Source organism: Quercus lobata, chromosome 1 (assembly GCF_001633185.2).
Source record: "Quercus lobata isolate SW786 chromosome 1, ValleyOak3.0 Primary Assembly, whole genome shotgun sequence".
NCBI classification, from domain to species: domain Eukaryota; kingdom Viridiplantae; phylum Streptophyta; class Magnoliopsida; order Fagales; family Fagaceae; genus Quercus; species Quercus lobata.
This window is the reverse complement of record NC_044904.1, coordinates 53,482,394-53,553,409: the sequence shown is the minus strand read 5'-3', so window position 1 is coordinate 53,553,409 and position 71,016 is coordinate 53,482,394. Positions and strand designations below refer to the sequence as shown.

Below are 71,016 nucleotides of genomic sequence, written 5' to 3'. Positions count from 1 at the left end.
ACATTAGTTTTTAAGTTAGGCGTAAATGCACTTTTGGTTCCTACATTTTGAGTTCATTTCTATTTTGGTTCTTACATTTCTATTTTACACTTTTAGTCCCTAAAATGAAAAATGAGTTCCATTTTGGTCCTTACCGTTAGCCCACTAATGAAAATTACTTATGTGGCAACCTAAGTGTACTATTGGTACATTAAACTCTAACATTACTATTAATTTAATATTAACCGCAAAATATAAGGACCATTTATACCTTTTTAAGTTATACCAACATTATGAAAATTTTCTAACCAAGAAGCCATGGAAGTTGAACACTCCACGCCATCCAAAAGTAGTAGTGAAGAAGAAGATGAGCTACACTGCAGTGTTAAGAAATTTAAAGAAAGTAATGGAGCTAGTAGCTTTTTGCAGCGTAGGAAACTTGTGAGTTATAAGGATAGTCTTGTGGGAGACATTCCTAGAGCTTACGAACAAGCCTTCAGGTTTGACAAAAATTGGGAGGAAGAAGATTATGAGTCGAACACTGAACTGGAACCGCTGTTGGAAGATATGGCTGAAGTTAAATTATATAAAGAAACTAAAGCTCGTATTAGGGCACCATGGTCCAAGGCATTGATTGTGAAAGTGTTTGGTAGATCAGTTGGTTTTAACTACCTCACTTTCAAAATCAATGCGTTATGGAAATTGAAGGAGAAGATGGACTGTGTTAATTTGGGGTGAGATTTCTTTCTCATCAGATTCAGTTGTAGTGAGGATTTTGATTTTGTGCTCCGAGGAGGCCCGTGGTTCATTGGGGGGCATTACCTCGCAATTATGCCATGCGAGCCGTATTTCAAAGCCTTTGAAGCCAAACTTTCATTTGTTGCAGTGTGGGTTAGACTCCCTAAACTGCCAATGGAATTTTATGAGGCTTCAATTCTAAAGGAGATAGGGAGCGTGATCGGGCCTGTGCTTCACATAGACTCTTTTACTGCTTCGGAAACCAGAGGTGGGTATGCGAGGTTGTGTGTTCAGATTAATCTGGACAAACCTCTCATTACTTCAATTCGGATAGGCAGATTGGTGCAACGGGTTATGTATGAAGGTGTATCGTTACTTTGTTTCAACTGTGGACGGCTCGGCCATAAGAAGGAAAGCTGTTGTTATCAGGTAAAGCAAGTAACCACAGAGAAAGAGGTGCAACCAGCGCCAAGGACCGACAAAACTAGAGAAGAAATCCAGTTCGATGTGAACTACAGTCCGTGGTTGGTTGTCACAAGGAAAAAAAATCTGTGAGTAGAATGGGACATTCTAATAGGCAAACTAAACCAAACCAGACAAGTCATGTCAAAGCTAAGGGTATTTCAGACCTTTCTCAAGAGCATTATCTTGAGGAAACAAGAAAAGATCTTGACAAATCACATCATAGTGACTCGGCTGACTCAAACTTTGAAGCCTCACGTCCTATTGTAGCCCAAATTCAGAAAAAGGACCTTGAGATGGTAAACGATTGTATGGTGGAAGATTGGAAGGAAACTTCGAGCAGTGGATCCCAACAGATGACGTGACAGGGTGAAGGAAATAAATTAAAAAATTTGCACAAGACTAAAGCTAAAGGAAGCAACGGTTTAGGGGTTAAAGCTCAAAAAAATTTAAAGGGCTCTAGGAACTTAAAACGCCTAATATTCAATTTTGGGAGCAAGGGTGATCTTTCACAGCCATTAGAAGGTCAGAGAGGAAGTGAACAAGTTAAGAATGGAAGGGATGTGAAGCGCTCGAACCCTAGTGCCAAGAACCGACTGGGCTATTTGGTACAGGAGAAAAGTGGTGGTGATTCCAGACGAGGTTATAGCACAAATTCATGCAACACCAACAGAGACTCTGGGTTGGTTCAAGGAAGAGCTGGGACAAGCATGGAAGCAACTATTCCCCATAACTCCAATGAGCATCAAAACTGGGGATCTGTTGTTGGACCACAATGTGTGGAATCGCACGCCCAACCTGTGGTGGAAATTCCTCACGGACACTCCAACGATTTCCTGGGAAGCAGTAGAGGAGTTGAGCAGGCAGAGACGGCCATCGGTCATGCCCTATTGGGACGAATCCAGATGGTTAATCCAGGAAAGGAAAGTGGTGGATTTTCGGGGAATGGCTATGACTCATATGGGGAATCACACAACACTGAAGTTGATCCAAATCATGGCTCCAGTGCAGAGGTACGATGTTCTCCTGTGTTGCAAGGAGGATATCCCAAGCATTCTGAAGTATATGATAATATGGAAGCCAAAATGGAGAGCTTCCAAAAGCCTTTTGAGGAGGGTGGGATGGAGTATGGTGAAGTCGACGATAACAAGTGCTAACCCACCTGAAATTGAGATATCTTTAAGCCAATTTGTCAATATGAATATTTTATTATGGAATTGTAGAGGTGCTTTGAATGCTGATTTCGTAAGAATAATTTTTGAAATGGCAATTAATCATCGCCCTTCAATTATGGTTGTTACGGAGACGAGGGTTGGAGGAGACAGAGCAAGAAAAATTATTGAAGGACTGCCTTTTGATGGGTACATCACTACAGATACCGTTGGATACGCTGGGGGTTTGTGGATGCTTTGGAAGACACAGGAAGTTGAAGTGTCTCACCTCTCAAGCACAGAACAAGAAATTCATGCCTCTACTAAGGTGCACTCTTCTAACCTAACCTGGCTTATTTCTGCAATTTATGCTAGTCCTAGGTTATCTAAAAGACGAATTTTATGGAATAATCTAAAAAATGTAGCTCAACTCCATAATTTACCTTGGCTGATGTTGGGGGACTTTAATGAAGTTTTGTGTGGAGAAGATAAGTTTAGGGGAAATCAAGTGAACCTGAATAGAGCTCTTGAATTTAAAGAGTGTCTGGATGAATGTAATATGCTAGATTTGGGTTTTACGGGTCCCAAATACACATGGATGAATTGCAGGCCCATCACAAGTCTTATTTTGGAAAGAATCGATTGGTGTTTTGCAAATCCGGGGTGGAGACTCCTTTACTCAGAAGCTGTAGTTACCCATTTGCCTAGAACATTTTCGGACCACTGTCCGGTACTTTTGGAATTATGTAAATCTAGTGCCAATAATTTTACTAAACTGTTTCGTTTCCAAACGATGTGGCTTCTTCACCTGGATTTTTATAGAGTAGTGCAGCAAGCCTGGGTTGAGATTGAGAATAGAACACTACAAAGGGTAGTGGCAGATTTTGTTGATAGAGTTAAAAAATGGAATGTGGAAGTATTCGGCAACATTTTTGCAAAGAAGAGAAGGGTGTTAGTTAGACTGAATGGTGCACAGAAAGCCATTGCAGAGAACCCTAATGATTTTCTGTTAGATTTGGAAAATCAGCTTTTGTCAGAATATTCCCTTATTTTAATGCAAAAGGAAGAATTTTGGGCCCTTAAGTCCAAACGAAATGCAGCCTCTTTTGGGGACCGAAACACGTCCTTTTTCCATGTCTCCACTGTGGTGAGGTGACATAGAAACAAAACAAGGTGTATCAAGGATGCAGTTGGGAATTGGTTAACTGAAGATAATGAGGTAAAGGAGCATATAAGGAGTGGTTTTATAAATTTGTACACCACGGAGCTGAGGTGGTCCACTAAATCCTCGAATGTCTCTAATTTCTCTTGCTACTACTTCTCAGATGAGGTTAGAGCTAGGATTGATTGTGATGTTACGGTGGAGGAAATTAGAGCAAGTATTTGGGTTCTCAAACCGTTCAAAGCTCCAGGTCCTGATGGTCTACATGCGGGATTCTACCAACATTTTTGGATGGAGGTTAAAAATTCCGTTTGTGAGGAGATTAAAGAAATTTTTGTGCATGGTGTTGTACCGAGTTATCTAAATGAGACATTGATAGCCTTGATTCTGAAATGCCAAAATCCAGAATCATTGAGCAACTATAGGCCCATCAGCTTGTGTAACTCAATTTATAAAGTTATTTCGAAGATCATTGTGGCCCGAATCAGACCCCATCTCAGCAGCTTGATATCTCCTGTGCAGACTACTTTTGTACCTGGCCGAAGAGGAACTCATAATGTTATCATTGCCCAAGAACTCTTTCGTACCTTGGACAAAAAAAAGAAGGGAAGAGTCGGTTACATGGCTATCAAGTTGGACTTAGAAAAAGCATATGATAGGCTTGAATGGAGTTTTGTGCATAAAGTTTTAGAAGCTTTCCGTTTCCCTCTGAAACTCACTAAGATCATAATGAGCTGTATTGCGACTACTAGCATTTCCGTTTTGGTTAATGGGGATGCTATACAATCATTTGAGCCTTCAAGGGGTATTAGACAGGGAGACCCCTTATCCCCGTATATTTTTATACTGTGCATGGAGTATTTGGGTCACCTTATTAAGCAAAAGTGTGTTGATGGAGTTTGGACCCCTTTGAAGGCTTCCAAGAATAATGTAGGAATCTCCCACCTTCTTTTTGCAGATGATATCTTATTGTTTGGAAAGGTTGATCCCGCTGCCTATGAAGCAATATTGGAAGTGCTTGGGAAATTTTATGCTGAATCAGGCCAAAAAATCAGTTTGGAAAAGTCCCATGTTTATTTTTCTCCAAATGTTAGCGAAAGTTTAAATGAGGAAGTCTGTGATAAATTGGGCATTAGGGTAATGCATGATATTGGCAAGTATCTTGGATTCCCATTAAGACATAGAGGGGCTGCTCGTAATCCATATAAATTCATAGTGGAAAAGGTCATGAGTAAGCTTACAAGGCAAAGTATTTATCCTTTGCAGGACGAACGATTTTAATTAAATCTGTGATGTCCGCCATTCCTAACTATGTGATGCAAGGGGTGGCTCTACCAGTCCATGTTTGTGATAAATTGGATAAAATTAACCGGGACTTTTTATGGGGTTCCACAAGTGAGAAAAGGAGGATGCACATGGTTGGGTGGAGCAAAGTTATAAAGTCCAAGGAAGATGGGGGTTTAGGAATACAAGCGGCTAGGGCGAAAAATACTGCGCTGCTCTCTAAACTAAATTGGAGAATGTACCATGAACAAGATGCTTTATGGACCAAGGTGTTGCTTAAAAAGTATTGTTCCATTTCGAGAGCAAGGTCAAGGGATCCAGAAAAACTCCCTTCTTCTCCAAATTGAAAAGCCATAAACCTGGGGTTTTCTATCTTCAAAAAAGGTACCTAATGGGGTATTGGAAATGGTCATGGAGTGATAGTTTGGTTGGATAGCTGGATTAATGGTGAGTCTCTTCGTGGCATGATAGAGGGACCCTTAAAGCAAGAGGATGTTGAGTTGACTGTGGCTGCCTTATGCCGTGATTATGATTGGAGATGGGAAATCCTATCTACTAGATTCAATTAAGAATAAAGTTAAAGCTATCCCACTACAACTCTTTGGAAGTAGGGAAGACTCTATCATGTGGAAATATTCCAAAGATGGTGAATTCTCCACTAATTCAGCCTACCAATTAGCCAACCAACCTGATTCAGCAAAAAATCCTTTTATAGAGTAGTGGATTTGGAAATTGGATATGCTACCAAAGATAATAAGTTTTCTCTGGCTTTGTGTACATGGTAGCATACCTGTGAAGAGTGTTCTGGCAGCTAAGGGTATTAATTGTGATAAGGTGTGTCCTATGTGCAAGCAGCATGAGGAAACTATTGTACATCTGCTACGAGATTGTGAGGTTGTGCGTGATTTGTGGTGTAAGTTGGGAGTTCCTTATTCTCATATAAACTCCTTTAATGACAATTTTGCTAATTGGCTTAGAATTAATAGTTTGAGTATTGTTAGACACAACACACATATACCTTGGTGCACGGTGTTTTTATATGCGGTTTGGTGTTTGTGGAAAAATAGGAATATTGTGATGTTTGAAAATGGTATATCAAATCCTAAGCTAGACAAAGCCTGCCTTGGTCAAGCTAGGGAATTTCACTTTTGTGTGAGTAAGATTAACCAAGTAACCTCCAAAATACCCTTCCCTGTTAGTTGGAATAAACCATCATTTGGCTGGCACAAATTAAACACTGATGGTGCTTCCATTGGAAATCCGGGTAAGGCAGGAGGTGGAGGAGTTATTAGGGACTGCCATGGTGATTGGGTCAAGGGGTACTCAAGATCAATTGGGTATACCACTAGTGTACTAGCTGAATGGTGGGCATTGCGGGATGGGCTGATCTTGGCCATTCAATTAGGCATAAATTAGCTAGAGGTGGAACTTGATGCCAAGGTGATTGTGGAGTTGCTCAATGGTGCTGAATGTCCTAACCGGAGTTACTCTCCTTTGTTGAATGATTGTAGGTCCCTTATAGCAAGATTTGTGCAGGTCCGGGTGAGGCACAGTTTTAAAGAGGTGAATCAATGTGTCAACTTTTTGGCTAAAAGGGGCTGTGTTATGTTAAAAAATTTTGCTGAGTTTGATATTCCCCCCTTTGCTGATATGTATATTTTGTTAGACTCTGATAAAAATGGGTTGTACTATTATAGGCATGTTGTCAGTACTCTTGCCTCTGTGAGCAGTTTGTAATGTTTGTTTCTGGGTGTTAATATAATATCTATCCTATTAACCCAAAAAAAAAAAAAAGTTATACCAACATTTTTTTAGAAAAGAAACGAAAGAAGTTTAACTGTGTGTCCAAAGGGTTATAAGAGCATTTGCAGCAGTGTAGCTAAATAGTTATATTGCTATTTTAGCTACACCAAATCATAAAAAAGAGGCTGCAGCAAAGGAGCTATATCTAAAATTTTTTAGCTTTTTGCTACAGTGCACATCTATCTATAGATGTGCACTGTAGCTCAAAGCTAAAATGAAATATAATTTTTTATTCTGTGTTCACACTTCTTTTTTTATTTTTTATTCTTTCCTTCATTCTCCTTTCTTCGTCTCTCTCTTCTCATTGCCTCTCCATCTCTTCTTTCTTCCTCCACAAACCCACATACCCTTCTTTCTCCCTCAGAGACCCATTGCCGATCTGCCTGAGCCCAGCCACCACAGACCCGTTGCCGTCAACCCACGTTCGACCACCAACCTGACCCATTTCGGCCTCTTTTCTCTATTTTTGGCGTTTCGGTTTTGTGTTTCGGGCTGTGCTTGTGTTTCCGCTTTGTGTTTCGGCTTTGAGTTTCGGGCTTGCTTGTGTTTCGAATTTGTGTTTCTAGCTGGGTTTTTGTTTCGAGCATGGGTTTCGGTGTGTGGTTTCGACATTTGGGTAGCTGGATTTGGGATTGGTGGGTTTCGGCGTTTGGCTGTGGCTGATTTTGTGGTGTGCTGTGGGTTTGTTTTGTAGTGCTGTGTTGGTGCCTTGGTGGTGGTTGTGCTGCATTTTTTTTTTTTTTCTGCTGTAAACTGGTGGCCGGTGGTGGTGATGGTGATTGTTGTGGCTGTGGTTGTGGTTATAACTGATGGTAGAAATGGTTGTGATGGTTGCTGTGGATTTTTTTTGGGTAATGAATTATATTATTTTATTGTGGTAATTATATTATTTTATTGTGATGTTTATATTATTTTATTATATTAAAAATTAAAATAAATTTACTGCTAAAGCATGTATATAAGTAAAATAAATAAAGTAATTTTCAGTGAACCTAAATTTTTTAGCTCCACTATGCTAGCTTTTCCCATTTCCTCACAAGTCACAATTCACGCATCCCCATGAAAGACTTCCCAGTTCTCTCCATGGACGAGCTCAATGTCTGAGCAGACAGACCCATGATATCAAAGCCTTGATAGAGAATGCGACGGGTTTAGAGTTTATCTTTTTGTGGGCAGAGGAATTCGGCTGCTCACTCGCTCGCTAAGTGGGGTTCTCAATCTTTTTCCGGCTTCTTTAAGTCCAATGAATCTTCCTCAAAGTTTTTCTAGCCTAGTGCTCTCAGAGAGGCCTTAAGTTATTTTTGTTTGGTGTTTTGTCTTTTGTTTTGCTTTCTGCTTAGGGCAGCTAGTCTGTGTAGCTGTTTCTTGTTTGTTAGGTTACGTTTCAGCAACAAAAAAAAGGACCCATGATGCCGAGATAGAAGTTATGGGCGGTGGAAAATCTCAATCTGTCGAGGTTTGAGTTGTGATTTTGTTTTTGTTTTTGAATAAAGACTGGTGAAAGCTATAAAATCATATGCGTGTGTTATTGTGAATCTTCTGATGAGACTTTGTGTGGCTTTTGTTGCTGTTGTTGTTGTTGTTGTTCTTTGTGAGAGTTGGTAGGTTTGAAAGAAATGAGATTGCCAAAATGTTTGTTAGAACTTTTCATTTATTTTATAATCCCAACATTCTGTCTGATTAGTAAAAAAATTAAACGTATATTGATAAGTATTTATTTTATAATCCCAACATCCCCACCCCCCACAAAAAAAAAAAAATTTCATAAACGTTACTTGGAACTCCTCAAACTTTTCATAAACTTTATTTATTTATTTTTATTGTTTTTGTGAGATTTGGTAATGGTAGGAGTTGATTTTTTTTTTTTTTTTAAGGTAAACTGGTTGGGTTTAAGAGAAATAAGAGAACGGAAATTCTATCTGATTTGTATATTGCTAAATATTTAGTTTATAATCCCAACATTCCATAACTCTTCTGATAGAAAAAAAAATTTCATAAAAATGTTACTTAGAACTTCTCACACTTTTCATAAACCTTTTGATTTCCTCACAGGATTTGTAAAGAATTTGCTTGAAGAAATCAAGAGGAGGAGGAGAGGCAATGGCGGTGCGAACGAGCAATAGGCTGCAGAGGCGGCCAAAGATGTACAGAAGGACGTATATGTACTATACAAGTAACATCAGGAAGCAAAAGAGCAGGAGCAAGAGCAAGACCAGCAGGACTACCGTATCAGAGATTGTCAAAATGCTGTGAGTCCACACTACTCCCAATAATGAGGAGGATTACACTGAGAGTTCTTCTGGAACAGAGAATGAAGAAGAAGAAGAAGATTTAATGAGACCCTCCATGACTATGAGTCACGATGATGATGAGTTATCATCTCCCAATCGTAGTAGGAAGATTAATATGGAGGAGACTAAACCAACAATACCTAAAGCAATGGCAAGAGAAGAAAAACGGTTGCGTGTAGTGTCTGATGATGATGATGAGCAGCAAGGTACTTCTACTACTTCAGTAAAGAAGAAGGCTGGTCAAGATGATAACATGGTTAATAATAATAATGGGAATGATGTTGACAATAATGACATTGACTCAGATGATGATAAAGGTGAAGTTGAAGGTGAAGATAAGGGAGAGGATGCAGTCCAAGGTGATGATGAACAAGAGGGAAGGAGGAGAGATGATCTCCGAAATTGTGCAGATTTAAAAAAACTGTCTATGGAATGAGAAGGTACTTTAGTAGAGAAGGCCGATCAATATCATGACATGGATAATATTGGGAATGATGTTGACGATAATATTGACGCAGATGTAGATGATGGTCAAAATGAAGACAATGATAAAGTTGAAGGTAAAGACGATGGAGAGGAAGCAGTCCAAGGTGATGTTGAACAAGAGGGAAGGAGGAGATACAATCTCCGAAATGGGGTTTGAAGGTACTTCAGTAGAGAAGGCTGGTCAAGATCATGACAAGGTTAATATTGGGAATGACGTTGTCGATAATATTGATGCCGTCTCAGATGATAATCAAAATGAAGGTGAAGGTGAAGGTGAAGGTGAAGGAGAGGTTGCAGTCCGAGGTGATGATGAACAAGAGGGAAGGAGGAGATATGATCTCCAAAATCGTGCAAATGTTCAAAAACTGTCTATGGAATTAGAAGATGAGGGTGAAGATGATGAGGATGATGGTGAAGGAGAGGACAATGGCGATGATGAAGAAGAGAGAAAAGAAGAACAAGAGGGAAGGAGGAGATATGATTTGCGAAATCGTGCAGATATACGAAGACTGTCTATGCAGGAAGAAGGTAAGCCATGTCCAAGACCAATAAGATCTCCTCGAAGAGTATTACACCAAGGAATGGGAATTAATTATAAGGTTGGTAGGGGTGTAAGGAAGGGTAGTGGATCAAGAGTTCATAAGCGTCCAGCTGAAGATTCTTCTGATGATTCTCTTCTTGTGGATGAGCTGGACCAAGGCCCTGCAGTAATTCCCAGCGGTGGGGGAGGTGGTGTGAGCAGATCTGGACTTCCTTGGCTTCTTGTGGGACTAGAAGAGATGCGTGGGACAAGTACAGTATGGGGATTGAATGATGTTGCTGCATATTTATCAGGTTTGGATCATCAGAATCAAGGTGATGCTTTTACTGCTGGCCTGAGCTCTAAGGTAGGGGCAGACATTCAACCTTTACAGGTTGATGATCAGAGTGTTAGTTTTAATGATATTGGTGGGCTTTCTAAATATATTGATGCTTTGAAGGAAATGGTTTTCTTTCCCTTATTATATCCAGATTTCTTTGCAAGTTATCACATCACCCCACCAAGAGGAGTATTGTTATGTGGTCCTCCTGGCACTGGGAAAACATTAATTGCCAGAGCATTAGCCTGTGCTGCCTCAAAGGCTGGCCAGAAAGTGAGTTTTTACATGCGTAAGGGAGCTGATGTTCTAAGCAAATGGGTTGGTGAGGCCGAAAGACAATTGAAACTACTTTTTGAGGAAGCACAAAGGAATCAGCCCTCCATCATTTTTTTTGATGAAATAGATGGACTTGCTCCTGTGAGGTCTAGCAAACAAGAGCAAATTCATAATTCTATTGTGTCTACGTTGCTTGCTTTAATGGATGGTCTTGATTCTCGTGGACAAGTTGTTTTAATTGGAGCAACCAACAGGATTGATGCCATTGATGGAGCCTTGCGATGCCCTGGTCGATTTGATCGTGAATTTAACTTTCCTGTGCCTGGTTGTGAGGCACGTGCCGAAATATTGGACATTCACACTCGAAAATGGAAACATCCTCTTTCCGAGGAATTAAAATTGGAACTTGCAGCTTCTTGTGTAAGCTACTGTGGAGCTCATTTAAAAGCTCTGTGCACTGAAGCTGCCATCTGTGCTTTTCGTGAAAAATATCCTCAGGTTTACACAAGTGATGACAAATTTATGATTGATGTTGATTCAGTAGAGGTTGAGAAGTATCACCTTATTGAGGCCATGTCAACAATTACCCCAGCTGCTCACCGTGGTGCTGTTGTGCACTCTAGGCCACTATCTTCAGTAGTTGCGCCCTGTCTACAAAGACATCTTCAGAAAGTCATGAATACTATATCAGATATATTTCTTCCAATTGCAATGTCATCAGAGTTGACCAAGCTTTCTATGCCCTCCTATAGTTTTGCTGCTGTCTATAGGCCGCGACTTCTGATTTATGGTGGTGAAGGTACTGGGCTGGATAATATTGGGCCAGCAATTTTACATGAAATGGAGAAATTTCCTGTTCATTCCCTAGGACTTCCATCTCTTCTTTCGATCCTAGTGCAAAGACACCAGAGGAGGCACTAGTACATATATTTGGTGAAGCAAGGAGAACTACTCCATCAATACTCTATTTGCCTCAGTTCAACCTTTGGTGGGATAATGTGAGTGATGATTTTTGCATAACTGATGTGGATTTCATGCTAAATATACCATTTTTGCATGCTTAATTCATATTTATTTTTTTAATGTGCTTCAAAAATCCTTGATCTACTACTCTGTGTTGCTTCTCTGCTGTCTAATTTTGATGGGCTTGACATTGCGCACTTGCAGGCACACGAGCAGCTCAGGGCTGTCCTGCAGACTTTGCTGGAAGAACTGCCTTCTGACTTGCCTATATTGTTACTTGGAACATCCTCGGTTCCACTTGCTAAAATTGAAGATGTGCCTTCTTCAGTATTTTCTCACCGTTCAGTGTATGCATTCCTCTCTCTCTCTCTCTCTCTCTCTCTCTCTCTCTCTGTTTTTGGAAAGCTATTTTCAAATAGTAATCTGGTACTTATTTAAATGTTGGTAATTTTCATGTTAAAAAATCATGTATTTCAATTCTTTCAATAGTCTTATATTGGAGACTCTGACTCTGAAAACTTTATTTCTTCTCTTTTGATGCATATTTTTCAAATGCTTACTAGATGTGCACTATGGTTTTTACTCAACTTAGCGTTTTTGGCTAATGTTAATAGTTTCTAAACCCGATACATTGAACCTAAAATTTGTGAAGTACGTCTTCTTATGAAACTTTATTTTCTTGAGAACTTTTATTCATAAGTCAATTATATCATATCAGAAGTTCTTTTCATGCCTATAGTTAATTTTGTACTCTAATGTTTGTTATTGTTGTTTTCTTGTTTGGGATCAGCTACCAAGTCAGCAAACCAGCCACCGAAGACAAATCATTGTTTTTTGACCGCGTAATTAAAGCTGCTTTGTCAGAGGGCATGACAAAAAAATCGCCCAGGTCAGCCTCCCAGCTCCCTGAACTTCCCAAGGCACCAAAATTGCTAAGTGGTCCAAAGGTATCTGAGTTAAAAGCCAAGATAGAAGCTGAGCAGCATGCCCTTCGCCGATTGCGGATGTGCCTTAGAGATGTTTGCAACCGGATTTTATATGATAAACGGTTTAGTGCCTTCCATTATCCGGTCTTGGATGAGGATGAGGATGCTCCAAACAACCGTTCAATCATTCAGAACCCTGTGGACATGTCTACTCTACTTCAGCGTGTGGATTCTTAGCAGCATAGTACGTGTTCAACATTCTTGCAAGAAGTAGATCTCATTGTATCCAATGCCAAGGCTTACAACGGAAATGATCATAACGGCGCTAGGATTGTTAGTAGAGCTTACGAACTTCAAGATGCAGTAAGTTTATATGTTCATTCCTTTTTGAGTTCTGGGTGCTCGCTTATATGTCATAAACTTATTCCCTATTTTTGTTTCTACCTCAGGTGCATGGGATGCTTTCACAAATGGACCCTGCATTGGTTGCCTACTGTGACAAGATTGCTGCCCAAGGTGGTCCTATGCATTTGCCAGATGATATGGCAGGTTATACTTTTACTTTGCCATCATCTAACCCTGTTGTGCAGCTGGGAAGTACTGTTAGCAGAGCAAGTGCACTACTTCATAATGTCCACCAACTAGAGGTTAATCTGGATCAAAGTTATGATGGGGCAATCATGAAACGACCAAAGAAGAATGCTGATATTGCTACACTAGCTACAGCTTCAACAGCAGAAGATAAGTCTAAGGCATCATCAAGATTCACAACTGCAGGCAAAGTCATCTAAGGAACCCGATCAGACAGATGACACAAATAATCCTGAAAGGCCAGAAACCTCGTCTGCTGATGGTAATCAGCATGAAACTTCTACAGAAGATGTCATAATGTCTGATGGTGATAATATTTCAAACCAAGTGGAATCTGTCAAGCTGCTTTTTGTGGAGAATACAGCTAGCTACAACATTCCACAGCTTGAAAGGCTTTACACACGAATAATGAAGGGTGTTTTGGAAACCAAAGCCAAAGTAAAAGATGATCTTAAGCCTTCAATTTTGAAGTATTTGTTGAAATTTGCCGAGGATGAGGCAAATTTCTGATGCGCTTACATACAGTATCAATTGACGTTTCCTCTATATGTATGTGAAGTTGGGATAGTTGTAGAGAGACAATACATGCGTTCATTGCTAATTTTAACATTGTATGGGTGACCACTTGAGTAAAGAAGCTAATATATATTTGGCAAAAATTCAAAACTGAACTTGTAACTTTTAGCTTTTATCATTTCACTCCTTTAACTTTCTGTTTTGTCATTTCAGTTTTCTAAGTTTCAATTTTTGTTAATGTAGTGTTCTATTAGACATCTGTTAAGTGGTGCCGTTAAGTGTTTTTTTTTTTTTTTTTTTTTAATTTTCGTAATTAAAAGAAAATAAAAATATGTTATTAAAAAAAAAAAAAAAAAAAGAAGAATGAAAACATTGAACGTTTCGATCCACATCAGTCAAGCTGGTATTCAGGTCGGCAATGCTTCCTGGGAACTTTACTGCCTTGAGCATGGCATTCAAGCCGACTCTCAACTCAAAAGATGGTTCTGAGTTGTGTGTAGCCACTACCCACATGGTAGAGGTAATTCCTGAGAACTTTACTGATGTGGATTTGTTTAGCACCCATGGACCATGGTAAGATAGGTCACTATACGATGAAATGGTCCTAAATACGCCTATCTTTTCCTCTACTGATTTATCCTTGGGTTTTCCTTTAACTTCTTATACATGAGTTTAACAACTAGATTGTTTAATCATACCTGTCTCTGGGTATCGTTTTCTTGTCCCATGGACATTGGAGCTTGTGTTACACGGTTTCTGGTCAACTTTTTCATAGTATTACACTTCTTTAGCCTGATATTTTCGCATTTAGCTTCAGGCCCGCTCAAGAATATTTTCGCATTATTTTTTTTCTATTTCAGCTTGATGGCCAGATGCCGATGCCTTCAACACCTTCTTCAATGAAACTGGTGCCGGGAAGCACGTTCCTCGTTCCCCTTCAACGTTTTTTTTTTTTTTTTTTAATAACAGATTTTATTTTCTTTTAATTAATTACGAAAAAAAAAAAACTTAACGGCACCCCTTAACAGATGTCTAATAGAATACTACATTAACAAAAATTGAAACTTATAAGACTGAAATGACAAAACTGAAAATTAAAGGACTAAACGAGGGACAATTTTGAATTTTTGCCTATATATTTTCATATTTACATATCTTTATATTGCCTTGATATTTCATTTATTTTACAATACTAAGGAATATTGAATAAAGTGGAAAACCAGTGGGTGCAAAATTTTCCTTCTATTTTACAGTACAAACCTACTTTTTCTATTTTACACTACTAATTTACAAAACACCCGCATCAAATTATCTATATTACATCCTCTTTTACTTTTTTTTTTTTTAAGAATATTAAATATTTTTAACACATACATGGAGGGAGGGAAAGGTTTTTAAAGAAACCCTCTTTTACTTAAATAATACTTTTTCACTTTTTTTTTTTTTTTTAAATATTATTTCACTTATCCATAGCCCAAATGATATGTTGTAAGCGATGGAAAATAAAAATGATATTCGTAGTCCCGCGTGACTTCTTGTCTGCTACGCTCCAAGCTTCTACTCCAGTCTAAGGCGGCACTCGTATCTCTCTCTCTCTCTCTCTCTCTCTCTCTCTCTCTCTCTTACTGTTTTACAACACTTTTCAACTTTTTTTTATTATTATTATTTTAAATTCTGTTCACTTCACTAGCCGAATGTTTTATAACTTTATCTATATATAATATGTAATGGTGTTTTTTATTTTTATAATAATCATATATTTTAATATATTAAAGTGCTGTTTATTATACATTTTGTATTTTTTTTTTTTTTGATAGGTAAGAAAAAATATATTCAAAAAAAACTGCTAGATGCAAATTAACACTAGCATATCAAAAGTACAAAAAAGATGGAAAAGCAAAAACATAAAAATACGTTAATTACAAAGAAAGAGAGCTAAGGAATAGAGGAAGAGAGTCACTAGATGTGAGTCTCCAAGCCCTAGCCCAATCAAACAGGGAACCAGAAAAGAGAGCAAGCATTTGGTCCTCAGATCTATCCAAATCCTCAAACGTCTGCCGATTGCGTTCCTTCCAAATACACCACATCAAACACAACGGAACTAAGTTCCAAATGTAAGATGAATGCTTCCCCAACCAATTCCACCAACTAAATAGAAAATCAGACACCGTACATGAGGGAACCCATGAAATCCCAAAAATCCTAAAGACAAAGCACCACAGCCGATAAGCCTTTCCACAATGTAACAACAAATGATCCACTGTCTCACCACAGCAACGACACATAATGCACCAGTCAACAAAATCAAAACCTCTAAGCCGCAAGTTATCACCCATGAGGATCCTATCCCATGCGGCTGTCCAAACAAAGAAAGAGACACGCCGGGGTGCCTTAATCTTCCAAATACCTTTCCATGGAAAAACAACGAAAGAAGAGCCATGTAACTTATGATAATATGAGCGGATAGTAAAATCCCCGTTTTTTGTCAACTTCCATCTCAACCGATCACCATCAGTCCCTGAAGGTAAATTGGCTGCCAAGAATCGAAAGAAATCAACCACCACATCTGCCTCCCAATCATTATGACCTCGATTGAAACGAACATCCCAAGTTCTCCCATCTCCTTGTTGAAACCCTATTTTGCAACCCGTATTTAACCTCACATGAAGGGTAAAAGGGTAATTTCACATTGGAAATATGCATCTTGATTCTGGTCATTAGATCCTTAATCTCATTTCACCAAAATAATCTTGATGTTGTAACGATCAAATCGACTGGTCATGAGTCCTAATCGGACCATTAGATTGAAAGTTATCATCAAATCAAATTTTAATGGCTGAGATGCACTATTACAAATTGAGTCTGACTATATGTGATTATGAACAATTGATTTCAATTAGTTATAAATATAATCAATTTGAGATCGATGATGTGTCATAATTTGATTGGTTAGGACTACATTTTATGGTAGAGTTGCATACACCTAATTAACTAGATAGTTAAACATTAATTATTCAATGAGTAATTTGTGCAATTATCTTTTAATTAGAGTAAATTTAGAGCCAATTAAGTCTGAAATGAGAGTGATTGGAGCCATTTAATGTTAATTGGGAGCTAATTTGGGGACCTATTAATGTTAATTGTGCTGAAACTATTTTCTAACAAATGACTTTCGCTTACCATTTTATTGATATCTCTCAGAATATTTTGAATCTGTGAACGAGGTTATTTTCCCCAGAAACTAGACATCCAGGGCTTTAATTTGAGCACAAGAATGAGACAATTCCAATCAGAATTGAGGCAGATATGATTTTTCAAAGTTGGCTCTATAGGCTGTGACAGCAGCTACGAGAAAACCGAATTTTGGCTTGCTCCTCACTTCCACCAATCTTTCCATTTAATGCACCAGATTTCCCTAAAGGCTAAAATGAGGTCTAGGTTCATGATTCCTTGTCAACTCTCATTAAATGGTCTTCCATTCATATTTCCTCCACCACTACTATATAAACCCCCCTCTCCTTCATTCCAAAGGACAACAAAAAATCTCCCTCTCTTCTCTTCTCTTGAGTTTTAGTGAAGTTGAGTAGTCTTGTCATATCTTGGTCTTCCTGAGACTCAAGGTATTGAGTGAGACTCACTCTCCCTCTCCTAGTTCTTCTTTTCCTCCACCCTCAAGACCTCCATCAAGAATCTCCTCCTCCATTACATGGATCTTGCATGAAGGTATAATCCCCTTCCCAAACTGTTTGCTTATATTGTCATGATGAGAATTTAAGATTAAAGCATGATAATTCTCTTGAATATGTTTGAATGTTCTTAATTGTTCTTATGTGTTCTTCACATGTTCTTAATTGTTCATCACATGTTCATGCATATCACTAGATTTAATCTTAAATCCACATCAAAAATATGAAAAACATGTTTGTTTAGTAATTCTTTCCAATCCTTGAATCTAGATTTATCACTATTCACACACATTCACTAGAGTTCATTTTTTCAATCCAAATGCCATGCTTAATAAATTGAATTAGGGTTTATCACATGCACACACATTAAATTCAACATACAAATTGATTGACATATTGGATGATGTGATATGAATGTTGGCCACCATAGTCTAGAAGACCGGTTTCACCGGGCAAGATGGGTGCCTAACACCTTCCCAGCTTGTAACATAGCCTCCGAGCTTAGATCAAGGGTTAGTAGATCAAATACTTATCCATGTAATTTTTTATTTTTAGATTGTAATTAGGAAATAAAGCCATGTACTTTACCTTAGATTGTATCTAGGACTAAAGCCATGTAATTTTCCTATGATCAATGTAAATTCAATTTCAAATTAATAAAATGAGGAATTTTTCATTCATGGTTTTCTTATTTTTCCAATAATTAAATAAGTGGCGACTCCATTGTAAAACCCTTAATCTAAAGGGGAAAATATAACTAGTCGAACCTCCATTTTGAGAGGCAATAACACGACTCCACCCATTCACGTGGGTTTGGCCCAACATTCCAAATAAAAACGTGCCGGGGGCGCGGTCTCTCACACCCCTGCTCCTTGACATATCAAAGATGATTCTACGGAAGCCTCTCTGTTTGCAGCAAAATTGTACAAGACTGGAAAAGCCAATTGGAGAGAAAGATCTTCACACCACCTGTCTGTTCAAAATTTCACTCTGTCCCCCACCCCAACCTTATACTAGACATTTTTATTGAAAACTTCTTAGCCCTTCCGGATACTTCTCCACAAATCACAACCATGTGCACCCCTTCCCAACTTAGAGGTCCACCCCCCCCCCCCCCCCCCCCCCCCATTCTTCCCCAAATTTCAAAGCTACCACCCTTCTCCAAAGTCTATTCTCCTCAATCCCAAAACGCCAAAGCCACTTTCCTAGCAAGGCTTTATTAAAAGTGGTCAATTTCCTAATACCTAGGCCACCATTAGCAATAGGCATACACACCTTATCCCATCCCAATAAATGAGTTTTAGGGTCTCCCCACAGGAAATCCCTTTGGAGCTTCTCAATTTTGTTTGCCACATGTGTAAGGATGGTGAATAAAGATAAAAAAGTATGTGGGAAGGCTGGATAGTGTGCTTTTAAGTAATGTCAGCCGACCTCCTTTCGACAAATACAACTTCTTCCACCCAGCTAGCTTCCATTCGATTTTTTCCAAAATAAGGTTCCAAATAGAGGGGGATTTATGGGGCGCCCCCAACGGCATACCAAGATAAGTCATTGGCAGGGCCCCAACCCTACAACCTAATACCTCTACCAAAGCATGCACATTATTTACCTCCCCTATAGGAACCATTTCACTTTTAGCTACGTTAACCTTTAAACTAGTCACAGCCTGAAAACAAAGTAACAGCAATCAAACATGTAGGACTTGTTCCACCTCTGCATCAAAAAACAAAATAGTATCATCCGCAAACAGCAAATGTGAAACACTTTCCCCTCTGCCCCTCCTACCATCCACCCTAAAACCACTAAGTAAACCTGCCCCCTCCATTCTCTTCACCATTCTACTAAACACCTCCATCATAACTAAAAATAATAAGGGAGACAACGGATCCCCTTGTCTCAAACCTCTAGAGCTACCAAAGAAGTCAACTGGGGTCCCATTTACCAACACAGAAAACTGCACTGTAGAGATACAGGTTCGAATCCAGCTACACCATTTCTCCCTAAAGCCCATTTTCTTCAACAACTTCAGAAGTGCCTCCCAATTCACATTGTCATAAGCTTTCTCAATATCTAACTTACAAATAACTCCTGGAATCTTACTCTTCACTCTGCTATCAACGCACTCATTTGCAATGAGAACTGAAACAAGGATCTGCCTACCTCCCACAAAACTATTTTGAGATTCAGATATCAGTTGATCTAACACCACTTTCAATCTATTTGCCAAAACCTTGGCCAATATTTTATATAAACTCCCCACCAAACTGATAGGTCTGAAATCATGAATGTTAGAGGCATTATTCTTCTTAGGAATCAAAGCTATAAAGGTAGCATTAAGAGATTTCTCAAACTTACAATGTTGATAGAACTCTTCAAAGACTGCTAAAACATCCCTTTCTACTACTCTCCAGCAATGATGGAAAAAGGCCATAGAAAAGCCATCTGGACCTGGATCTTTATCTCCTTCCATATTTCTGACCATTGATAGAATCTCGTCCTTCTCGAATCTCCTCTCCAACCAGTCCCTCTCCAACTCCCCTATTTGATCAAACTCCAGTCCTTCCACAAAAAGTCTCCACTCCTCATACTCCTGATACAAAGTTTTATAGAATTGAATTACCTGAGTAGCCACTGCTGCTCCTTCCTCATAAATCACCCCATCCACTTCTAAGAAATTCAAATGGTTATACCTTCTATAAGAATTGGCCATCTTGTGGAAGAACTTAGTATTATTATCTCCCTCCTTAATGCATAACATCCTCGATTTTTGTCTCCAGGAATCTCCTCTAGAGAAATAAGATGCTCTACCTGCGATCTTGCTTCATTTTTCTCATTTCTCTTTGTCTCAATGAGTCCAAGGACCCCTTCCTTAGCATCCAATAACTCTAAAGCCCCCAATAATTCTTTCTTCCTACGCCCAACATTGCCAAACTCTTGGCGATTCCACTGAATAATGTCTTCTTTCAAAACTTTCAATTTTTTAGCAAACACATAACTAGGTGTACCCGAAAAAGAATGGTGATTCCATCATGAGTCTACTCTATCAACAAACCCGTCTGACTTCAACCACATATTCTCAAACCGGAAGGGACTTTTTCCCCTCGCCATACCCCCTGCCTCTAGGAGAATTGGGAAATGATCTAAAACTGATCGTGGTAGAATCCATTGGGTCACATCCTGAAAGTGTTGCTTCCAATCATGTGACACTAGAGCCCTATCAATCCTAGACATGGATGGTTGGTTGGTACCACTAGACCAAGTATAACTCCCTCCCTCCAACGACAAATCTATCAAGTTTAAATCTTCAATAAATTCAGAAAATTTTTCCATAGCCGGAGTAAGCCTAGATGCACCCCTCCGTTCACTAGGAAAACGAACAATATTAAAATCCCCAAAACAACACCAATGAATATTCCAATACTGCTGAATACCCACCAACTCATCCTACAAATCACCCCTCAAATTGTTATCATATGGGCCATACACCCCTGAGCATGCCTAAATAAAACCATCCTCCACACCTTTCCACTGAACCGACACCGAAAACGAGCCCACCAGTACTTCCAATTTTTCTAAAACCCTCCTATCCCACATAATCAAGACCCCACCAGCTGTCTGATCAGCATCTAAAGCCACCCAATCCACATACAAACAGCCCCAAATACTGCAAACCAGCTGCCTATCTATGCTAGCAATCTTTGTTTCTTGAAGGCATATAACATCACACTTCCACTCACGTAACAAGTTTCTCACTACCAGACGTTTCTGGAAGTCATTCAAACCTCTAACATTCCATGAAACCATTTTCAGCTTCATAAAGACTATTATGGCCCCACAACTGTCTCTACCACACTTCCACCGCACTATCTTCCATCAGAGTTAACCGTTGAAATTAAATTCCTCAAATCTCTTTTCCCTTTACCCGTGGAGGATGCTACTTTTTGGTTAGCAGCTACTTTCCTCCGCTGCTGGTTAATAACCGCCATCTCCCTTTCTAACCTTTGAAGATAAGCAATACACAGCTTTTCATGACGATTCATAGAAAGCCCAATCACTTTACTAAAACCTGGGATTCTGTTCTTCACCCAATTAGAGACATCCAGCTTACCACCCATATCTAACACCTCAGAATCGTTGTGCACTTCCATCGACAATTCCAACCCCAGAGGGATAATAGTAAGCAATGGATTGCAATCTGCCAAGTTCTCCTCCTCACCCGAAACCACTTCTGAGAAAGCCATTTCCTCCACTGTCAAGCCACCCAAAACAAGTAGGCCACAATCTAAATTCGTTTCCATCAATGCTAAATTGGGCTGACCGAACTCACCCATATCTATCGACCTGGTGCCTTTGTTGTCCGCCCCTTGAATCAAAAGCACACTACTCTCACTTCCAACTTTATCCACACTCTTGACACCAAAATCCACTAACCCTGCAACCGAAAGTCTCTTAAGGATATCTGCCAAGAAAATACCCTTTGAGAGTTGTGAGTTTGCCATGTCGGTCTTACCTGGAACCATCGTGGAGTCATCGGAGTTGAACCCATCGGAGGAGCTGCCATTTAATACCATCTGAGCCCCAGCAGGACCGACAGAGTTAAACCCAGCAATAGAAAAAATGATTAATCTCCATCGACTCCTCCACAGGACCATCGGAACTGGTCCCAACCTCCAACCCATCCACCGCGGGGCTGTCGGAGCTATTCCCATCAAGACAACTACTGTTATACTCCATCAGCTTCACCGCAAGACCATCAGAATTGATCCCAACCCCTATCTCAGTCACCGTGAGCTTGTCGGAGCTGATCCCATCAGAACAGTTGAAACTAATGGGCATTGGAAGCTGTATCTATCTCTCTAACTCCACAACATGGGGCAACAAAGAGTCGGGCTTTCCTGAAGAAGATAAAGTTGATGTCTCCGAGTGGGCCAGGGGTGTCGGGCTAGTCTTAGAAGAATGGTCACCCATTTCGTAAGTACTTGGGCCCGAGAAGCTTGCTTCATTAGACTTATTAGAGCCCAAACCATTTTGGGCCAAAGTGGGATTCAAGCTTTGACTCACAGTGGGTTTGCTTGCTCCGCGTGGAACCCACTTAAAGGATTTTGGTCCACCTCTGTTATAATCCCATGAAACTCTCCTTTTTCCTTTCTCACCCACCTTTATAATCAAACCTTTCCCTGTCCAGCATGTATTCCTTAACTCACTCAACATACCATAATTAGATTCTTTTGAATTTGAATTAAACCTTAACGGAAGCCTCAACTTATTTCCTGCCGAGAATTTCTCTCCTATATTAATATCCCCATTAATGCTCCGGGGTATCACAACTCCTCCATCCGCCGCTAACGGGCAAGGATTGGCCATCGGTATACTACTCAGCACCATCTTTGCATGGTCTAAAACCGACTCCACCATCTTCTCCTCTCCTAATTGTGTCATCTTCCCCTTGTCTGTGGTACCTATTTGCTGTAGCTGCTTCCTATCCTCTACTTCTCCATGATAGCCTTGCACAACTTCAGCAAAAGTTCTAGAGTTTTGAACCTCCAGATTATGCCTCTGCGCCTAAGGAATAAATTTTGGATGACCAGTTCCACCCACTGCATATTGGGAAGGATTCAACATCTTTCTTAGTTCAAGCCCAAAAACCCTCCAACCATTTTTCTCTTTGCCTACAGGGATAATAATCAACCTCCTAGACCTGCCAACTTTAAGTTCAGTCAATAATAAGAATTGACCAAAAGAATTGGTGCTCTGTTGGAGGGTATAAGCAATGTCACCGTCTCTGAATGTAAAAAACTGTTTGGAATTTGCCCCAACAACAATGTGTTCAATTTTATTCATCAGCCGTTGTGCTGCAATCTTGCCCATGAAGACTGATCTCATAAAGTATTTTCCCCTCTCAAAAATCCGTAGCGAGAAATAACGTCCCCCTTCCTTTACAACTAATTGAAAAAACTTGGATTCAATGAAAAAACTACGAAATTTTTGGCAGTTAAAATTTGAGTGGTTGAATGCATATAAATTTATATTTGATAGTGATAGTTTGCATGTTTACACGTTTTTTTTATATTTGAATTGGTTATATAATTAGTTTATAAATTTCAATATTTTAGGTTTCAAAGTGTGAGTAATTTATGGGAAAGTTATATTTTAAGAGAAAAACTATGACCCAATCCTCTGTCCCAAAAGTTGAAAAAGACTAAAGGAAGTGAATTTAAGCAGACTAAAGGAAGCGTACATATTCTCAAATATATGGACATTTGTATATTTGTATATATACTTATATGTATTCATATATAAATATATAAAATGCACTCTGCGGAATGTATCAAGCTGAAAATGTCTTAGCTCCAACTCTCACAGTCTTAATGCTTAGAGTTGGCACAAAACTATGAAATTTGGAAACGTGAGTCAGTTTGGTCATATTAAGATGGATATGGGGAAATCCAAGAGAGATGTGTTCATGGGAGAGAGAAAGATACCCCAGGGGTGCATGCCAAACTCATTATTCTACCATGGATACCCTAGATTACGTTTTTTGCGGTGATATAGTTTCTTTGGGAATACTCCCTAAACACTTTTCTCTGCTTCTTCCTCTCATTTTCTTCCTAATCCTCTACCTTCTTTTATAAATATATATATATATATATATTTTTTTTTTTAAGTTGAGAGATGAAGATGTCACCGGCAAGTTGTCTGCAACTAGTTACACTGTTAGATTCTCCAAGAATAGAATATCAGGGTAAATTCCGATGGTAATATTATTGTGTTTTGTTACAATTTGGAATTGCTGCTCAAGGGCGCTATGCAAAAATGCAAAAAATCACGTTTATGGGGCCTAAAAGCACGTTTTCAAAATTTTACCAAATAATACCAAAAATCATGTTTTGAAAACGCCAATGTGATTTTTGGCCCAAAATGATCTAACGGGCACTAAGAATATCTCCTGTTCAATTGTAATAAAGCACGACCAAAACAGCTAAACATACAACCTCAAATTCAGGCCTCTACATTAACACTGCTCTTGTGAATTTTACATGCATGTAAAAAAGTAGTTCTCAAGAAGTTCATTTGCTTCCTAGTGATCTTATACTCTAATTTTCCAGGGTACTTGAGATTAAAACTGGGACTGCATTCCATCCAGCCAAAGCATCTCAAGTCTTGTTGATTTTGCACTAACCAAAGGAAGTCGCCAAAATCTTGCACCCTTTTTTTTTAATAAAAAAATCCTAATCAATACAATTTTCTGTTGCTTTCCAAAATAAAAGGTGATATTCAAGACAAGAACCTATGTACTGACAAAGTTCTATCATGGATTTGTGTCTCTCATTCCCACAATCACGTCCTAAAATGTCAACAAAGTAACTCGAGCATATTTCATTACCTGGGGAATGCAAGTAAATTTTGGAATAGGTTCACCTAAAAAGAAATTCAGGTGTCTTAAACTAACCAGGGGAAAATATGAAAACATGTGCTTCAGATGTTTTCAAGCCAGAATAAATTCACAGAACTAATTTTATAATTAACCAGAAATACCCTTCACCTAGAACTGCTTGTTTTCTGCTTGGCCTTCTCAATAAGAGGCTTCAACTGTTTCTTTTCAGCAAGAATCTTGAGGAAGTTGAACAAAAAGGGTATGTAATTGTGTTTCCTGCGGATATTTTCTGTTCTCCATTTCTTGAACTTTTCCTCTTCCATTAAAATCTTCTCAGTAGCAGCTTCTATCCCGGCATTCACTTCTGAAAGAGATTTGTTCAGTGCTTCAACATTACTATTGCCGACCAGTCTATCTGGCTGTAAGGCAGCCAGTTGCTGCAAGATACGCTCCCTCCTCTTCTGGAGCTCCTTGAGTTCTGCAGTATACATTTCCTTCCTGTTCTCGATGACTGCCAAGAGATTGAATTTAATCTCACTCTGGGAATACCTTTCAATGCGCTCCTGGATAACTGGTTGCACCATCTGCAGCCAATCCATGTCACCTTGCCCACCAGAGCACTGACCAAGGCTAATGGGTCCATCCTTTAATCCATCAAGCTCATACAGAACTCCATCAACAGGTAAATAGCTTATAAATGGTACACATCATCGTCTTTTCCAGCTGCCTTCTGCTCCTCTGGAACAAAAGGCTCAGGCCTCGCAAAACTATTATGGGCTGTGCGTATAGCTTCACTATTATTGATAGCCAAACCTTTTAGTTCCGGTGGAAAATTCTTTGTGAAATCTTTCAACTTTGACAACTCTGGGCCAATATCAATATCCAGACAATTTAAGAGGATAGACAAGATTGCTTGAGTTGCACAAGCATTATTGATTACCTAATCAGTGATCAAAATAAACTTGAGATCAGGAAAATTGGCAAACTTATTAAGCGCAAAAGTGAATCCCTGGCAAAATGACCTTACTTATCCCAAAAAAAAGGGGGAAACTGACCTGGCTTGCAAAAAACAAATTAGGATTTGGGTCCTTGATTACAACACGGTCATCCTTTTCGCCCGGACGCCATTTGAAAAGAAAAATCAACCCATATACAGGCCTACATTTTAAAGGGGGAAGAGAGAGAGAGAGAGAGAGAGGGTGGGGAGGGAAAAAGGGGGAAGAGAGAGAGAGAGAGAGGGGGGGAGGGGGGACACAAAAACTTCAAGCATAAATATTTCAGCTAACACATGTATGCCTGAAAAGGGCTAAAAAAAAGGGCAATGAGATGTTAGAGAACTAACCTAAGATTGTTCAGAGAATCAAGGTCCAATGAATATAGCTCCTCTACCTGAGAAGAGACATCAAGGCATTATCATCATCAAATACAAGAAAAGATACTGCTAACGCCCCTTTATGGGTGGGTTGGTTTTTTTTTCTTTGGAGTAAAATCTATAAGAAATATTGAATAAATAAAAAACACATATTCTAAAATGAAATATGCTACTGGAATTCAAACCAAGTATTTCATTTCAAATTCTATCTTCAATTTATCCTTGTTATGCTATTGTATAAACCCAAGCAGTGAGTTAATGTCAAGCTTCGAACTTGTTGATCCATACATGGTAATATAAAAAATGATATCACAGTATTTTTACTATTATCTATATTATACTATAAAACCGAAGACTGTGACTTTTTGTTGACTTCCTTAGAGCTTGCCATGTAAGATTTGCACCCTCCACAATTTTACACCTCATTCATTTTTTTCTTTATTTTTTAAACTTTACACCAATACTCTTTATAAAACCCGACTACAAGACCATACACAAGAAACCCAAAAACTGAAAACCTTAGACCCATTAGCGGTTCAGTTTCTTCCTTCTCTACTTCGGTCCCTGTCTTTACACTTCACTTTTGTAGTCAGTACCATCTGAGACTTGACTTTAAGTTGCAAATGGATTGTGTTTGCGTCTGAATTGTGGTTTGTTAAGGCTTGAGTTTAACTTGATCTAATATGTTTTTCATCTTTGAAATTTCAGAGTACATCAAGAAATCCAGAAGGGAATCTGACCAAAGTGGAAATTATCTTGGAGTTCAGAGAGAAAGCTACATAAGGAAGAGGAAGACAGAGAGAAGGAAAGGTAAGGCATGGGGCTTCTTTGGGAAGTTAATGATAAGGTTGAGTGTGCATGTGATGGCTTCTAAAATATTTGTTTTCCTATGAGTTCCAAAACTATTCTGTTGAAAATTTATTTATTTTTAAATCAAAAAAGTTAAAACATAATTTAAAACAATTCTTGATGCTATTAATATTAATAGGTTCGTTAGGTTGGTTTTAAAAAAAAAAACATCAGCCAGTTCGGACCTAGCTCCTCTCTGGTGTGAGATATCGAGTATCCCATTGTGATTTCTCCATGCAATAGACAAAATAGTCAGCTTCAAACCATGTGATGCCTAAAAATTTGATGCCCAATATTACCAATCCAATTAAAGTGTGGGTTTTCTTTTTATCTGGGTCTTTTTGGTTTGGTTGAAGATTTTGTGGTGTCACTTTGTTTTGCAGATCAATGGAAATTGGAAAGATGTGTACTGGAACTTTTGATTTCATTTTCACTAATTGATTGGGAAAGAATTTGATAGTATGTAGTGGTGCATTTGAACCCATGTTATTACCTTTATATGTTTATTTGTTGATATGGAGATGTTATAATGTTATTAATTAGCTTCCTGGTGAAATTTCAAGATTATATAAAATCATCTAGTGAAATTTTACATTGGTTGTGTAGTGATTTGGTAGACTATTGGTGGTGGGATTGGTATTGAAGTTGGACTTGGTCTTAACATTTTGGTATTTAACTTTTGAAGACATTTTTAGGTTTTGCGAATGAGATAGGTTTATATAGTAGAACGGAGATGGATTGAATCACAATGGACTCAAAGATTGTGTATTTGAAAATTTAGGGCATTTTGAGAAGTAGGTTTTATTTTTATTTTTATTTTTATTTATTTATTTTCTTTTTTGGATTTGTTTTGTGGTTGGTTTGTGCATTGAGATTAGTGTTAAGAATTTTCTTTGCAAACTAATTCAAAGGTGACTTAGTGTTTTTGAATATATATTCGGATAAGAATTGTCGATAAATATGAAGACATACGTTAGAGAATTTGATTCATTTGGTAGACTACTGAAGGTGGGATTGGTATTGAACTTGGAATTGGTCTTAACGTTTTGGTATTTAATTTTTGAAAACAAGTCTAGGTTTTACAAATGAGATAGGTTTATATGGAAGAAAGGAGATTAATTGAATCACAATGGTCTCTAAGGTTGTGCATTGAGATTAGAGTTTGGGATTTTATCTCCAAATTTAAATCTATAATTGGGAACAATTTGTGGGTTCAGTGAATTTTTTGGGTATGATTTAAGGTGACTTTGTGTTTTTTAATATGTATTTGGAAAAGAATCTGAATTGTAGGGAAGTTACCATATATAAATATTTTTTGTCAAACTTCCCAGTGCATTGCACAAGTTAGCAACTAAATAAACTCAAAAAAAAAAAAAAAAAATTGATTAAATCATGTTTTACCTTTCCTACATATAATTTATTTTTACTATGTTGATCTTCTCCACAAATGATCTAATATTAACATGAATATTTTTATTTATTGAACTTTTTGATGAACACTTCCATGTATCGCACGGGTTAGTGACTAGTTTAATTTATCTCTTTATCTTTTTCTCTTCAGTTTCTCCTCTCAAAAAAAATAAAAATAAAAATTTGGCCTTTACTCTTCTACCCATGTGGACCACATTTCTTCAACTCTGTTCCACGATACCTATAAATTCTTCTCTCTAATTAACATGATTATCTTTTACTTTTTTTTTATGGAAAAATTAACATGATTATCTAATAAGGTTTTACCTCCTTTGCTTTAATCGCACTAACACTAAAATTTATTCTTTCTAAAACCGTTACCAGTTGCAAATATATATCACACATATCGCATGTGCCAACAGCTAGTTGATGGATGCAAAGAATTGTCTCAACAAGATGTACAACCTTTGCATCCAAAAGAAGAAAACAGAGAAATAAAAGCTCAACCTATCATGAACATTTAAAATAAAAATAAAAAAGTTACCCACAGAATCCCTGATAACCAAAAGCAATGGTGCTGCAGTATAAGAAAACTTCAAATACTGCAGTAAAACTGATTAATACTTATTTTGGGATCATGATTTTACAGCATGCTTAAATGAAGCAACTGAAATCAAAGTTCAACTACATGGTACGTGGATGATGCCTAGTGCAACAAGTAATGGTGTCAGTAGTATTAACAATGAGAGCAAATAATTAAGCAACTGAGATCAAAGTTCAACATTTTGTGCTTATGATGCACCTCATTGAAAGTTTGCTTATGGAACACCGCAATGTACAGCATGTGAGCTTCTGCCACAAAGCATGCCTTGACATACCAGCCTCTATTTTTCCTGAGTGGAAAAAATAAATAAATAACTTGTTGGGACAACGATGGCAGTGTATTGGGCAATGGTAATGAGGAATGGTATCAATATGGTAATGGCGGCAATGCCATGTTGAAAGTTGAGAAACAACTTCAAGTGAGTTTTGAAATGCCTTTTAGGTGGATGTGGCCATCTAAACCCTTCAAATTCTGTGACTATTACCTAAGTCCCTCTCCAATCAAGGAGAAATTTTTAGGAACCCCAAATCACTTAGAATCCAAATTTGGCTTTTGATGCCCTTCCAAATGCTCTATCACCTTTCCTCGGCAAAAGAACAACCAAGATGCACTCTGGATTAGTATCCACTACATGTTTCCTTTCTTAATCCATACCTTGATTATCTAAGACAAATGAGCATCTTCCCCACTGATCACTGAAGCAGCTAAAAATAATTCTCCAGGTAGAGCAGGCTTCCATAAAGGCATATGTGAAAGGACAACGACACAAAGTGATTCATACTCAAGTTTTCATATGGAACACATGAAACCCTATTAGGCAAGAACTTCCATTTCTAAAAGAAAGAAGCTCACGGAAAAGGGGCCTAAGTTGGCATGTATTCAGAATTTATTTGACCATTTGGTTTGGACTGGTCAACACTGCATACTAAAAGCAAGCTGTTGTTTCATGGAACATAGACCCTAATCTTGTAAAATTCCATATGTAAATAACTCATTTTTCATTTTATCATAACACATTTCACTAAATACTTCCAGTTTATACAAATTTGTTCTGCTGCATAGAGGCAGTCCAAATTAATATTCCAGACAATACACCAGCACTGAATTAGTTCTCTTTATGAGTGGCCCTTTGCTTTGGGTCTTACAGATAGTAATTATGTTCCATCTTTCAAAAAATCAATTCATATGTAGATATTTTTTCATGATGTAATTCTTTAGGCTACTTTGTGTCTCTTTTCATGAAGTAGCATCTTTTCAATAAATTATTCTTACCTATCAAAAAAAAAAAAAAAAAAAAACCCTGCACTGAAATATTGCTCAAAAAAGGTAGTAGGTTGGCAAATCTATTTGGACGAGCTTGGGTGAGCTTTCAAAAACATTGGCCACTTTTAGCAACATTAAATTGATTGAGCTTGAACCAAATATATCATATATATCCAAGACACTTACCTGCACGCCTTTAACTTGCATCTGCTGTATAAGTTCTGTAAAAATACCTGCAATGCAAGGTACGAATTTTAGAAACAATGTCCCCGTGAAAACCAAGAAAAAACATATGCACATACATAAAAGCATCATTTGAAATTTTATACAAAAAGAAATTCTAGGAAAGAGCCTTGTCAGAAATTCTATAAAATTCTTATGAATTAACAGAATGTATACAAAAACAAAGGAAATGATGTTGCAGTAAAGTTCAACAAATCCAATTCCTCCAGCAGAAGAATCAGAACTTAAACTGCTTCTTTATGAGGCTAAGGTTCACAAGGGTGATTGGGGGGAGGTGGCTAGGATGAAACCCCCATCAGAAATTCAACAAATGCTCTCTCCTCTTCTAGAGATTTTCTTTTTTTCCTCAAGGACTGGAGAATTGACTATTGTTGACAAAAGCTTTAAGATTCCTAGTTAGTGAATAGACTTTACGATTCTTATATTTTCATAAATCTAATGCATTAAGTGGAACTAGCCGATAAAATGTCCACAGGGGAAGGAGTTCTCACCCCTAAAATGAAACTGCTAAAGAGCAGTACCAAATACCTTGAAGGACTTCATGATAAAACAATCAACAGTGGCAATGAACAATAAATCACCCACCTTGGGCTAAAATCAAATAAGGATGGATTGAAGTTACCTATGATAGATTTCTTTCAATCTTCAAGATTTAGCTTATTTCAATTTCATCAACTAATCTGTTTCATTTAAAAATAATCATTTTTTTTTTAAATTTTTTGGTTGATAATTGGATAGTTGCAATAGAGAGGGTGGACTTGAACCCTAAATGTCTCTATTGAAAACATCAAAAGGTGCTAAAAAGTTTGAGCTACAAGGCTCATCTGTTTCATTTGAAAGAATCTTGCAAAATCTTTAAAACAAAAGGAAAAAAGAACTATTCTCAAAAGCATACCGGGATCAGATTCAATTGTGCACCAAGACATGACTGGAAATCTATAAGCTGCAACAATGAAATAAGGTAATTTTAGAAAGCATACATAAGCATCATGATGAAATAATTTGAACGATTAAAGGAAATCAACTACTTAATTAATTTATAGATAGTAAATAAAAAAAAATAAAAAAATTGGCCCCATTTAAGCCAAAAGCTTAATGTTATGAGTTTTGACCTAACTATTTTATATTAATAACTCACTTTTCTCGTTACTATTCAATGTGGGACAACTTCACTCACGCGTCTATACACAAAACACAGGCGAAAATGGCCAACTGGCCTTAAAAATCAAACTATCTAGTTAGTAGGCTTTCTTTAGAAAGATATTTGTTAAATAGCATCTCGAGTCTTAAAGACTCGATTTTGGGCTTGAAAATCGAGTCTTTAAGGCTCGGTTTGTATGCTTGACCACGTCTGATGTGGCAGAGTTTACATGTGGCGTTGACATGGAAATCGAGTCTCTTAGACTCGATTTCCACGTGTGTTCCAGCCGGAAATCGAGTCTTAAAGACTCGGTTTCCAATTGAGGGATTTTCAAAATTAACGTCTTCGTCTACTGCATTTGTCTCACTTTCACTCACACTCACGCTCACACCCTCTCACTCTCACACAAACCAGAGCGCTCACACTCTCTCACCCTCAGTCTTACATTTTCATTTCCCACACTCACAAAACTCTCTCATTTTCTCTCTATCTCTCACACGGCCTCTGACATTCACACACGCTCACACACACACAGAACCCCGCCGGCTTCGACGAGCAGAGCCCAGCCCAGCCCAGCCCAGCCCAGCGACGACGCCGACGAGGCTGAGCCCAGCCATCGGCTCCTCTCCTCGTCGATCTCTCTCTCCCTCACTAGGAGATCCTTTCTCCTTTTCTCCCTCTCTCTCATTACCACCCCCATACCCATACCCATACCCATACCCATTCCGATTTTGGTTGGTAAGTTATTTATATGATTTTTTGTTTTGATTAATGTGAAATTTTGGGTTTGGATTTGGATACTTAACATCTAGGTTATTTATTTAATTTTCAGTTTTGATTTTTGTGAAATTTGGGTTTGGATTTTGTGGTAGATACTTTATTTAATTTTTATTTTATGATTTTTATGAAATTTGGGTTTGGATTTGGTGAGTGCAGATGACATTCAACTCTCATTGGCTGAAGTCAAACTTGCTTGCTTACCCATTCCGATTTTGCTTGGTAAGTTATTTATTTGATTTTTTGTTTTGATTATTGTGAAATTTTGGGTTTGGATTTGGATACTTAACATTTAGGTTATTTATTTAATTTTCAGTTTTGATTTTTGTGAAATTTGGGTTTGGATTTTGTGGTAGATACTTTATTTAATTTTTATTTTATGATTTTTATGAAATTTGGGTTTGGATTTGGTGAGTGCAGATGACATTCTTGCTTGGATAGTGCATATTGTTGCTGCCATCCTTAAGACTTTCCAAATTTCTGGCTTCAGGTTAGATTGTTATTGCTGATTAGGATTATAGCTTATACGAGAGAATTGTATATCTCATTAGGCTCATTTGCTTGTCTATTAGGAGCTTAGAACTTACAAGTTTATATGAAATAGTTATCTCATATATTTATAGTGCTTGTGTACCATTACAAATTACTAAATTATATGCATATAAAAAAGCACTTAGTAGTTTGCTATTGAAGAAACAAATTACATAGTCTTTTTTCAGTTATGAATTTTGGTTGATTGGTTATGCTTTAGGTTTTTCGGTTAGGAATGGTATTGTGTCAAACTTGGAGAGTCTTTTCTTTAAGGGAGCTGCATGCAGCTACAAACAATTTTAATTATGATAACAAGCTTGGAGAAGGGGGATTTGGCAGTGTTTACTGGGGTCAGCTTATGGTAGTTTGTCACACCCTTTTTTGCTGGTCTTGAATATTGAAGTTGATCAATAGGAAATTAGCAATACACTTGTGACTATATGAAAATGGCAATAAAGCTAAACAGCCATGTGACCTTTGTTTACTTTCTTCCATTCTTGTCAAACATTTAATTATCTTTTATTTTAGAAAGAATACTTAACAAGGAATGTATTTTAAATGTTCAAAATTTTAAATGAAATGCATGCTTGAAAGGTAAATTTCAAATGTGACCCGATAAAATATTGTATAAAAACATCATCTTCCAAATGAGCGGTATGGATATTAAACATTGCAATTAAGACTCATAGCTTGCTCTAGCAATCATTCACTTCTAACTGTATAGTCTAGGAGGTCATGCACTTACATATATTGGAGGCTGAATAGTATGAATTGCGCTGGTGAATTGTAAGTTGTGTTGTTGTTGTTAATGGTGATTGTCTCTGTAGATTCTGGTTAGTTTCCCATGTCTACTTGGTTGAGGCTTATATTCAAACATTGAAGTGAAAGAAAAATCAGATTATTACCAGTATTATTATACTCTTTAAAAAAAAAAAAAAAAGATTGTTTCAAAGAAAAAAAAAGGAAATCAAGTTTATTAAATGGAGTGAATGTGAGGTGGCGCAACCCTATCCTTCCACCCCTGTTATTTTACTTTATTCAATTTTTATATTAGAGGATAAAAAGGAGGATTGTGAAATCCATTCAAAAGTGAGATAGCACCTATTAAAAAAATGAGGAAGAGATGCCCAACATGATTTGAGTATGTACAACAAATCTCAAATGCATTAATGAGAAAGAGAGGCTTGATTTCATTTTGAATGAATGAAAAGGGTAAGAGGGATGTTCGAGTAGTAAAGACGGATATGATAAAACAAAGAGGTAACTGAAGAATCTGGCCTTAGGGTGGAATGGCCAAGAAAGATACCTAGCTGACAATGGAATAACGGATCAACCCCAGTTAGTTGGAATCAAGGTGAGAGACAAGAGTTGAGTGGAGTACTGATCATAACAGACTTTGTAATAATACCAATAGATCAGACTTGTAACCCAAGTATGTATTAATTGATCTTCTAGGTTTTATATATATATATATATATATATATATTTATGGGTCAACCATAAAACCTGCCATTGCACCCAATCCTGCTTGGGGCATTGTAGTTTCTTGAATCCAGTCCAACCTTATTTCAGACCTGTGTGAGTTCACACCACTAGAGGAGGTGGGGTGGAGCCTCAGTGTCAGAACATGGTGATGGTCTCTTCGAGTTATATGAAATTACATTATAGATGCTTTTTAGGTCTAAACCAGTGATTGATTTTTCCTAGTGTCAGCATTGCTTTCCAACAGACTAGAATGTCAATTTAGATTGCTCGAGCTGGAACATTCTTTACTTCCATGGCAAGAAGTTTAGTTAGTTAAAAGCTTTTTCCTATTTCTTTCCAATATATTCTGTTTTAGCGAGGCAGGATTTTCATTGAATGAATTAAACACTGACTTACATCTATGTCATCAAACTTTAACTTGCATATAACAAAAAAATATGACATTTGAGCTCTCTAGTTCGACTGGCACCTCCTCCCCTTATAAGTTCTAGGTGGACGGTGAAGTCTTGGGCTCAAGACATATTGGATGCATATGTAAACTTACTTACCAACAATGTTTTTTTGATACATTTTAAGTTGGGCGTGGGGATTTAAACCCTAGATGTCTCTGTTGGAAACACCAAGCAATGCCATTGAACTATAAGGCTTCTTGGCAAAAGTAGTGAGTGAATCAAAGTTAAATTATTATTAAATAAAATGCATTACTATAGCCGCAATATACCTTGTCAAGGTCCTTAACAATTTTAGCCTTTGGTGAAGAATTCTCCTCATATTTTGAGAAAAATACACCTATTTCCTGGGCTGCAATTTATAAATAGGAAGTCAAAAATTGTCAAACAACTAATTACTTTCAGGTAGAGGAATAACAAATTCATTTTCCTCACATTGACAACAACACGTGCGCACACATAGAGTTAGTGAATAAAGTACCTCTTGACCCTCCACCAAGTAATTTGCACATGTGGTCTAATGCTTCTCGTTCTTGTCGACTCTTCTCTTCCTTTGAAATCCCATCTGAAGGTGTAATGTCCCCAACAATGGCTATTCAAAAAAAATTTCACAAGGTAAAAATAACTTTTAATTGTTCACCAAGAGAATTTACTAAAGAAAAGCACAAATAAGTAGAGATTATACAATGATCCTCATAAATCACGACTAATAGAACTTTTAAACATTTAAGGTCACATAATTGTAGTGTACTTGTAAAAGGATTAGTTCAATTTGCTGCAATATCATATGGATCCAATCCACTTACGTGTGGCTTTGGACCATTATTCAATATAGGGAAAAAAATGGGAAGGTTATGAACACCTAAGTGTTCTCATTGGAGTATAGTAATTCTAGTTAGACCTAAGTGATCTCATTGAGATTCTAATCAGCAAGTTTATATAGCTAGTAAAATATTAAATTATCATATTTTTGTTTTATTTAGCTCAGAAAAAACTTTTGCACCATCATATCTATGTTTACTTGCAATGTCAATATTACGTGCTAATTGCTTATCATTCTTGTGCAGTATGGATGCTGCAAATGCTGGACGGATTGACCATACACGGCCTGGCCCTATTGACGATTCGGTGTTAACGTTGCAGTCCACCCATCGATCAGAAGCTATTTGGAATGGGCAGGTACAATACTGCAGTAAATATTTATGTAAAATGTACACGTATTTAATTCATACAATATACATGCAGACGTTTCTCATATGTTAATCCAAGGATTCGTTTTGTGCAGGATCCAGGGGCCCTTACTTGCCGTGGCCGTACTGAAGAGTTCTCCAACCGAGAACCAATGGTAGATGATCGAGTTGTTGACATTATTAAGGCATTGGGCTTGGAGGGACTGCTGAGGCAGCCGGGTAGAGAGCTTGACCACGGCCTAATTACAGCCTTAGTGGAGCGATGGCGGCCTGAGACTCACACCTTCCACATGCCACATGGTGAGATGACCATTACATTGCAGGATGTGGAGGTGATTCTCGGGCTTCCTATCGATGGTGACGCTGTAACAGGGAGCACACAGAAAACTTGGACGACTGTGTGCGAGGAGTTCCTTGGCTTTCAACCTATAACTCAAGATCAACATAAGGAACTTCATGGCCAAAGGATTCTCATCAAATGGCTTTTGGAGCAAGTTGCTAATCCATTGCCGCCTAATGCCGAAGAGGATGAGCTGCATAAGTACGCACGATGCTATATCCTAGCGCTACTAGGGGACACAATATTCATGGACAAATCTGGCGATAGGGTGCATCTAATGTGGGTGCAGCAGTTGGAAGACCTTCGCAACCCACAAAGGTACAGTTGGGGGAGTGCTTGCCTTGCATGGTTGTACCGAGAGCTATGCAGGGCAAGCGATAAGGAAACCAGTCAAATCGGTGGATGCTTACTGTTGGTGCAGTATTGGGTATGGGCCAGGTTCCCTTATTTGTGCCCGGCAATTGAGCGTGGCCCACCAGCAGGCGCTTATGGTTCTCCAGCGCGTGGTCCTCTGTACCTGAAGTAAGTCTCTACCTTATAAGGATTATTTCTTATTGTAGTGATATTATTAATTGCCTAGTTTTTATCTATAACATTATCTTAGTAGTTATATGTGATAACATTATAGTTTTAGTCATGACATTATCTTAGTAGGAAAGTTATAAATATTGATCTTTTGTTCTTGACAACACTTGTAGGTGGGCGTGGGTCCCAAACAAGAAAAACAGGCCTGCCCACATCTTCAGGGATAGGTATCGCCAGCAAATAGCTTCAATGCTGCCAAGCCAGGTATGAAAATGCCTTGTTTAATATGTTAACATGTTTACGAACAAGATATATGTTTGGTGAATTTTGAAATATAAACATAGTTGCCTAATATGTTGCGTACTTGTTTTTGGGCTACTGTAGGTGGTGTGGCAGCCATATGAAGCTGATTTTGAGCACCTTCCGCCATGGTGCGTTGCAGGGAGGGCTGTGTGGACGGCAACGGTGCCGCTTGTATGTTTCCACCTAGTAGAGATACATACACCGGATCGTGTCGTTCGTCAATTTGGGATGATCCAAGAAATTCCCGAAGATGTTAACACTGACCCCGTGCTTCATGCCATTGATTTGAGGGGGAAGGTGGGCGTTGATTGGATGCGGAAACATGCTCTGCATTTACTAAATTGGGGTAATCGCCTTCAACAGTGTTGTCAAGGAGTGCTTGGTGATATGCCTCCACAGCATGAGTACTTCGGCTGGTTCAAAAGGGTGACTCGGAGGTTCATTGATGTTTCTGGTGCTACATTGACTATACTGGTAACTTCTCTACATCTTGTACATTTTACCGTACTCCTTAGCATGAAAACAGTTGAAGCTAGCAAATTAGTGATCAACACGTGTCATTTCATATCTGTCCTGGCTTTCCATTGTCACCTTAAGCTCCCTACAAACTGGTCCTGCTAGCAAATTAGTGATCAAATATCAATCCTGTGTATCCATCGAAAGCCAACTTTATTGAGATTATAGACACTTGAAGCTTGTTCTTTTAACATGTCCTTCGCATTTTCTAATTTAAAAGAAGACACTTCACAATTCACATCATGTCATATATTTCATCATTTCATTGTTGATACTCTTTAAACAATTATCAAATATGTATTTCAAGTAGTAGAAGCACAAGATTAGTAGAAGTTTTGCCATTTCAAAAAACAACTCTTTCAAACCTGCAAACAAAGCCTTACCTGCCATTTACTTCAAAGATATACCACCTTATAAGATATAAAGAAAAAATGTGCACAGATCCGCATTACTAGAGAATCAGTATCACCTTGAATAACTCATGTACATAATTTTTTTTTTTTTTAAAGTCCATAATTTTGGAAATATTCAGTGAATTATCCCCTGAGTATCTAAGCTCATATGGCTATAAGCACCAAAACATTGGAGGGTTTTCAATACCACTTCCAGGAAGCACTCACTTTTCACAAACACCAAAGGAAGCACTAAACTTTTTCGTTCATTATTTTTTAAGAAGTAACTCTAAAATTTTAGGTTAAACCCATCACAGTCCAGCTTACTCACAATCATTTGAAAGCCTTTCAAATGATATTTTCTGGCCATCAAAATATGACCAAAAATTTTGCTCAATCTATCCATCTCACAAAAAAGCCATTAACTATTTTTCAACTACCAGTCAATAACCCTCATTAATTCCACCAAATTAGTAATCAAATGGTTCAATTTTACTTAGTATTAGCAAAGCTCATCTTTTGGTTTGTAGTATACAATAAAAGATGTCTTTTTTTGGTCAGACAAAATACTAAAAACGCTTGAGAGAAACATAGACTCACCGCAAAAGCTTTGTTGAAGGTGATGAAATAGGGAAACTGCTGCTGTAATGTAATGAGCCGGTGTACAACTGTGAAGAAATCAAGTCAAATTTTGGAGCTCATGATTTTTTAGGCCTGAAGTCCAAAAAAATAATTACTTTTAAATTATTTTTGTAAATGAATTAAACTCTATTTGGATATCTTGGGAAAAAAAAATACATCATATTACGTTAGTTTTTGGCGAAAATGGCCAAGTGGCCTTAAAAACGAAACTATCCAGTTAGTACGCTCTCTTTAGAACATGATTTAGGTGGTCCAATGTATGCTTAGCATCAAAGAAGTAGGTTAAAGTTGTTTTCTACGTAAGATTCCTTATAGAGAACTTTATTTGTTTACGTTATAGAGAACTTTGTTGATTTCAAAATCTAATTTCAAAATCGAAGGTCATATTTCTTGATGATGCCGAAAATAGTATCACCAGTGAGTCACACGTTCCTCGTACGATCAAACGGCACCTGCACAACGAAAAGGAAGAACCTAGCAGAGAGTACCGGTGTGGTACCGGCCAAACACCCTCCGAAGGTCAAGTTAGAACTATTCTCACTGCTCTAGAGTGCTAGAGAGGGTAAATTATGCGTACCTTAGTTTGTGAGGATGCTTGGGCTTTTATACTAGTAGAAGGTTGACCTCTTTACCTTGGAGTAGAAGTCCTTTCCTTATAGGAGTCCTTTTGAGCGTATTTTACGGGATCTTTTCCTTATGGGGATCCTTTAAATATTATCTAGCGTGGAAAGCAAGTAAACTTGTGCCCGGTCCGTCAGCCTCAATTTTCCTCCGTCACCTTTGTTATACCGTCAGCATTTGAGTCGTCAACCACAGAGTCAGCTGATACTATGACCGTCAGCATAAGCACCGTCTGCTACGCCCAAAGAAAAAGTATTAAACCGTCGGCTTTATGTCCGTGTGGTTTAAGCTCTCCTTTTATCCTCATCAGTTGCCCCCTACTCTACATGTTCGACGAATAAGACCGTCAGCATGTGGAGTTAGAAGATGACTAGGGAAAAATCAAATATGAACGACTCCTCGATCTTCGAGCTATTAAATGCAAGGTCACGTGGCATTCATTCGTTGGCCTCGTTTCTGGGCGCGGGCGTCGCCTCGTCTTCCGTGCGTTTTCTCTCTTGTATAAATACCACGCCCCTTCACTCATTTCATCATTTCAACCTCGCTGGTTTTTCAAGAGAGAATCCGTCACCCTTACTTCCAATTTGATCCGTCAGCTGTTATCAACACCGTCACTTTCAAGGTCGTTCCATCCATTCAAGATCTGCTTCACCTGTAAGTTCTTCTTTCCTTCTCTTCGCTTTTTTCTCCCTTTTTTATTTTTTCCTGAAAAAACAAAGTCAGTCTAGGAACTTAGAGCATATCCGTCACTTGTAGGTAGTCAGATGTCGAGTGACGCGTCGAGTGATCAGTCGTCAGTCCTCGATGGAGCGGGCTACGACGAATTCTTTGGCTCAGGTCAAGAGTCCGACGGCTTTTCTGAATCGTCAGGAAAGGAAACGTCAGCCCAGTCCCTTAGTATTGATGTAGAAGGCCAAGTTGAGGAAGTTAGGGATAAAGTGTTAAGTGAGGTTGAGGTCGAGAGGAGAGACGAGGAAATTTGTGTGGACGGGAACGGGGATGAAGGCGACGAGGAGTCGGATAGTGACGGGAGTAGGGACGAGGGTAACGAGGTTAGTAGTGACGGAAATGAGGATGAAGGTGACGACGAGTCCTGTGATGGAACTTCAGGGAGTTCTGGAGGTAACCGTCCCTTCATCCTCCCGGAGGAGTGGGCCGTCAATAAATTCCTTCCAAAGATGAGCAACAGAGTTTTTAACGAGTTGCGTACCCGTTTCCAAATCCCAGACCACATTCCTATCCGTCTCCCTAGAAAAAATGAGAAGTGTTATACAGGGAGGACTGCTGATGTGGGGATGTACGATGCCATGTTCGCTGCTGGCCTTAGATTACCACTGACGGCTTTACACCGTCTAGCGGATTTCTTGGGATTGTCCGTCAGCCAAATTGCTCCGAATGCCTGGAGGATTTTTATTGGTGCTGAGATCCTTTGGGGTCGCTTGAGTGGGGGGAACCGTCAGCTTTCGCTAGACGAGTTCTTTTATTGCTACAGACCCCAGCATAAAGTATCTGCCAAGGGGACTTACCATTTTGCTCCACGTGAGAAGAGCTTAAGATTAGTGTTTGATATGCCAGACTCCAATAGAAATTGGAAGAATAGATTTTTCTTTGTTAAAGGGACGGATTGGGTGTGCCGTCCAGGTGAGTGGGATACACTGCCTGGCGGTTATTTTGATAACACTTGGGCCTATATTAGGGAGTCAGGTTGCCCCCTTGTCTTTCTTCTTACCGTCTCTTTTCATTTATCAGGGAGTTTTCTTGAGTCCGTCTCCTTTAACACCGTCTATTCCCTTTTATTTCAGCTAGTGCTCGCCCGGAGATATCTGACGAACAAAGGGAATTTATCCGTCGGATACTTGGCATATCGCTTGAGCAACGGAAGTGTAGGGACTTGATCACCCTAGACACCCTCCATTTGTATTGTGGGGGTCCAGAGCCGACGGTTGAAGCTCGGAAGTTGGAAGAATTTTCTCGTAAACGTAAGTCGAAGCCTTACATGACCCGTCGGTTTATTTCTTTCGTCGGCTATTACTGATCCGTCAATTTATTTTGTGTAGAGATGGAAGCTGCGAAGCAAAGGGTGAGGGCCGCTGCTGCCCGTAAGAAGGAGGAGGAGAAAGCTAAGGGAAAAGAAGGAGCGTCAACCCCTCATTCCTCTTTGAAGAGTTCAGTTAAGAGGAAGGCTGACGGAAAGGACGATCCTCCTTCTAAGAAGGTAGCTGTCAGTGCAGGGGATGTGCCTTCCACGAAGTCGCCTCCCAAGTCTGGTCACGGTGCTGGGAAAGGAGTGATGACCTCTTCTGGTCCCGTCATTGAGGGACCCCGTTGCTTGCTGACCCACAAGGATTATGCTGTTGAGGGGGTAGAATCCCTCATAAAACAGACGGATCTTGACCCTTGTGCTCAGCTAGGGACGGAAGACCTGGGGGCGTCAGCTTTCTTTGACATAGCACGGGTATGCTTTTTACTTTGATTAATTTAATGTTTGCCTTGCTTTATGGCTGACGGTTGTACTTCCTTCAGGCCTTGGTTCGTGTAAAAGCACTTCAAGACCGGTGCGTGGCCAAAGAAGGCGTCGTTTCTCGGGTTAGGAGGCATAACGCCAATCTGATGGATCAGCAAGCGCAATATAAGGAGGCCGTCCGTCTCTTAAACTCAGAGCTGAAGGATGTAAAGGAGAAGTTGGGAGAGGCTGAGGGTCAGCAGAAGAAGCTTGAGGAGGAGGTTTCATCCTTACGTGCACAAGTAGAGACGGCTGGGACTGATGCGGTCCAAAAATTCAAGACAACCCAGTCATTTATTGACTCCTGCGCTGATTATTACGGCACAGGTTTCGACGATTGTCTGAGGCAGGTAGCGTCAGCTTATCCAGAGTTGGATCTATCCGGAATTACCATGGACGCCTCCGTGCCGATGACTCCTGCTCGTGAAACTGTTGCTGACAAAGGTGACGGACCTATTAGTTTGGACTCTTTGCTTAATGATGCCGGAGTTATTTTGGCTCAGCCAGCCGTCACTATTCCTGCCGAGTCTTCAGATGCGGCACAAATTGCCAAGGATAAAGCTGACGGGGTCTCCAAGGATGTTCCTGCCATTTAACCATAGCTTTTCTATTGTAATTTTTGAACAATGTTTTTAAATGTCCTTTTGTTTATTGGGCTTTTTACCTGTAACTCTATTTGCCCCTTTTTATGGCACTTGGAATTCGTCGCTTTGAACATGTATACTGATTCTAATTTCTTATGGCCCCATTTATTTGATGAGATCGTTATTTTTTTGATTTTTTAGCCCCTTTTTATCATTTCTACGGGCTTGTTGGTTTGAGAACCACGTTTGTAAGTAGGGTCTTACTTTTTCGTTAGACCGTCATCTATTGGACCGTCTGCCTTATAGGTCCGTTAGTTTTAGGACCTGGTCCATATGATGATATTTTCATCCACTAGACCGTCAGCTTTTTAAGCCTGGTGTATCTAACACCTTCATTAGTCCTTAGTTTTTTAGGACTTCGTCCATTTGATGATCGCTTCATCTTTTGGACCGTCGGCTTATTAGATTTCCCGGACCGTTGGCCTTAGACTTGATTTCTCTGACATCTTTTTTGGCCCGTCAGCTTTTTAAGCTTTGGTGTATTTAACACCTTCATTAGTCCTTAGTTTTTTAGGACTTCGTCCATTTGATGATTGTTTCATCTTTTGGACCGTCGGTTTTTTAGATTTCCCGGACCGTTGGCCTTAGCCTTGATGTCTCTGACATCTTTTTTGGTTCGTCAGCTTTTTAAGCTTTGGTGTATTTAACACCTTCATTAGTCCTTAGTTTTTTAGGACTTCGTCCATACGATGATTGTTTCATCTTTTGGACCGTCGGCCTTAGCCTTGATGTCTTTGACGTCTTTTTGGTCCGTATGTTATGGACTTAGCGGTTTTGGCCGCGAACCTAGTAGACCGTAGAAGAAATACACTTCAGTAATTTCTGAAAAACTCCTCTTATTGTCATGCATTCAAATGAAAGTAATTAAAACCAAATCCTGCCCCTTGGGCTAAAAAGAAGAATTGTTGCAAAAGATTAAAGTAAATGATAGTTATGAGGAGTGAGACTAAAGTCTTGCTGGAATGTAAAATAAAAAATTGAACTTTGTGCTGTCGCTCCTACTGGTAGTATCTTCGTAGGTGCTCGGTGTTCCACGGGTGCGGCAGTTTCTTTCCTTCCAATGTCTCTAGATGGTATGTGCCTTTCCTTAGCCACGACGTAACTCTGTAGGGTCCTTCCCAATTGGGGCCGAGTTTCCCTTGGGTAGGGTCCCTAGCGGCGCCCATGACCTTTCTAAGAACAAGGTCTCCAACCTGGAAGTCCCTGTGTCGAACCCGAGAGTTGTAGTGTTTAGCCATACGGTCCTGGTATCGAGCGAGCCTTTGTTCTGCTATTGCCCTGATTTCGTCTATTAGGTCCAGCTGTAGTCGCATGGCCTCATCATTTTTGTTTTCGTCGTGGTTGTGCACCCTGTAGCTTGTGAGCCCAACTTCTGCTGGAATGACCGCTTCATTTCCATATGTCAGTCGGAATGGTGTTTCTCCTGTGGGTGTCCTTGCTGTCGTCCTGTAAGCCCATAATATGCTTGGCAATTCATCGGGCCATATACCCTTTGCCCCCTCGAGCCGGGTCTTGATAATTTTGAGCAAGGATCGGTTCGTTACTTCGACTTGGCCATTAGCCTGAGGGTGGGCGGGGGAAGAATAGTGGTTCTTTATTCCTAGTTGTGAGCAGAAATCTCGAAAGGGGTCGTTGTCGAATTGCCGTCCGTTGTCCGAGACGAAGACTCTAGGAATGCCAAACCTGCATATGATACATCTCCAAACAAAGCTTCGTACGATTTTCTCCGTGATTGTGGCCAATGCTTCAGCTTCCACCCATTTTGTGAAATAGTCGATGCCTACCACCAGGAACTTTAGCTGTCGTGCTGCTGTAGGGAAGGGTCCCATGATATCTAAGCCCCACTGTGCGAACGGCCATGGGGCCGTCATTGGGGTCAGCTCTTCGGTTGGTTGCCTAATAATGTTGCTGAACCTTTGGCACTTGTCGCAGGCCCTGACATAGGCTTCGGCGTCCTTCTGCATAGTGGGCCAATAGTATCCTGCTCGCACAAGCTTGTGTACCAACGATTTGGTCCCTGAGTGGTTTCCGCAGATTCCTTCATGCACCTCTCTCATGACATAGTCTGCCTCTTCCACACCCAAGCATCTTAGATATGGTCGGGAGAAACCTCTTTTGTAAAGGACATCTTTTATCAAGACGAACCTCGCTGCCTGGACCTTAAGTCTTCTTGCGGCTTCCTTTTCGTCTGGTAAGACCCCGTCCCTCAAGTATGAAACTAACGGCGTCGTCCAGCTTTTGTCGGAGCATATTTCCTGCATGTTGCTGAGGTCTATTAGCGGAGAAAGCTGTATGAAGGAGAGTACATTACCAGGGATGACCATTTGTTCTGCTGAGGCGGCTTTCGCTAGGCGATCGGCCCGCTCGTTTTCTTCTCTAGGGATTTGGACAACTTTAGCTTCTAGGTCAGCCACTCTCGCTTTTACTTCACCAAGGTACTTCTTCATCTTTTCGCCCTTGCACTCATAGTCTCCATTGATTTGGTTAGTGACGACCTGTGAATCGCAGTAGATGACTACCCTCGCGGCTCCTGCTGCTTTGGCGAGGTCGAGCCCTGCTATCAGAGCCTCATACTCTGATTCATTGTTGGTGGCAGGGAAGTCGAGACGGACCATACATTCGATGGTGTCCCCTTCGGGCGATAATAGCACAATGCCGGCCCCTGCGGCTTGCCTGTTGGATGACCCGTCCGTATATATACTCCATTGAGGGGACTCTGCTGCTTCCTTGTCTTCATCATGAGTGAACTCAGCTATAAAGTCGGCGACGACCTGTCCCTTGATGGCAGTCCGCGGGCGGTACTGAATATCAAATTCGCTCAGTTCTATAGCCCATAATGCCAATCGTCCCGCGGCCTCGGGACTGCTCATTGCTCGCCTTAAAGGCTTATCGGTCAAAACGTTCACCGTGTGGGCTTGGAAGTACGGTTTGAGCTTGCGGGCTGCCGTGATCAATGCCAGGGCAAGTTTTTCCATGGGCGGGTATCTTTCTTCGGCCCCATGAAGCGCTCGGCTTGCGTAGTACACGGGCTTTTGTACTTTCTCCTCTTCTCTGATCAGGGCCGCGCTAACTGCCGCGGGGGAGACGGCTAGGTAGAGAAAAAGCTCTTCTCCTGGCTGCGACGGGCTTAGTAATGGTGGGGAGGAAAGGTAAACCTTCAGTTCTTCGAACGCTTGCTGGCATTCGTCAGTCCACTCGAAGGACTTCTTCAATGTTCGGAAGAAGGGTAAACACTTGTCCGTAGCCCTTGACACGAACCTGTTTAGTGCCGCTATCTTTCCGTTGAGGCTTTGTACCTCCTTCACATTTCTTGGTGGTGCCATATCCAGGATGGCCTGGATCTTGTCCGGATTTGCTTCGATGCCCCTCTGAGACACCATGAATCCTAAGAATTTTCCTGCCGTTACTCCAAAGGCACACTTTCCTGGATTGAGCTTCATATTGTAGGAGCGAAGTGTGTCGAATGTTTCTTTGAGATCTCCTAGATGATCTTCCTCCTTTCGGCTTTTCACCAACATGTCGTCCACATAGACTTGGACATTCCTCCCAATCTGCTGCGCGAACATTTTGTTCATGAGTCTCTGGTACGTTGCGCCTGCGTTTTTTAGGCCGAAGGGCATCACCTTGTAACAGAAGAGGCCTTGGCTGGTTACGAACGACGTTTTCTCTTGGTCGGCTTCATGCATTCGGATTTGGTTGTACCCCGAGAAGGCGTCCATAAAGCTCAGCAGCTGGTGTCGAGCCGTGGAGTCTACTAGGATATCGACCCTCGGGAGGGGGTAGCTATCCTTGGGGCAGGCCTTATTGAGATCGGTGAAGTCCACGCACATCCGCCATTTCCCGCTCGCCTTCTTGACCATCACCACATTTGCTAACCAGTCGGGATAGTATACTTCTCTAATAAAACTTGCTTCCCGTAACTTTCTGACTTCTTCTGCTATGGCTCGGTCTCGCTCGGGGGCAAACACTCTTTTCTTCTGTCTGATAGGTGGAAAGGCGGGCGATACGTTCAACCTATACACCATGACTGAAGGATCTATTCCCGGCATATCTTCATGATCCCACGCGAATACGTCCCGATTGCGTCTGAGGAAGGTTACGAGCTCCTGACGGATCGTGGTGTTAGCGAGCGTTCCAATTTTGGTCGTTCGACTAGGATCGGAATTGTCAAGGGGTATCTCTTCCAACTTCTCGACCGGCTCTGTTACCGTCCGGCGCTCTTCTATGCTTAAAGCCTGAACCTGATCCTCCATTTCCATCATGGCTATGTAGCATTCGCGTGCGGCCATCTGACTCCCGCGCAGTTCGCCTACTCCGTAATCAGTCGGGAACTTGATCATTAGGTGATAGGTGGAGGTTACTGCTTTCCATGAGTTGAGCGTGGGTCGCCCGAGGATAGCGTTGTAGGCTGATGAGCAATCGACCACCAAGAATGTCACGTCCCTGGCTATTTGTCGAGGGTAGTCGCCTACAGTGACGGATAATGTGACTGCGCCTAATGGGAATACCCGGCTCCCGCCGAAGCCAACAAGCGGGGCGTTGGTTGGGATCAACCGCTCTCTGTCGATCCTCATCTGCTGGAACGCTGTATAGTATAGAATATCCGCTGAACTGCCATTGTCGACCAGCACCCGGTGCATGTTGTAGTCCCCCACACGCAGGCTGACGACGAGCGCATCGTCATGTGGATGGTGAGGGCGTTGCGCGTCTTCCTCTGAGAATCCGATTATGGGACCTTCTCTCCGTGCTATCTTCGAGTATAGAATATCCGCTGAACTGCCATTGTCGACCAGCACCCGGTGCATGTTGTAGTCCCCCACACGCAGGCTGACGACGAGCGCATCGTCATGTGGATGGTGAGGGCGTTGCGCGTCTTCCTCTGAGAATCCGATTATGGGACCTTCTCTCCGTGCTATCTTCGGCACGACTCCCGTCAGCTGAACATTTTGTACCATCCGAAGATAGGTCTTGCGGGCTTTCTTGGATGACCCGGCGGCAGCCGTTCCTCCTACGATCATCCTGATATCCCCGATCGGAGGCCTCGGTCGCTCATTGTCCCGTCGGGGGTGCTGGTCTTGTGCGGGGGGATCCGCTCTCTCCTTGCTAACGAATCTCTGCAGCTTTCCTTGTCTGATAAGGGCCTCAATCTGCTGCTTGAGGTCATAGCAATCAGCCGTGTCGTGGCCGTGGTCGCGGTGGAAACGGCAATACTTATCCCTGGAACGTTTGTTGGGGTCGCTTTTCAGTTTTCCTGGGAACGTCAGAGCCTCTTCGTCCTTGATTTGCATAAGGACTTGATCCACCGGGGCTGTTAGCGGAGTGAAGCTTGTGAACCTTCCCCCCATTGGTCTAGGGCGTCTTTCTTCCCTCCGGTCTCCTGTTCTTGTCTTCTTGCGGCCTTGGTCTTGCCGATTGTCTTCTTGTCGTTCTCTTTTCCTGGGCTTCTCTTCCCGAGCTAATAGGGCATCTTCAGCGTTCATATACTTCGTGGCGCGGTAAAGCACTTCCGACATGGTCTTAGGGTCGTTTTTGTATAGGGAAAACAAAAACTTTCCCTTCTTCAAGCCATTCGTGAATGCCGCAACAAGGATCTTATCGTCGGCTTCATCGACTGAGAGTGCCTCTTTGTTGAAGCGGGAGATGTAAGCCCTTAAAGTTTCATCTTCTCGCTGTTTCATGCTCATCAAGCACGCTGTAGACTTCTTGTATCGATGGCCTCCAATGAAGTGTGCGGTAAACTGAGCGCTGAGCTCTTTGAAGGTGCCGATGGAGTTTGGTGCCAGTCGGCTGAACCAAATTCTCGCTGCGCCCTTCAGTGTTGTAGGGAAGGCCCTACACATGATGGCGTCCGCTACTCCTTGAAGGTGCATTAGGGTCTTGAAGGTCTCCAGGTGGTCCAGCGGGTCCTTGACCCCGTCATAACTGTCTATCTGTGGCATGCGGAATTTGCTTGGTAAAGGGTAGGAGTTGACGGTGGCGGTGAACGGCGAGTCAGTTCGGTTGACAAGGTCGTCCAGGTCGCTTGATACTCGTCCCTTGAGAGCATTCATCATGACCTCCATTTGTTCCTTCATGGCCTGCATCTCCGCAATAACAAGTGGCGGAGCAATCTCTGCGAGGGAGGGGATGCTCGTGTTCTGCCGTTCTGGTTTGCTCGGGGCGTTGCTGGCCTGGGGGCCTTCCTGATTTCTCCTGTCGGCGCTAGTTCCCTCTTGATCTGCTCCTTGGTTGTTGGGGGCTGCATTCTTCTGTCTCAGTTGCTCTTCTAGGTCGTGATTTTGTTTGGTGAGGCGCTCTACGGCAGCGGCGAGTGTCCTCACCTGTCTTTCAAGAGCAGTCGTAGGGGCTTCTTCTTCTTGAGCGTCGTTGGTAGTCGCCATTGAGCGAGTGAGTACCATGTAACTCTTTTGTCTAGGAAGCGAGAACGTGCTACGCTTCCCACAGACGGCGCCAACTGATGATGCCGAAAATAGTATCACCAGTGAGTCACACGTTCCTCGTACGATCAAACGGCACCTGCACAACGAAAAGGAAGAACCTAGCAGAGAGTACCGGTGTGGTACCGGCCAAACACCCTCCGAAGGTCAAGTTAGAACTATTCTCACTGCTCTAGAGTGCTAGAGAGGGTAAATTATGCGTACCTTAGTTTGTGAGGATGCTTGGGCTTTTATACTAGTAGAAGGTTGACCTCTTTACCTTGGAGTAGAAGTCCTTTCCTTATAGGAGTCCTTTTGAGCGTATTTTACGGGATCTTTTCCTTATGGGGATCCTTTAAATATTATCTAGCGTGGAAAGCAAGTAAACTTGTGCCCGGTCCGTCAGCCTCAATTTTCCTCCGTCACCTTTGTTATACCGTCAGCATTTGAGTCGTCAACCACAGAGTCAGCTGATACTATGACCGTCAGCATAAGCACCGTCTGCTACGCCCAAAGAAAAAGTATTAAACCGTCGGCTTTATGTCCGTGTGGTTTAAGCTCTCCTTTTATCCTCATCATTTCTTATTTCAGCCTTTAGAGTTATGGTATATATTCTTCTTCCCAATTTTTTATGGAATAACTTGAATTGCCCTACAAGCAGAGGGCCTATAAAACATTGATTGTTCATTCGTACATACATAAACTGTATTGCATTACTAATATACTTAGTTTTTCCATGTGCAGATTGAAGGATACCTCCGTTTGTTGAGCCGTCACCCGGTGGGCACGGAGGACCACCAGGATATTATAGATGTGCTGACTGCAGTACAGGCGATTGGCCGTGTACAACCTCGGGACCCTGAGGTCCTGAATGAGGAGGCAGCTACTCCTGCCGCAGCAGCTACTCAGAGGCCAAGCACTACTGAGAGCCCAAGCACGAGCATAGCTCCCACTAGACGTTTGCGTGTTCGTACCCCTCGAGTTGTCCCTACCTCTGATCCCCCTCCACCCACCCCACATCCATCCCTTAGCCCCACAATCCCTTCACCCACCCTACATCCATCTCGTAGTCCCACCATCCCCCCATTGACTCCACATCCTTGTGTTGGGCCTGACATTCGTCCACCCACCCCACGGTCATTTCCCGATGTGTCACCCATTCCATCCTTTGACTTGGGTATTCATCTAACCCCACCTGACATACAGCAGGAGCCACCCTCTAGCAGTATGTCTACTGGCCCTTCATCAGCCATCACCCCACCCCATGTTCATGTTGAGGAAGCTAGTGGGTTACCTGTTCAACAAGAAGGTCGGCCGAAACGCATATCAAAGGCACCTCCTTGTGGGACAGGAGGGCATAAACATGGACACAACGCTGGGCCCGAGGCATCTGACGAAGGACATGCAAGACCTCCTCCTTATTATACGAGACGGCATAAGGTCCAAAAAAGGTAACTGAAATGATACATTTTCAAAGTTTATTTTACAATATATGACCAACTAAAAAGCATTATTTGTCATATAATAATTACTTAATCATTATGGTTTGTTCATTAATTATGTTCATGAAGATGATGATGCTATGAAAAGGCCGGAAGCACCAAAATTCAAGTTCAGCACAATAAAAGTACCAACAAATAACCTTTCCAATGCCAATAAGCTTGGAGGAGGCAGCTTTTAGGTCGATTCTCAAGGCCGAGCAAGCCCCTCTCGATCTCTGGCTTATCATCGCTGTCAGTTCCCTTACTTTTTTATTTTATTTTAATTTCCCCCAAATTCACTCAAATTTTTCACTAGTACTAGTACTAGTAGTAATTTTATTTATTTTTGTCAATGATGATGCATTGCAGAGGGAGTACTTCGAACAATGAAAAGTTGAACAATTCCGTCAAATTTTGGAGGAAGGTTCAGGCCCTGGTAATTTTGTCTCCGACTCCATGATGCTTCTTAGGTTATTTTTCATAGTGTTATTTGATCTGGTCATATAATAACACTGTATTGTTCAACTACTGTATTGTTCAACACTGTATCCAAGTGGATGCACTTTTTGCAGAATTGTTATAATTGGTCTTCATATTTATTTTCTTTTGATCTATCGCTTCTTGTTCATATGCTGGAAAATTGATGACAGGTTTGGGACAAGTACAGTTGAAGTTGGGGGATTTGAGAAGTGCACAGTCAAACTTCGATAAGGTTTTGGAGATTTACCCTGATAATTGTGAGACATTGAAAGTGAGTTAGTCAATTGAAAGTGTTATTTCATGATTTTTAGGCTTGATTGTTTTGTGAATGTAACCTGAGTGAAAATAATTTCCACATCTTCTATGTTCTTGCAATTGCTCTTGCTGGCAACCTTGCCAACACCAGCTGCCGGTGCTACTACCTCATCTTACTAGAATATATTAGTTTTTTCATTTTATTTTTCTTCAGGCAAGAAAATTGCAAGAAAACAAATCATTTTTCTGCAAATGTCTTTAAAGATCATTTGACATGCAATGTCCAAACCAATCAGAAATCTGTTTTTAGCCCTCCAACTTTATCCTTATGGTTCATGTTGAATTGATGTTTCTCTCATGCTATAGGCTCTTGGGCACATATACGTTCAGCTTGGCCAGACTGAGAAGGCCCAGGAATTTATGAGGAAGGCTACCAAAATTGACCCACGTGATTCTCAGGTAGTTGATCCCTTTTATGTTATCTATTGTTTCTTGATGTTTTATTGAACAAGTCTCCCTACCGAGGACTGGTTTGTTGCAACACTATCACCTGTGTCTTGCATTTGTTTGGACGTGTATGGAGGAGTCCACTTTTATTTGCTGAAAATAATTTAATAAGGTATAGTGATATTTGTGTTTTTGGCTAGTTTCATCATTTTGAAAAGGTGAAACAGCTAAATCCTTCTTTTCGTATGATAATGTAGGAATATAGGATGTTTTCTGTATCTTTTTTTGGTTTTAACATGCAAACTACCATGTCCTCTGAGTTGCATGCTTTCAACTTTTCAAGTAAATAGCCAAAGCTAATTCAGTTTGCTACATTCTTCATTTAGCTTCTACTTTTACATCTTAAGATTCTTCTAACTATGATATAGGCATTTTTTGAGCTGGGGGAATTGTTAATTTCATCTGACACAGGAGCAGCTCTGGATGCCTTCAAAACTGTAAGGGCTTCCTATCCATTACTCTTTTGGAGATAGCAAGTGTTAATTCCTCATCCAGTCCTGCAATTTTTCTTGGATAATTGAGACTTCAAATAATGTTACAGGCTCGCAGTCTTTTGAAAAAGGGAGGTCAAGAAGTACCAATTGAATTGCTTAACAATATTGGAGTTCATCATTTTGAAAGGGGAGAGTTTGAGGTTTGTGCCACTGTCAAAGGATTAGATAAGAAGTTACAATTAGTATTCTTTTCCATTGTTCTTGAGTGGGTTTACACTCATTTTTTTTCCTTGGAAAGCAAATTTATTGGTGCAACCAGCAATAATAACCTTGATGTCTTCTTATTTGATAGCTTGCTGAACAATCTTTCAAGGAGGCTCTAGGTGATGGAGTTTGGCTTCCTTTCATTGAGGGTAGTGACAAGTTCCAAGAGATTGATGCTAGTGCATCTGTTCTTCAATACAAGGACAGGCAATTATTTCATCGACTTGAAGATAGTGGTCGCCATGTGGAACTACCTTGGAATAAAGTCACACCGCTATTTAATCTTGCCAGATTACAAGAGCAGTTACACAATGCTGAAACTGCAAGCATTTTGTACCGACTAATCTTATATAAGGTATGTGGTGTATTTCTGTATATGTGCACATACACATGAATCTCGATTAGGTTCTTTTTTATACATAAATATCACTAAGGGGATTGGAATGGCATTAATTAGGATTCTTTGTTAATAGAAACTCTTGTTTAACATTTAGTAGAAATACTTGAGAGATAGTTGGATCAGCCACATGTATCTTGTTCTCCATTTAGCTTTTCCTAGGACGTATCTTTTCCTTCATACCCTCAACTCATAGTTTTCTTGGCCATTTGCGTTGTGTGTATGTGCTCTTTAACTTGAACTGAGCCATCTCCTTTTAATTGGTGCTGTTATTAGCTATGTTGTTTCTTTTCAACCACACCCATATGACCCCAACTGGTTGGAAGGGGCTTACTTTTGACAGTAAATTTGTTGTTATATACATGTATACCGAAAGAGTTGCTTAACTGCAGAATGTTTCTGCATGTTATGAACTTGTTTTATTTATTTTCATCTATGTTTAATTGTTTATAGATTTCTCAACTAGTTTCTGTAATAATTGTCTGATGTTTCATGACCTTGTCCATATATTATTTCATTTGGTAGGTTTTGCTTAATTCCTTTGTTCGTTCTTTGCAGTATCCAGACTATGTTGATGCTTATCTGAGACTTGCTGCCATTGCAAAAGCACGAAACAATGTTCAATTAAGCATCGAACTGGTTGTTAACTTGTTATTAACCATATAACTTTACTGCTTCTGGGTCATTTATTATTATAATATATATAGTGTATATTTTTAACTTATAAGCATTATAAATAACCCTTCTCTGATGAATATCCAGGAGAGGACAATACAGATTCAATTCTAAATACACTCCTTACATACTCGGTGAGTTAGTGATGCAGGGAGTACAATTAAAATTATTTTTGAATTGATTATTTTTATCTTGTACTTATTTGAGATACCTGATCTCATATTTGAATTTTTAAATTGAATTTGTGCTTTAATGCTATTGAGGATTTTTTTTCAATGCAACGTAATTGTGTCTTGATGTAACCTTGAAGCCATTAAAAACAACCTCTAGGAATTGTTTGAGACAGTACAATTTGAATATAAAATCTCCGATTTAAGAGTTTTCTCTAAAGCTTGGTTGTGAAGCCTAGGATTTTCTTCCCTCCCACCCCTCCCCTTTTTTATTTCTTATTGATGCAAACCCGTTTTATAGCGTACTCGAAGTCTTTGTCATAGCCCAAAACTGTGAAAACCACCACTGAACCCACACACCCCACAGTCAAGATAAGGTTGTATAATTTATTCCACCCATTGATATGATCATTCTAAATGAATTTAATACAGTGGGACAACAAGCTTCTTTGGTTTTAGTACAACTCCAAGTGCTCCAAGAGTTTTTGCCAGTGTTAATTGCAAAAGTTCTTATCATAAGTACTTCAAATTTGAGGTCTTCACCAACCAAGGTGTGATGCCGGGGGTACAACCAAAATAATTTTAGATTTTTACTCATTTTATACATGATACCAGTTATTAATTATTGAATTCAAATTTGGGCTTCAATATTGTTGAGGATCTAATGGGATGTAATTGTGACCTTATGTAATCCTTGAAGCCCTAAAAATGAGGCTGGGGGTGGGGGGAGAATCTGCTATAGGTATAGTTTGAGACAATTTTGAATTAAAAAAAAAGAAAAAGTTAAAAGAGTTTTCTCTATAGCTTTGGTGATTCCAAGCACCCATAGGTGGTGTAGCCTAAGATTTTCTTTTTCTCATTTTAATTCTTATTCATGCAAACCCATTTTGCATCACCTATTAATAGCTTCCTAATTCTCAGATGATGTAGTTCCTACTCCTGTCTTGGCTACATAGTACCATGTTATTCCCTGTTCTCTTCATGTAGATTCTATTTCTATGAACTAAACGATATTGTTTAACTCCAAATGCATTTTTTTAAGTAATAAATTAAATAAATATTTTTATTATATTATTTTTGTATAAATATTAAAATATATGTGTATGTATTATTCTTTATAACTAAATAATATAAAATAATAATTACATAAGTAAGTTCTTTTTTTTTTTTTGGTTTTTGGAATCTGCACTTGAAGTGACCAAAGAAATTATTAATAAGTACATTTACAATAATGAAGCAAATTGAGAAAGAATTGATAAAACATATAAAGTACAATTGACTTCAACTATATGAAAGGTCCATCTGTACTATTAATAAAAAATTCCCAGATTTTTTGGGACTTATCTTGCTTGTTACAAGCATATTTATTCTAGAAATTATCACAAACTGCCAATGTGCTGTAGCTCAATTAGCATCTCCTCCCCTTAAGAAGTTTTAGGTAGAGGATGAGGTTGTGGATTCAGGACCCAGGTGCATGTATAACTTAACAATAAAAAAAATGGAAATTATCACAAACCCAACTCAGTAACCTGGTATTTTTGGACTCTTTAAAAATTGGGGATCATCTTTTCAAGAGAGGGGAGAGTGGGGAACTGTAAATATGGATGGTATTCACTTGTAAACTGTTCCAAGACTTACTTACGTTTCGCTCATTCCCTATCTGGTTTGAGTGGCCTAATAAATTGTCTATCACATTGGACTGAAAATTCTCTTCTATGGCTTAATGATTGGCTACCTTGTTAGACCAGAATTTATTGTCTGTGGTCTGGCATATGATTCTATTGTGAACATCCTAGTGCTTCACCTTTCACAACTTGAATTAATCTGCCATTTGGGGTTATCTATTTCTGACCTTTATATTAATTATTTTTGCAGACTCTTGAAACATCTCCTCAAGAACAGCAACATATTGATTCTGATAATTACTCTTTGGATTGTGATGGGAGCTTTCTGGATGGTTTCTCTGATGTTGACAGTTGGTCTGACAATGAGGTAGAGATTTTTTATTTTTTATTTTTTTGGGCTAAACTAATTACTTAGATTATGTTTACTATATGGACTTTTGAACCAATTTTCATCTAATATACCCTTCTGCAAATATGAGCCCACCAGCAACTCTTTATTATGCATGGCTTCCTAGTGGCTCTTGTCTTCCTACCCACCTAGATGGAAATATAATTCTGCAATATTGTTGAAAGTTGTGCAATCATTGATGCACATACGAGGGACATGTAGGATCATGACAATTGCAATTACGTTTTTTGTTTTTTGTTTTGTTTTTTTTGTTTTTTTTTTTTTTTTTGTTGTTGTTGCTGATAATATGCATATACATTGGATCTATCTTGCAGGAAATCACAAATACCGTGTTTGATGAGGATAATAAATTGTCATCCTTAATGAGTATGGGGTACACAAGAGATGAGGCTTCAATAGCAATGGAGAGATGTGGTGCGTATTTTAGTGTTATGCATATTTTGAAATGGTTTAGTTTTTTTCTCATTTTTGTCCTGATCATGTCATATCTTGTGAAGATGTAAGCTTGAGTTCCCCACACCCCAACTACGACCCATAGTGGGGAAAAATTCTTAAGAAGATTTAAGCTTTGGGTTTTTTACACCCTAACAGCCCTGGAAAATTAAAGCAAAGGATCTAGCTGTGTCAGTCAAGTACTCTAGCTATGCTGCATTGCTGCTTGTATTTTATCAATGCTCATTTTGCATAATCCATATCTCACATGACAAGGTATTGGTTGGGGTGTTTAAATTGTTCATCATTTATATTGGTCATTGACACTTTGTTTGGGAGTTCATAAAGGAATGGATTGAGTAAATCATAAAGGAATGGAATAGAATAGAATATAATGCATTTAAGTAACAGAAAGGAATGGAAAAGAAAGGAATGAAGTAACATTGTTTAGAGGTTTTAAAATAAAGGGATGCAAAGGAATGAGGGGTAAGTAACCTTGTTTGGGAGTAATATAGAGGGAAATGCATGAAATCATTTAATCACAATTTTAATATTAGACCCTGGTTTTAAAATGAAGGGCTGAATATATAAGGGTATTTTTTCCATTTATTCATCTTAACATTGTCATTTCAATTACACTTATTTTATAAACATATTGCTTCTTAACAACATTTAGAGGGGCTAAGCCTCATGAAGTTGGGGAGTTTGAAAATGTGTTGTATGATTATATTGTTTATCAGGATCGTATCTATTTTTGAACTTTGCTCTGTACGTAGGGTCCAAGGAAACTGATGAAAAGGCTACGAGGTTCTAAAGTTGGATATCTTGGACTGTTGGACGCCAGAAAATCACTATCGATGGACTGAATCTAAGTGTTAAACATTTCTAGGTTTAGACCATCGATAATGATTTTCTGGAGTCCAACCGTCCAAGCTATCAAACTTCAGAACCTCGTCAGCATTTTCATCAGTTTCCTTGGACCCTACCTCTGAGGTCCACGAAAATGGAGGTGTATCATAAGAAGTCGGGTAGGTGTATTCAATCGATAAGTGGACCAAATGGGGACTGTATGCCCGTCAACTACTCCAGCTCAGTACATGGTCTTCTTCTTCGGGCTCTATCTGGTTGCTTTGGGGACTGGTGGGATCAAACCTTGTGTTGATCAGTACTGCCTTGATGATTTAGGTTAGTTTTTACTGCGTGTAGCGCTGCTGCTTGGTTTTCTTTCCTTTTTGGGTGGACATCATACTATGTTGCTTTTGTCATGGTTTTATTTCTGCGCAAACGGCTTCTCATTTATTGAAATATCTTTGATATGGGTAGGAGCTGGCAGAACCATCGATAAGAGATGCATTTTTTTCTTGCATTCAACAAGGTGCAGATCATGTGATTGTAAGCCCATTTTTTCTCTTCCTTGGACGACACTGGCATCAGGTAGCTCGGCTTACTTTCCTCTGGTGCCTTGATTATAGATATACTGTACCGAATTGGTGACTAGATTGATTTTTTCTTTTTGTTTTAATAAAAATGTTTTGTGTCACTTTACAGGATATTCTTTCGTTAGCTGCTGAAGCTGCAAAAGAACACCCTGATGTGTCATATATTGTTACTACACCTCTTGGTCTGCACGATCTACTTGTGGTATCAAATTTTATCCTTTTCCTTGTATTGGGCCAACATCCGAATGAATGTCTCTAAAGCTTTGCCAAAAGTTTAAATTATGCTTAACTTTCTGATTGGGCTATGTGCTCTAATTTTATAGTGCTTGCTAGTTTTTTAATCTTCACACCATTTATATTTTGCAAAATGTTCCTCATTATTGCTCTTTGTGGGGAACTTATTAATTTCAACTCAAGTTCTCTCCATGGAGAGATCTGGGAAATGCCATTGAACTACAAGTCTCTTGGCCACTCCAGCCGTAACATGCTTTTCCCTTTCTTCACAAGTGGTACTGTTACATAATACTCTTGATTTATTAAATTAAAACTAGACCCCATTTGGGGCCAATCTGGAGTAACCGAGTAACCCCTGCTTTAACATTTTACTAATATTTAGATGGAGAGGCATATGTATCCTTCTTAAATGAAATCTATTTGCTTAATTTTTTAGCTGAAATGAAAGTTGTGTTAGTGGTGCTGATCTGGATGGAACTCATGTAGACAAGTCTTGGTAATTTTGTTTATTATTTAATGTGCAATGACACTACATAGTAGCTGTTATTGAAGTATTGTCACTATAATGATAGATCTAGTCATATTCATGCTTTGTTCACTATAAAGAACTTGTTCTGCCAATAATGCTTTGTTCAACACAAATTACTTATCTTTGTGTAGAATGGTACTGATGACATGACATCATTTCACTGTATGTACCTGCATGAAAGCTTGACATTTTTCCCAACTTTCTCAACTGCATAACAAATTCTGCCCCAGGAAAAAAATTCACTGTTAATTTATTTTTGCTGCACAGTTGCCTTGATAAAGCCGCTGTAGTGTCAGATGCTGAGAGCAACAGTGAGGAATTCTCCAATCCAAGGAGGCTTTGCACTGTAACACAGGTGGAAGAATTGGATACCCGTGATCTGCATGTTTCCAATCTGGGCTACTGGAATTGTCTTTTCTGCTGTTTATGCCCAGATGTGTACAATGTTTGTGGAGCAAGGAATGATGATGGACACAAGCATTGGTTCTTTCACCATTCCCGCAGCCTCTCTCTCATCCTTTGATGTCATCAGTTTTATTTTTTGGGTCCCCATGTATGATAGGGTAATTATTCCAATTGCAAGGAAATTTTTTGCCAAGGAGCGAGATTGTATGACAAGGTTTATATTATGAGATTTGTATTACTGGAAAGGTTTGCTCTGTAGAAATTTGTATTACAAGATTTATATTATGAGATTGTATGCTGGGCATTTACAAAGTTGGACAGTAATGTTCTTGGTGTATTTTATAATAATGTTATATTTAATAATTTCAAAATGCAATACATTTTGTTTTTAATGTACTACATTCACGATTTTTATGCTCTTAGAACTAGTCTACATAGGTGATTACCGAATACAACCCTTTGAATCGAGTTTCTAGTTTACACCTACAGGAATGCAAAACAAATGTAAAAAAAAAAAAAATTTCCCAGTGGAAATCGAGTTTTAGAAACTCGATTTCCAGTAATATATTTACAAAAATGCCACTTCAATTACAGGAATGCAAAACAAATGAAAAAAAAAAAAAATTTCCCAGTGGAAATCGAGTTTTAGAAACTCGATTTCCAGTAATATATTTACAAAAATGCCACTTCAATTACAGGAATGCAAAACAAATGAAAAAAAAAAAAAAAATTTCCCAGTGGAAATCGAGTTTTAGAAACTCGATTTCCAGTAATATATTTACAAAAATGCCACTTCAATTACAGGAATGCAAAACAAATGAAAAAAAAAAAAAATTTCCCAGTGGAAATCGAGTTTTAGAAACTCGATTTCCATATTTACAAAAATGCCACTTCAATTACAGGAATGAATATAAAGTTACAAAAATGCCACTTGAATTACAAGAATGCAAAACAAATGAAAAAAAAATTTCCCAGTGGAAATCGAGTTTTAGAAACTCGATTTCCAGTAATATATTTACAAAAATGCCACTTCAATTACAGGAATGCAAAACAAATGAAAAAAAAAAAAAATTTCCCAGTGGAAATCGAGTTTTAGAAACTCGATTTCCAGTAATATATTTACAAAAATGCCACTTCAATTACAGGAATGCAAAACAAATGAAAAAAAAAAAAAAAAAAACTTCCCAGGAAATCGAGTTTCTAAAACTCGATTTCCATTTGGGTGGCATTATCGCAAATAAATGACAGTAATCAATTTACAAAAATGCCACTTCAATGGAAATCGAGTTTTAGAAACTCGATTTCCACTGGGCACTTCTACCAACCCGAGAGCAAAATTTTTTTAGGGGGAAGTGCGAGAGCAGACTTCCCAGTGGAAATCGAGTTTGAGAAACTCGATTTCCATTGAATGTGGCATTTTTGTAAATTGGTTAGTGTCATTTATTTGCGATAATGCCACCCGATTGGAAATCGAGTTTCTAAAACTCGATTTCCACTGGGAAGTTTTTTTTTTTTTTTTTCCGTTTGTTTTGCAGTCCTGTAGGTGTAAACCAGAATGACTTTTGTCCCGTCCCCTACCATAGTAAAAGATATCCAGAACACATCACATGGTCAGCGGTAAAGAAGTAGATACAAGCATAATCACCAGTCAAGGAGAGAGTACATCAGATGCAAATAATTGGATTCAAACAGTTACTATTCATGGCATTTTAGTTGCCCTTAGCACACAAAAACAGTCAATACATTATCATCGGTTCAAACAAGGCCGCTGTGGTTGAAGTTGGCAAAGTAGTAGCTACATTGCCAATGCCATATCATTGCATTACAGGCAAAAGCTGCACAACGCAATTAATGTAACGAGTACAATGGATAACAAATGTTCAATTAGCACAATATTTAGCAATTAACAAAATAAAAACTAAGTCAATACAACATAGTCTACATAGTCGTCTAACACTTGTCCATACTGATACAACATACTCTACATAGTCACCTATAACATTTCCATACTGATACAACATAGTCTACATAGAATTTGCTGCACTTGTCCATACCGAACATAACCACAACTCCCACGTACAATGCCATTCAAAAATCCAGTCTCCGCTCGCCTGACAACCACGAAGGTACAGTTGTTAGTTTCCAAATGTGAAGAACAACAACCAAATGACATTCTGAGCATATTATATAAAAACAGTGACAACACTTGCCTAGTTTGCAGCACTACCACTTGTCGAAGCCCCATGGGAATTGGGACAGCATCTGCGGTTATGCCCCTCTTGATGACACACTCCACATCGTTGCCTTGGTTGAATCTCTCTCAAGTCCGGATCTTCCCTCCGGCTTCCCCGTTCTCGTTGTATCCCATCCATTTCATTCCTTAATCTTGACTTCACAGGACGACCTTTGCCCCGCAACAGCTGTGGGTTAGGCACCCATCGTGGTCCGCGAACATCCCTCCACAATGACTCTGATTTTGGCACCACAAAATGATGTGAATATGTCTGAATGGCGTTGTTCAAACTGTAACATGGGTCAATATAGCTGGTCGCATCGAGGTGCAGACCTTTAAGAACTTTAATTGCATGTGAACAAGGGATCTTCAAGTTTTGCCACTTCCCACAACCACATGTTTGCTCAATTACATGCACTTCATGATTGTGGTTTCCCCCTCCACCTCTATGATCGTTATACGGGGTAACCACTTGATATACACCAATTTCATGATTAAAATTCCTCAGAGTGTGTCCTGCAGTTTTCTGCTCATTTTTGTTATAGATCTTCATTGCATAATCACTCCACACCTTACCTTGAGAGAGATCAAAAAGAATTTTTTCACGTCGATCGTAGAAATATGCAACAAGTTTGGACCATGTGAACTCAACCATTGCAGCAATGGGCAAACCGCGGGCACCTTTAAGTACCCCATTAAAACACTCAGAGATATTGGTTGTCATTGCCCCGTAACGTCTTCCACCATCCTGTGACTGGGTCCATTTATCAACATCCTCACTCATTAGATATGTGTAAGGCATATAGCGTAGGATGTGGCGATCAGTAGGGTCTACACCCCTCAGTAAATTAATCTCGGCCTCCTTAATGGTTTGCATTATGGACGTGAATTTTGCTTCATGAGTTGCATATCCAGCTTTCAAGGCTAATGCCTTTAAAGTCGGGTCCTTAAATTTTGTGTTGAAGTTGCTAGCAACATGTCGAAGGCAATATCGATGATATACCTGTTCTCTTCCGTCCTCACCTATAGGCCACTCTCGAATGGCGCATTTGATACCTTTATGTCGGTCAGAAATAATGCAAATGCCATCCTCAGGTATGACATGCTCTATGGAAGTCCTAAGACACTCTAAAAACCAACCCCAACTAGGCCCTGACTCCTTGTCTACAACAGCAAAGGCGAGAGGCAAAACCTTTTGGTTAGCATCAGTTGCCATTGCAATCATCAACACCCCTTTGTATTTACCATACAAATGAGTCCCATCAATACTGATCACTGGCCTGCAATATTTGAATGCAGCAATGCATGGAGCAAATGCCCAATATACATAGTGAAGTACCGCAATACCTTCGTATGGCCTAGGTATGGTGTGATAGCTGTACTTGGTACCTGAGTCCTGATCCAAGTATGCCAACAACAATTTCCGCAACCTTTGGTAAGACTCCTCCCAATCCCCAAATATCTTAGCAATTGCCTTTTGTTTTGCGTCCCATACTTTATAGTAAGAAAGCTCATGATTATACTTAGTACGTATGATCTCCCAGAGCTCATCAATACGAGCAGTGTGATTTTGTCGCAATTTTTCCACAATTTCTGATGCAACAAAATTAGAATCCATCATTCTACCGTCTCTTTGCAGGCCAAAGGGTATACAAGTGTGTGGACCCACATAAGACGTGACCACCCACAGACCATTAAGTTTATTCTTCTTGAATGCCCCAACATACCACTTGCAGTTGTCATCAACGCATGCAACGCACAATTTTGTGGTGCTTGACCTCCGGGTTATAAAATTTCTATTATCATTTGCTGCGTATATTGTCAATGCACGTTTCACCGCCGATTTATTTGCAAAAGTCAATCCTTTACAAAAATGCATCCCATCTTACCAAGTACAAACAAATGGTTCTAATAGACGTGAAGGATCAAACATATTTTCCCAAGTATTTGCGTAGAATGAGTCGGCAGGAGGTCTGTAGCCAGTGGTCGTATTTGTATCACGCTGGATGCCAATATCATCGTCTGCATCATCTTCATCATGGAACTCCATATTTTCCTCTTCAAAATGGGGAACGACTTCATGGTCATCCACATCGTTCTCAAGCTCACCTCATTCAATCCTCTCTTCGTACTCATCCACACCATCAATACTTTCACCATCATTCATAGCATGATCTTCATCTTCGTCTTCGTCTTCAACATAGTCTTCGTCTTCGTCATCCTCCTCTAAATGTGTCTCTTGACAATGGAGGGTTTCACCAGTATTTACAACATGATCTTGAGATGGGAGCATATAATCTCCCATTGTATACCCTCCCATTGCAGTGCATCCATCATCAAGGGCTGTAAATTGTAAAGACGTAGTTGTTTGTTGCACCATCTCAGTATCAACTTCCGCAAGCGGCTCTGAACTTATGTACAACTCAGCAGCATTTACTTGGGGCATTTTCTGGATCCTATTAAACATCATCTTCACATGTTTGTCTTCTTTAATCGCCATATACCCGTAATTTATCCATTCATGTAGGACTTCTTGTGGGTAACGATAAATAATCTTGATGTCATACCAAGCAGAGTTCAAATTCAATTCGTCCATTATTTTCAACTTCAAATCATTCAACGTCATCAACTTACGACGTATCATCATGGGGTAGCATTGGATACCCGGCCCTGTAAATGGAAATCCCTTAATCCCCCCAGGATTGTTAAGAGGTCCACCGTAGTATACATTTATATCAATATTCTTCAGATGTTGTGAACCTATTAAAGAGTCAAGTATAATATGTTAGCGACATATTTTTTTTTTCATTTAACATCAATTACAAAACCTTTTCTATCTACTCAAAGTACAAAAATCACAAATTCTCACCCCACAATTGCATATACTCGCCCCACATCACATACAAACACACTCAATCATTATCATTTCGTACTCAAACAAATACAAAAACTAAAAACAAAACTCACCCCTATTACAAAATTTCAACTCAGCTCTAACTAATATAAATAAAAATATCAAACCAAATAACAAGAAAAATAGCCATGATAAAAGCCTAGCAATACAAATATATATCTACAATATTTTTTACTTGTTATAAAATCCTAGCAAATATATACATTAACTTGCAAAAATAGTCATGATAAAACCCTAACAATACAAATATATAACTACAATATTTTTTACTTGCTATAAAATCCTAGCAAATATATACATTAACTTGCAAAAATAGTCATGATAAAAGCCTAACAATACAAATATATATCTACAATATTTTTTACTTTGTATAAATCCTAGCAAATTATATACACTAACTTGCAAAATTAGTCATGATAAAAGCCTAACAATACAAATATATACCTAAATAAATTTTTTACTTTGTATAAAATCCTAGCAAATATATACACTTCCAAATATAACTTCTTACAAACCCCACATTTGCATATTCACATACAAACACACCCAATCATTATCATTTTTTTCCAAAATAAAATAAAAAATAAAAAATCATTAATTATACTAAAAAAAAAATAAAATAAAAAAACTAAACACACAACTCACCCCATTACAAACCTTCAAATCATTCTATCAAAAATATAAAAAACAATATCAAACCAAACAAAAAAAATTAATCATGATACACATACCCATAAAAAAACCTAATAATATATATATATATATATATGTATATATGTATATATATATATATATATATTATATATATTATATTTATATATGAAACTAACAATTAGAGAGATTGAGAAACCTTACCTGACATGAGGATGTGGGGTGAGTTGATTTGAATTTTGTAATGGGGTGAGATTTGAATGAGAGTAAAACAGCACAGCCAGATGCAGAATTTTATGCTGAAATGAAAATGAGTGAGAGGAAGGATGTGGGTAGTGCATGTGTGTACCTATAAGCCAGACAACTGAATGTAACCTACAATGAGTGAGCTGTGCAAACTGCAAAGGCACATGCTAGAGCTGTGCAAACTGCAAAGGCACGTTATAGAGCTGTGCTTGACATGACCAGACGCTAGAGCTGTGCAAACTGCAAAGGCACGTTATAGAGCTGTGCTTGACATGACCAGACATCAGACACTTACTCAAAAATCAAGTTTGTGAGGGTCGTTTTCCAGCTGGAAATCGAGTGTTAGAAACTCGATTTTCACGTGGAAATCGAGTCTATAAGACTCGATTTCCAGCTGGACCATTCTAGGCCAGATCACACAAGAAAATCGAGGCTCAAAGGCTGGATTTTGAGACCAAAATCGAGCCTCTAAGGCTCGAGATGCTATTCAGCAAATATCTTTCTAAGTCTCGCCTACTAACTAGATAGTTTGGTTTTTAAGGCCAGTTGGCCATTTTCGCCCAAAACACAATACAAAGGCAGAGAGAGAATACGTGAAATCTGATCAATTCTAATTTTAATTCATTAGAACAAAAAAATAAAATCTTAAGAAAATTAAAGCTAAATTGTAAAATTTAAAAAAATAAATAAATAAATTGCAACAAAATTATGGTCCCGTTATTTTTGTGCATATATTCCATTTCACAAAACCTGGGCTTCATGTCTATAAAGGGTTTTGTTTTGGAGAAACTATAACTACCCACAAAGCTAAAATAGTATTTCCATGGCAAAAAAAAAAAAATGGAGAACAAGAAACCCTAGAATCTGACTCTGAATATTTTAGACTTTAGATACATAAATTAAAGTTAGAATAATAATTAAAATCTAATGAAAGTTAAGTTTATTTTCAATTTTCTTGAAGAACCAGTTGGTGGGTAGGGAAAACGAGAATGAATCATGTATTATTAATTTTTCATACAAATTTGAGAGAGAGAGAGAGAGAGAGCGAGAGAACCTGTGGGTCTGGGAAAGTAGAAATATGAGCAACAACAAAAATTACGGAAGCTTGTGTTTTAAATTTTAATTTGAAGTATTTGTTTGTTTGGATTTATACTATGAAGTTTTCGGAGAGGGAGTGAGAAACTGCACTTAAAGCTTAACAAAGAATACTCTTGAATTGCTTTCCATTCTCCTTTACAACAAGAAAACACCTCTCTGGTGCTCTCTCTTGCGTTGGCATGTAGGGGCAGTGGCAGTCTTGCGCTCTCCCCTGTTGCAAGAGTTTTAGTGGTCTCCTGTGCACGGTGAGATCAGTACAGGTAACCCCTCTCGACTGATTTTGAGGGTGGGTGGTTTGTTTGAAGGATGTCTGACGAGTTGGAAGCTTTGTGGAATAAGTTAACATTTACGGAAGAAGAGGGAGAGGATATAGAATTGGGAAGTGAGAGCACAAGGGCAGCGAGGGAGATTGGGAAAAATTGTCTGGTGATGAAGATCCTCACGCAGCGTATCATTGTTCTGGATGCACTGCGTAAACATTTGAAAATGTTATGGAAACCGAATAGGGGTTTATGGATATCTGAAATAGATGAGGATTTGTACTTGGTAGAGTTTGGAGATGGCAGGGACAAATACGAATTCTGGAGATGTGTCCTTGGAGTTATGAAAAACAACTAGTACTTCTACAGGAGTTTGAGGGTGAAAGAGTTCCAAAGGATATTATCATAAAGTGGACTCCGTTTTGGGTGCAGATATACAATCTCCCTTTGATGAGCATGACCCGAGAATCTGGCATGGAGATAGGTGGAAAAATCGGAAGGGTGCTCGATGTGGATGTGCCTAAGAAGGGAGTTTAGTGGGGTAAGTATTTGAGGGTAAGAGTCCGAGTTGATGCTACGAAAAAGCTGGTTAGAGGAAAGAAGGTAACCATCGAAGGAGAAGGATCTAGATGGGTGTTTTTCAAATACGAACGGTTACCCAATTTTTGCTACCAGTGTGGGAGACTAGATCATGGCGTGAAAGAATGCAAGGAAATAGCAGGGATGGAAAACAGAGCAGGTGGAGAGGAGATGCAATATGGAGCGTGGCTTAGAGGGGATCCAGGAAGAAGGGGCGGAAGGGATCAAGGAAACATGGGAGATGAGAACGTCAGGAAAGGTAGACCGTATAATGGAGCACCGATATGGAAGAAGCACGGCGGTGACACGCTCCGGAAACAGGGAGGAGAGGAAATGGGTGATACTCACGTGACCGGACTGACCCACTGTCAGGGGGCTGCCCCTAGCGTGAATTCAGTGGAGTTACAAGTGACGGGACAGAGCGAGAAGACCTTGCACGGTGAAGGTAAGGTCAACCTGACAACAGAAAAGGTTAATTGTAACCTTACTCCAAATGGGAAGGATGGCGTACGTCCCTTACTGCCTGAAGCAGACCTAGTGGGTGAGATGTCTTGGGAAACGTCGAAGAGCGAGGATGTAGGCAAGAATACTGAAGAAGAACCGGATAAGCAGGACACACGTAAGGAAGTGGGTAAGGAGTTGGGCTTAAAGTCAAGTGCAGGGGGGTCTTGGGCCAATAACAACTTAAGCCCACTTGCCATGACTTATAACCAAGAAAAGGGTTGGGTCACAGAGCCTTTGGGCCCAACGAGTGGCCACTGGAAACGCCTGGCCAGGAAAGTGACCACTCCAAGCCCAAACAAACTGTCTGGCCCAAGTAAAGCCAAGCGCAAAGGTCAGGTTCCTCTACAAGAGTTAGACCCGAATGTTACAAGCTCAAAACGCAGAAAGGGGAAATTCCAGGAAGATGAGATCACGGACGAGCATGAGAATATGGATGGCGGAGAGGCGGTGGCTGTGGTGCAACACCGCCGAGCCACATGAGTGTGTTAGCTTGGAATTGCCGGGGGTTGGGGACTCTTCCGGCAATCCGTACACTCACTGAGGAGGTGAGGAAATTAAACCCCGTGGTGGTTTTTCTGGCAGAAACAAAGGTGAACACCGACAGGACGAAGGGTTTTCAACAGAAGATAGGTTTTACGCAGGGGATTATTGTTCCGAGTGATGGTCAGAGTGGTGGGTTAGCGATGCTTTGGAGAGAAGGCACGGATATTCGGTTTAAGAGCTGTTCGCACTCGCACATTGATGTTGTAGTTCATGGGGAGAGTAAGAATGGTCCGTGGAGGATTTTCGGTTTCTACGGGCATCCGGATACAAGCAAAAGGCAGAGTTCGTGGCAATTGATAGAAGCCCTCTATGCCCAATGTAGTATGCCGTGGGTGGTTTGTGGGGATTTTAGTGAGATTTTGCATCCAAATGAGAAGTTAGGCTGGAGGGAGAAGGATGCAAATCAGATCAGGGACTTTCGCGATGTTCTCAACAGGTGCGGTCTGGTTGATTTAGGATTTGTGGGGCAAAAATTTACCTGGTGGAACGGACGGCATGGGGAGCAACGTACGCTTCTTCGTCTTGACAGAATGGTGGCCAATGAAGCTTGGCTCCAGCTCTTCCCCGAAGCCAAAGTATTTCACATTTCGATGTCGGCATCAGACCATTGTTTGTTGGCTTTATCCCTGAACAAGAATCAGCAGCAGAAGAAAAGGAAAAAGAGATTCATGTTTGAAGCAATGTGGGTAAGCGAGGCAGAGTGCAAAGAAATTGTGGATACGGCTTGGAATTTGCATACAGAGGAGGCTGCTATGTCCGTCCAAGATAGGCTCAAAAGGTGCCAAAGTAATCTAGTAGGGTGGGATCAGAATAAATTCGGGAATGTGAATAAGAAGTTAAAACAGAAATAAGATCGCCTCCAACAGCTTGAATCCCTTAACTTGCTCCACGATATAGCAGAGGAGATAAGTGCAGCCCGTATGGAATTAAATGAGCTCCATATCAGGGAAGAAATCATATGGAACTAGCGATCTCGGGTACTCTGGCTACAGAATGGAGATAGGAATACAAAATTTTTCCACGCTTCCACCAGCCAAAGACAGTGGAGAAATAGGATTGGAGGCTTGATGGATGAGGAAGGCATTTGGCAAGAGGAACAGGGAGCAACAGAGAAGATCATACTGGAATACTTTTCTTCGATATTTAGTTCCGACCATCCTTCATGTTTTGAAGCAAGCTTGGAGGCTGTGGGCGAAAGGGTGACACCTGAGATGAACGATGTGCTGCTGGGAAATTTTAAAGCGGATGAGGTTTGGCATACGCTCCAACAAATGCACCCCATGAAATCTCCCGGACCGAATGGTATGTCTCCCATCTTTAAACAAAAATATTGGAATATTGTTGGTGTTTGTGTTTCAAATTGTGTGCTGCAAGCCTTGACTACAGGGGTAATGCCAAAGGACTTTAATAATACATATATTTGTCTAATTCCGAAAATCAAAAATCCACAAAAGATAATGGATTATCGCCAATCAGCCTATGTAATGTGATTTATAAGTTGATTTCGAAGGTTTTAGCGAATAGATTGAAAAGGATTCTTAATGAGGTGATTACTGATGCACAGAGTGCCTTTGTGCCGGGGCGACTAATATCGGATAATGTAGTGGTGGCGTTCGAAACTATGCACACAATTGGTAAAAGGAAGAAAGGGAAGGAAGGTTTAATGGCCATTACATTGGACATGAGCAAAGCCTATGACCGGGTAGAATGGGGCTATCTTGAGGCCATTATGAGAAAGATGGGATTTAGCGAGAGATGGATATCTCTTGTCATGATGTGCGTTACTACGGTGTCCTATGAGATTCTTATCAATGGTGAACCAAGAGGGAAAATCACACCATCTAGGGGGCTTCGACAAGGCGACCCCATCTCCCCTTATTTGTTCCTTTTGTGTGCGGAAGGGTTGTCGGCATTGATTAGAAAGAAGGAGGCTTTGGGGCTGCTAAGGGGAGTGGGGGTGAGTAAACAAGCTCCGATGGTTTCGCACCTCTTCTTTGCGGACGATAGTATAATATTTTGTAGAGCTACAATGGAGGAATGCAAGCAGGTGGCAGAGGTTTTGGATACCTATGAGAAGGAGTCGGGGCAGAAGATCAACAAGGATAAAACGTCCTTGTTTTTCAGCAAGAACACAAGGGCGGATATCCAAGATGGGGTGAAGAACATGTTTGGTGCGTAAATTGTACAACAACGTGAGAAATATTTGGGTTTACCTCCGATGGTGGGAAGGGGCAAGAAAAAGGCTTTCAATCGTATCAAAGACCAAGTAAGCAGAAAAATAGCGGGTTGGAAGGGGAAGTTACTGTCCAATGCTGGTAGGGAAGTCCTGAAAAAGGCCGTTGCACAAGCCACCCCTACCTACACCATGAATTGTTTCAAGCTTCCTAATACTTTGTGCTCGGAGATAAACTCTTTGGTTGGGGGTTTCTGGTGGGGGAAGAAGGAAAGTGCTCGGAAGATAGCTTGGGTTTCGTGGGAAAACTTGTGCAAACCAAAGAAAGACGGGGGTATGGGCTTTCGAGACTTGAGAGCGTTCAATCTTGCGCTTCTGGCCAAACAAGGTTGGAGGATTCAGCAGAGACTTGATTCTCTAATCCACAGAGTGCTTAAAGCGAAGTATTTTGCAAAAACTTCTTTTTTGGATGCTCAGGTGGGGAAAAACCCTCCTACATTTGGAGAAGCTTGATGGCAGCCAAACTGGTGCTTAGGGATGGGATTAGATGGTGTGTGGTTGACAGAAAGAGCATCAAGATCTGGGAAGATGCGTGGCTTACTTCTTCGGGGTCAGGCAGAATCATTTCACCCAGGCCTATAATGGATGTTGGGGAGTGCGTGGCCAACCTGATAAAGCAGAATGGAAAAGTGATTTGGTAAGAAGCATCTTCCTCCCTATAGAAGCAGAGGCCATCCTAAGCATTCCCTTAAGTTCCATGAACCCGGTTGACTCCCAAGTGTGGGCTTTTACCCCCAATGGCACCTTATCCGTCAAGAGTGCTTACAAAGTGGCTGTCCGGTACCTTGAGGTCTCTAAGGGAAGTGATGGCAGACCTGGATGCTCAGATACATCCCAAATGGAGATGATTTGGAAGCTGGTATGGAGTTTAAAGTGCCCAAACAAAGTTAAGCACTTCTTATGGCGTGCTTGCAAAAATGCCTTACCTACAAAACAATGTCTTATGTACCGAAAGGTTATTTTGGAGGACAATTGTGACTTGTGTGGGGAGTGTGAGTCTTCGAGTCATATTTTATAGGGGTGTAGAGTAGCAAGAGAAGCTTGGAGCGAGACAAAGCTCAGGATTGGCAATCTAGACCCCCCCCCCAAGGATTTCATTGATGTGGTTTAGCTGCTTATGACATCTGCAGGGGAGAAGGATTGGGAGAAGTTTGCTATCACGGCATGGCTACTGTGGAATAATAGAAATTCTGTCAGGTTTGGGGGCACATGTAAGAGTGGAAAGACCATTGAAAGGGAAGCAAGGAAGTATGT

General features: G+C 39.8%; 6 protein-coding genes, 1 long non-coding RNA gene and 2 pseudogenes across 8 annotated transcripts; 6 read left to right on the top strand and 3 right to left on the bottom strand.

Moving 5' to 3' along the window:
• Nucleotides 1-7,590: 7,590 nt before the first annotated feature.
• LOC115992324 lies at nt 7,591-13,605 on the top strand (annotated as a pseudogene). The gene is made up of 5 exons (XR_004092477.1): nt 7,591-8,035; nt 8,632-11,490; nt 11,660-11,802; nt 12,246-12,744; nt 12,831-13,605. The product of XR_004092477.1 is annotated as an ATPase family AAA domain-containing protein At1g05910-like (transcript).
• Nucleotides 13,606-20,201: 6,596 nt separating this feature from the next.
• Nucleotides 20,202-20,978, bottom strand: LOC115955640. The gene is made up of 2 exons (XM_031073854.1): nt 20,730-20,978; nt 20,202-20,618 (listed from the first exon to the last, which is right to left on the bottom strand). The coding sequence occupies exons 1-2, from the start codon at nt 20,976-20,978 to the stop codon at nt 20,202-20,204; spliced, it is 666 nt and encodes a 221-aa protein (XP_030929714.1).
• Nucleotides 20,979-24,448: 3,470 nt separating this feature from the next.
• Nucleotides 24,449-65,644, bottom strand: LOC115992299 (annotated as a pseudogene).
• Nucleotides 31,674-37,652, top strand: LOC115955632 (serine/threonine-protein phosphatase 7 long form homolog). The gene is made up of 7 exons (XM_031073841.1): nt 31,674-31,728; nt 32,368-32,430; nt 32,629-32,698; nt 35,741-35,852; nt 35,959-36,725; nt 36,902-36,992; nt 37,113-37,652. The coding sequence occupies exons 1-7, from the start codon at nt 31,674-31,676 to the stop codon at nt 37,650-37,652; spliced, it is 1,698 nt and encodes a 565-aa protein (XP_030929701.1).
• Nucleotides 39,083-42,612, top strand: LOC115992288. Its single transcript, XM_031116444.1, has 4 exons — nt 39,083-39,100; nt 41,005-41,181; nt 41,260-41,657; nt 41,726-42,612. The coding sequence occupies exons 3-4, from the start codon at nt 41,262-41,264 to the stop codon at nt 42,299-42,301; spliced, it is 972 nt and encodes a 323-aa protein (XP_030972304.1). The 5' UTR covers nt 39,083-39,100; nt 41,005-41,181; nt 41,260-41,261; the 3' UTR covers nt 42,302-42,612.
• On the top strand, nt 50,001-50,697 carry LOC115992317. The gene is made up of 3 exons (XR_004092476.1): nt 50,001-50,216; nt 50,337-50,498; nt 50,616-50,697. It is a non-coding gene; the product is annotated as an uncharacterized LOC115992317 (long non-coding RNA).
• LOC115992279 (protein CTR9 homolog) lies at nt 50,876-55,878 on the top strand. The gene is made up of 9 exons (XM_031116433.1): nt 50,876-50,997; nt 51,348-51,440; nt 51,857-51,925; nt 52,030-52,122; nt 52,275-52,541; nt 53,142-53,222; nt 53,346-53,392; nt 55,304-55,420; nt 55,777-55,878. Exons 1-7 carry the CDS (start codon nt 50,890-50,892, stop codon nt 53,370-53,372), a joined length of 738 nt encoding a protein of 245 aa, XP_030972293.1. The 5' UTR covers nt 50,876-50,889; the 3' UTR covers nt 53,373-53,392; nt 55,304-55,420; nt 55,777-55,878.
• LOC115955623 lies at nt 60,712-62,784 on the bottom strand. The gene is made up of 2 exons (XM_031073829.1): nt 62,624-62,784; nt 60,712-62,014 (listed from the first exon to the last, which is right to left on the bottom strand). Exons 1-2 carry the CDS (start codon nt 62,782-62,784, stop codon nt 60,712-60,714), a joined length of 1,464 nt encoding a protein of 487 aa, XP_030929689.1.
• Nucleotides 65,645-67,462: 1,818 nt separating the features above from the next.
• LOC115955616 lies at nt 67,463-68,380 on the top strand. Its single transcript, XM_031073816.1, has one exon. It carries the CDS (start codon nt 67,463-67,465, stop codon nt 68,378-68,380), a length of 918 nt encoding a protein of 305 aa, XP_030929676.1.
• The last annotated feature ends 2,636 nt before the right edge of the window (nt 68,381-71,016 follow it).

Coding starts and splice junctions, on each gene's coding strand:
- LOC115955640 (XM_031073854.1), bottom strand. CDS start 20,978: ATGGTTTCATGGAATGTTAGAGGTTTGAATGACTTCCAGAAACGTCTG. Junction 20,619..20,729: donor TAGAAAAATTGGAAGTACTG/GTGGGCTCGTTT, acceptor GGTGATTTGTAG/GATGAGTTGGTGGGTATTCA.
- LOC115992279 (XM_031116433.1), top strand. CDS start 50,890: ATGACAGGTTTGGGACAAGTACAGTTGAAGTTGGGGGATTTGAGAAGT. Junction 52,123..52,274: donor TTGAAAGGGGAGAGTTTGAG/GTTTGTGCCACT, acceptor CTTATTTGATAG/CTTGCTGAACAATCTTTCAA. Junction 53,223..53,345: donor TTCAATTAAGCATCGAACTG/GTTGTTAACTTG, acceptor ATGAATATCCAG/GAGAGGACAATACAGATTCA.
- LOC115955623 (XM_031073829.1), bottom strand. CDS start 62,784: ATGGAGTTCCATGATGAAGATGATGCAGACGATGATATTGGCATCCAG. Junction 62,015..62,623: donor GAACCATTTGTTTGTACTTG/GTAAGATGGGAT, acceptor CAAATATTGCAG/GCCAGTGATCAGTATTGATG.
- LOC115992288 (XM_031116444.1), top strand. CDS start 41,262: ATGGAAGCTGCGAAGCAAAGGGTGAGGGCCGCTGCTGCCCGTAAGAAG. Junction 41,658..41,725: donor CTTTCTTTGACATAGCACGG/GTATGCTTTTTA, acceptor TACTTCCTTCAG/GCCTTGGTTCGTGTAAAAGC.
- LOC115955632 (XM_031073841.1), top strand. CDS start 31,674: ATGGAAATCGAGTCTCTTAGACTCGATTTCCACGTGTGTTCCAGCCGG. Junction 32,431..32,628: donor ACCCATTCCGATTTTGCTTG/GTAAGTTATTTA, acceptor TGGTGAGTGCAG/ATGACATTCTTGCTTGGATA. Junction 36,993..37,112: donor CTTCAATGCTGCCAAGCCAG/GTATGAAAATGC, acceptor GGGCTACTGTAG/GTGGTGTGGCAGCCATATGA.
- LOC115955616 (XM_031073816.1), top strand. CDS start 67,463: ATGAGTGTGTTAGCTTGGAATTGCCGGGGGTTGGGGACTCTTCCGGCA.